This window comes from Mercenaria mercenaria, chromosome 16, assembly GCF_021730395.1.
Source record: "Mercenaria mercenaria strain notata chromosome 16, MADL_Memer_1, whole genome shotgun sequence".
In the NCBI taxonomy this organism is placed as follows: domain Eukaryota; kingdom Metazoa; phylum Mollusca; class Bivalvia; order Venerida; family Veneridae; genus Mercenaria; species Mercenaria mercenaria.
This window is the reverse complement of record NC_069376.1, coordinates 28,906,057-28,978,145: the sequence shown is the minus strand read 5'-3', so window position 1 is coordinate 28,978,145 and position 72,089 is coordinate 28,906,057. Positions and strand designations below refer to the sequence as shown.

Below are 72,089 nucleotides of genomic sequence, written 5' to 3'. Positions count from 1 at the left end.
TCAATACACTACAAGGATCTACAGCCGTCCGTTTTTTAACCTGAATCTTACTTTACGGCGATGTTAATTTGATAATGCAATATTAGCTGATTCAACTGATCTAGTTTTTTGATATTTGTGAGTTTTGTTGTTGTTTTTTTTCCGCCCAATGTTTTACATTTTGAGACTATTGATAAATTTGTCAATAACGAGACCTTATTTTGTTGTGCTATGAACTTATATTGTAATGATATTGTAAAATTGTTGTGTCTGTGGAGAATATCGAACCCGATAAATGACAACCAAAGAAACGGGAAAGAGAATGCTGAATTTCTCGTTCATATGTCGAAGTCAGATATACCTTAGCTCGGTTTCAATAACAAATTTGGTTTCTGTTTGTTTTGAGCACATTTTAAAGTAAAATTATAAAGGCTCTTTGTCGTTCTACTCTATTTATACATCAGATAACCAACCCAATATACGTTTGTATACAACCTGAATGAGTATTTCCTTGTTTGCCAGTCTAAGGGGACGATGTTTTAAATAACCTTTTTACCATTTTTATTCAGTGACGCATGGAATAATGGAATGCTTTTAGTTTTGATTGTATACCTGTAACCCATCATTTCGGTAACCAGAAACTGTATGATTAGTCCTTTGTAACGTTCTTGAGCAAAACTAATATAATAACTGTTATTTTAAGTAATTCGTTTTGAGCGTTCGTGGGCAAAACTGATACGATAATTGTTATTACGATTGATGGAAAATTGATATAATAATTGTTACTAATAATATGATTAATTCATTTGGAACGGTCTTGAGCAAAACTGTTATGGTAACTGTTTTTATGATTAATTCATTCGGAACGTTCTTGAGCAAAACAGAGACATTGATTGTTATTATGATTAATTCATTTGGAACGATCTTGAGCAAAACAGAGACATTGATTGTTATTATGATTAATTCATTTGGAACGATCTTGAGCAAAACAGAGACATTGATTGTTATTATGGTTAATTCATTTGGAACGTTCTTGAGCAATCCTAATATGGTGATTTTTATTGTAATTAATTCATTCTCGACATTCTTGAGAAGAAAAAAATAATAATGAAAATTATTATAATAATCATGAGTGGTCAGCTGTTGAGTTAAGCTCATGTACATTTTTGGATTAAAACTACTACTATTTTGAAATGTATTTGAAAGACGTTACGCTTAGTTTTGGTATGTGTCTTTTTTCTGCACTTCCGGTGATCTAGTACACGAGTGCTTAAAGTATAGCAAGTGTTTTAGTATGAGTGTGGGAGTTTTGGTAATATTTTAGTATGCAAGAGCTTTTTGCATTGTAAGTGTTTGCATTTAGTCTGCACGTACTTTGTGTTTACATTTTAATTTGTTGTTGTCACACTTTCGTCAACGTCAATTTAACAAAAGTTTTTCTTGCCCAAATGAGTCTCATAAGCTGCAGAGCAAAAATGCTTTTCAACCACATACACATAATAAAAAAAATTATGTAATTTCATAATTTGCCTTTAAAAGCAGTTCCCATAACGTTAACAAAATCATGTCATTTTTAAAACATAAACTTTCAGTGAAAATTTTGCATATTTAAGCTGGTTTCTCATTGGTTACTTAGTCGAATGTTTTTACATTCTACACAAGTCTTTACCATCATAAAAAAACCCAGAGAAGACTTCGTCACACTGGTTTTCAATTAAACAAAATTTCTAGAAATTTTGGTGAACGTTACACACGTATGCTGGTTTTAAGGTGTTGCATAATTCATTACCTCTCATGGATATAGTCGATCAATTCGAATAGGTTATTATTTCCATTAGGCTCTGTATGCTTCCAAATGATCTTTTTTTTTACAAATTGTATTTCATATTGTGAAATAACTTATCAGAACTAAGTTTCATTTTCGGATTTATGTTATATGTTTTTACCAGAATTTTATACGGCCATTTTCTTGATAAACATGTCCGAAGGCACTTTACATAGCGCAAAGGCTGCCGCTCAGAGCCCAGAATTCATCCTCTACTATCACAGATACTGGACGATCTGACCAGAGGGACAGAGTGAGACAAAGCCCCCAAAAAGACAGAGATAAATTCTTTTAGATACAGGCCTGTCTAGCTCTTTGCGAATAGACAGTCTGGTTCTTTAACGTGCCTGATGTAAAGCACTGATACACGCTAAGCTCTCTTTCCTGGGAAGAACCGATACTTGTCTCTTGATTTCTAAGTAACAAGGATATTTCCCATTGGTAAAGCTTTTGTAGGTTAAAATGTATACACATCAACACTGTCCGCATTAGCGATTGAGGTAAATGACAGAAATAAAAAAATCAAATTATCATTTCATGAAATTTGTTTTACAAATAACTTTACTGCCCTTGATATGAAAAAAAAAACTAATTAAAGATGTTCTGCTCTGTTTTCTTAGCTTGCTTTTAGGTTTTGCTAGGTTTAGCTTGTTTCAGCTTGCTTGTTTTTGTCGTGTTAAGCGACCTATGGAGTCTCCACTTTTTCTATTTTTAGCTCACCTGTCACATAGTGACAAGGTGAGCTTTTGTGATCACCCTTCGTCCGTCGTCCGTCGTCAGTCCGTGCGTCCGTGCGTCCGTCCGTCCGTCCGTCCGTGCGTCAACAATTTCGTGTCTGCACGATAGTGGTTTCATTTATGATTTTATTTTAACCAAACTTGCACACAACTTGTATCACCATAAGATCTCGGTTCCTTTCTTGAACTGGCCAGATCCCATTATGGGTTCCAGAGTTATGGCCCCTGAAAGGGCCAAAATTAGTTATTTTGACCTTGTCTGCACAATAGCAGCTTCATTTATGATTTGAATTTAATCAAACTTGCACAAAACTTGTGTCACCATAAGATCTTGGTTCCTTTCTTGAACAAGCCAGATCCCATTATGGGTTCCAGAGTTATGGCCCCTGAAAGGGCCAAAATTAGCTATTTTGACCTTGTCTGCACAATAGCAGCTTCATTTATGATTTGATTTTAACCAAATTTGCACATAACTTGTGTCACTATAAGATCTTGGTTCCTTTTTTGAACTGGCCAGATTCCTTTATGGGTTCCAGAGTGATGGCCCCTGAAATGGCCAGAATTAGCTATTTTGACCTTGTCTGCACAATAGCAGCTTCATTTATGATTTGAATTTAATCAAACTTGCACAAAACTTGTGTCACCATAAGATCTCGGTTCCTTTCTTGAACCGGCCAGATCCCTTAATGGGTTCCAGAGTTATGGCCCCTGAAAGGGCCAAAATTAGCTATTTTGACCTTGTCTGCGCAATAGCAGCTTCATTTATGATTTGATTTTAACCAAACTTGCACACAACTTGTATTACCACAAGATCTTGGTTCCTTTCTTGAACTGGCCAGATTCCATCATGGGTTCCAGAGTTATGGCCCCTTAAAGGTCCAAAATTGGGTATTTTGGCTTTTGCAGCCATATAGATACTTCATTTATGGTTTTATTTGATACAAACTTCCAAAATATCTTCAACAACAATAAATCTTGGATTCCATGACATTGTCAAAACAGATCCGATCGTAGGTTCCAGAGTTACTTTATATCTGATTACCTCCCCTGATTGTAATCAAAATGGATTTATATCAGTAAGTACTTATAGGACTTATTTGAAATTTCATTATTGTCATTAGTTGGACCGAGCCAATCAGGGTAGATAACTATGGACTGATTTTATGTCAAATTACCTCCCTTTATTTCAAATTAAAATGGGTATATCTCTGTAACTAATGAAGATACTGATCTGAAATTTCATTTATGTCAACAGAATTATTTGGCAGATCCTTCTTTTGTTCACTTACAATAATTTTTTTTTTTTTAATTATTTCCCTTTTACGTTACTATAAATAGCTTATTTTTAGTAACTTTTTATTATTGGCCGTAGGGAAAAACCGAGACCATTTTTCTGTGGTACAACATGGATAGTACCTCCAATTTTTAGGTGCATTTTGACATATCTGTACCTTGTAAGAATTTTTTTTTCTTTTTGGTTAAATTTCTTCCCTTTGTTGTTCCTGTCCTTTGGACTTAGATATTTCTTCTGAGGACCTTCTTGTCCTCAAGTGCAATGATAACAGGTGAGCGATATAGGGCCATCATGGCCCTCTTGTTTAGGTGTTCTATCTAGTCTGCATTGTCATCAATCAATCCCAGCACGTCAACAACTGGTTCAAACAAAAATTCTCTTTTAACAGCTGCCCAGGGCGTCCGCTAAATGTTTAAATGGAGCATTTCTTTATCATGGTTGCGATTAAAACGACAAGAAAGGTGTTTGACATGCTTTTATGCAATTAATCTAGGTGATTTTCTATGAAACTAATGAAACATTTAAGGCATAATAAAAGATTATAAAGTTTTGTATGAAAAAAATATTAACAGCTAAACCAGCTTACAAAATAACTATTGGTTAAGTCTCATTTTGATTACACATGCTAATATTTTGGTTTGCAGAATTGACCCAGCTTTTGGCAAAGGGACTGCAAATTACTAAAAATAAACTGAGTTTTTTAACTGACTGGACCAACATATGTCCCGTAATAGCCATGACCGTGTTAAATATAATTATGTTGAAAAAGATGTTCACCAAAACCAATTGCGTTCTAGATCAAAGTAAAACTGCCTCTGATTACATGGGTGAACATCTCGTCTATGCTAATTCTGGGCACAATCTTTCTCTAAATAACTTACAGTTTGAACTATTTGTAACGCTATTTTTTCCTTTATTTCAAAATATCAGGCAGTTTGCACAGTGTCTTGCAGTAATTTCAATTAAATTCTTTCTTGTGTCTTTTATCGTTATCTCTGTGAAATTATGTGATAAAGTTTTAACTCTGTGATATCAAATAATGTGATAAATTTAATTCGTATATCATCATCGATAGTAAATAAACATGCTTTTCCGTGCAGTACTATCAATTGAAAATAAACATATTTCTCCATGTTATGATAGCAGTAGTCGTCCCTTGTTGTGCTATCGGCAGCAAATAATCATGTTTCCCTATGTTGTGCTGTCAGCAGCAAATAATCATGTTTCCCCATGTTTTGCTGTCAGCAGCAAATAATCATATTTCCCCATGTTGTGCTATCAATAACAAATAAACATACTTCCCCATGCTGTGCTATCAGCAGCAAATGCAAATAATCATGTTTCCCCATGCTGTGCAATCAAAAGCAAATAACCATGTTTCCCCATGCTGTGCTATCAGCAGTAAATTATCATGTTTCCCCATGTTGTGCTATCAATAACAAATAAACATACTTCCCCATGCTGTGCTATCAGCAGCAAATGCAAATAATCACGTTTCCCCATGCTGTGCAATCAAAAGCAAATAACCATGTTTCCCCATGCTGTGCTATCAGCAGTAAATTATCATGTTTCCCCATGCTGTGCAATCAAAAGCAAATAACCATGTTTCCCCATGCTGAGCTATCAGCTGTAAATAATCATGTTTCCCCATGTTTTGCTGCACTGTCAATAGCAAGTACTAATGTTTCCCCATGCTGCACTATCAATAGCAAGTACTAATGTTTCCCCATGTTGCACTGTCAATAGCAAGTACTAATATTTCCCCATGCTGCACTATGAATAGCAAGTACTAATATTTCCCGTTGCTGCACTATCAATAACAAGTACTAATGTTTCACTTTGCTGCACTATCAATAGCAAGTACTAATGTTTCCCCTTCCTGCACTATCAATAGCAAGTACTAATATTTCCCCATGCTGCACTATCAATAGCAAGTACTAATGTTTCCCTTTGCTGTACTATCAATAGCAAGTACTAATGCTTCCCCATGCCGTGCAATCAATAGCAAATAATCTTGCTTCTCCGAAGTGTGCTGCCAATAGATAATAATGATGCTTCTTCATGGTGTGCTATAGATAGCAAGGACCACAATTAAAATATGGGATATGTTTTCCCTTTTAATGCTATCCTTGGTATTGATATAATAACATGGTCTGCAACACATTTGTTTGTATTTAGTATCTTTATGCATTATGAATGTTTTAGCTATGTTAAAATATGTACATCTTTTTATATTATGGAATAAATCTTTCTATATAGCTACATGTTACAGTAATTTTGACAGCCAAAGTGCTATAAATGGCTCTATAGAAACATGTTCTCCTTTGAATAACATGAGGTAAATACTAGTGATGTTCCGATTGTCGCCGATGTTCGATTAATCATCGCCAAAGTTTCAAAGTCGGCGACATCGATTCTGACCAAAAAGAATCGATTCTAGTCGCTGATTTTGTTAAAAAATTAAAATCCCGCTTTCAGGACTTTTTCAGATACTTCTCGCTTTTTAGCTTAAATAGTTTTGCTCTTTTATAATCTTTGGGTTTGTATTTCAAAATATTTACTCTTTAAAATGGAGAACGCTGTCAGGCAAGCTGTCATGATGATCGTAACAATTTTTGTTGCCCTGGCAGTAAAAAATCAGACGCATTGAAATATTTTGGGTTCTGCATGAAGCCTGAATGCCGAGTGTTGGCTCCTTTTAAGGAAAACCTTGATACTACTAGAGCTGTTTGCAAAATATGCTTAATAGCGTACATTAACGAAGGTACCCCACCCACTTTTTTCTAATTGGAAATAATTTTCAGATTTTATTTGACAAGCTTTTATTATTCCTTCAATACAGAATAATGGATTTACTTAAAAAAAGATGATAAACTAATTCCAAACCTGCCAGCAATGTCCCCAGCATATATTCCATGTCAGCTTTGGCAGTGCATCTAGCATGACTTGAATCCCAGGCCTTGAGTCATAGAGAAAAGATGAATTCTAGTTACTTTTGCATTCGGTCCAATAGTTCCTCCCAGACCGCAGTTTGGACTTATTTGTTCGAACCTTTGAACAGCCGGTTAAGCTATCGGTTGGTTAACTTTTAAGGCTATATGTCGATATTTTAGAAGCATTTGAAAAACAAACCTTTGAGTTAAGGACTGCCTTTATAGTGAAATAAAAAAAATCCCATCAGCCATAATTGCCCAAAAGTTGCTAAAGGCTGTACAGTACAGCAGCTCTGTCATAGAATTCTTCATAAAAAAGTAATAAAAGTAGTCATACAATAATCTAGAAGTCTTGAGAAAGGTTTGCTGTTACTACCATAATGCCACATTACAAAAGTCTGTATTGATATTTCGGTTCCGATTCTTTCGATTAATCGAATCGGAGAGAGATCAGAATCGGACCGATTAATCGATTCTGCTTCAGCTGTCCGATTCTCATCACTAGTAAATACAGCTAAAACTCGATATCTAGAACTGGCTTATCTCAAAATTCTCGCTATCTCGAAGACATTTTAAAGTCCCGCGCACAGTCAAATGAGCCATGCCATGAGAAAACCAACAAAATGGGTTTGCGACCAGCATGGATCCAGACCAGCCTGCGCATCCGCGCAGTCTGGTCAGGATCCATGCTGTTCACTTTCAAAGCCTATTGCAATTAGAGAAACTGTTAGCGAACAGCATGGATCCTGACCAGACTGCGCGGATGCGCAGGCTGGTCTGGATCCATGCTGGTCGCAAACCCACTATGTTGGTTTTCTCATGGTGCGGCTCAAATTTCGATTATCTCAAAGTAAAACGCTCGATCCCTCAGAGTTCGAGATACCGGGATTCACTTGTACTTTGATGTCCTCTGCTATTATGAGATGGTAGCACGAACAGTGCATAATGACTCTGTGTACACTGTACTAAAGAAAAACGAAAGAAACGAACAAATTGTACTTAATAATGTATGTAATGGCCGAGTACGACATACGTTTTGCCTGCTTGATTGTCATGGAAACTATTTGAGAACATCTTAAGACATAGTCCAGCCGGATCGTTTGTACAGCTTATCTGACAATCTAAAGGACGGCTGTATACATACGTCCTTGTTACGGAGATAGATACCCGTACCATACCGGAGTGGATAGATCATTGTACGGGACTACACTGTGCCCTAAGTATTGCGTTTGAATAATTCTATAAGCCATCAAAATATTCGTTTTAATATAAAACTATATTTATCGCTTTTTAGCTCACCAGAGCCAAAGGCTCAGGGTGAGCTATTAGGATGGGTCACCGTCCGTCGTCCGTCCGTAAACTTTTTACTTTAAATGACATCTCCTCATAAACCGCTAGGCCAATTTCATCCAAACTTCACAGGAATGTTCCTTGGGTGAAGCTCTACAAAAGTTTTTCAAAGAATTGAATTCCATGCAGAACTCTGGTTGCCATGGCAACCGAAAGGAAAAACTTTAAAAATCTTCTTCTCAAAAACCAGAAGCCCTAGAGCTTAGATATTTGGTTTGAAGCATTGCCTAGTGGACCTCTACTAAGTTTGTTCAAATCATGACCCCGGGGTTAAAATTGATCCCGCCCCAGGGGTCACTTGATTTTACATAGGAAAATCTTAAAAAATCTTCTTCTCAAAAACCAGAAGCTCTAGAGCTTAGATATTTGACATGTAGCATTGCCTAATGAACCTCTACTAAAGTTGTTCAAATCGTGACCCCGGGGTCAAAATTGACCCCGCCCCAGGTGTCACTTGATTTTACATAGGAAAATCTTCAAAATTTTTCTAAAAATAAACTAGAAGGCCTAGAGCTTAGATATTTGACATGTAGCATTGTCTAGTGGACCTCTACAAAATTTGTTCAAATCATAACCCTCGGGGTCAAAATTGACCCCGCCCCAGGGGTCACTTGATTTTACATAGGAAAATCTTCAAAAAAATTCTAAAAATAAACCAGAAGGCCTAGATCTTAGATATTTGACATGTAGCATTGCCTATTAGACTTGTACAAAATTTATTCAAATCATGACCCTCGAGATCAAAATTGACCCCGCCCCATGGGGTTTCTTGATTGTACATAGAAAAACCTTCAAAATTTTCTAAAAATAAACCAGAAGGCCTAGAGCTTAGATATTTGACATGTAGCATTGCCTAGTGGACCTCTACAAAATTTACTCAAATCATGACCCCTGGGGTCAAAATTGATCCCGCCCCAGGGTTCACTTGATTTTACATAGGAAAATCTTCAAATTTTTTCTAAAAATAAACCAGAAGGCCCAGAGCTTAGATATTTCACATTTAGAATTGCCTAGTGGACCTCTACAAAATTTGTTCAAATCATAAACCTCGGGGTCAAAATTGACCCCGCCCCAGGGGTCACTTGATTTTACATAGGAAAATCCTCAAAAATTTTCTAAAAAAAAACCAGAAGGCCTAGATCTTAGATATCTTTTGACATGTGGCATTTCCTAGTGGACTTCTACAAAATTTATTCAAATCATGACCCCCAGGGTCAAATTGACCCCGCCCCATGGGGTTACTTGATTGTACATAGAAAAATCTTCAAAATTTTCTTTAAAAAATACAACAGAAGACTTAGAGCTTAGATATTTGACATGAAGCATTGCCTAGGGGACCTCTACAAAAGTTGTTCAAATCTTGACCCCCTAGGGTCAAATTGACCCAGCCCCAGGGGTTACTTTATTGTACATAGGGAAATGTTCATAAATTTGCTAAAAATAAACCAGAAGGCCTAGATCTTAGATATTTGATATGTAACATTGCCTAATAGACTGCTACAAACTATATTCTAATCATGTCCCTCAGGGTAAAATTGGCCCCGCCCCAGGGGTTACTTGATTGTACATAGGAAAATCTTCCAAAAAATTTCTAAAAATCATCAGTTTGACATTTGAAACATGTAGCTCATATTACTCTGGTGAGCGATCCAATGTCATCATGACCCTCTTGTTGATATTTTCTGACCTATTGTTTCATTCTTAGGTATTCAAGTGTTAGTCTGTAATTTTTCTCATTGAAACATTGGTTATCAAAGCGAAGAGAAGGTACGGAATGTGACAAAAAAAGAAATGAAGAAAAAATAATGAAAAGACACTCATATTTCTCTTTTTTCATAATTTGTAAATTGGAAATTCGAAAATAAAACCTGTGTGTAGTTATATCGTCATTACGTTACAAATTGACTGTGAAATTTGGAAGTAAAAACAGATTTTGATATTTGCTAGCTAAAACATGTTATTAAATTGATGGCATATTATGTCTAATGCATTGTATGTGTCGTTTTCGTTGAACACAATCCTGTTCTTACGTTGTGAAATATATTTTCCGCTGTGTTTTCAAAACTTTGGGATAAACTGCAAATTCTTTACTTAATAAAATTCGTAAACAAAGTCTGCCTTAATAATAGGTCAAAGGATTTTATGCACTGCGCACATTTGTTTGTTGGTGTGTAAGCTTATCAACAGTCGTCACAGCCATAGAGCCATGCATCGCAAAGCAGGTCCATAACGCAAAGAGAAGCTGTAACTGAATAATATTGCAGACGGGTTGCTTCAAAATAATATTTTAGACGGGTTGCTCAAAATAATATTGTAGACGGGTTGCTTCAAAATAATATTGTAGACGGGTTGTTTCAAAATAATACTGTAGACAGGTTGTTTCAAAATAATATTGTAGACGGGTTGCTTCAAAATGATATTGTAGACGATTTGCTACAAAAATCCAACAACAAGTACATTTTAAATATATGAAAAATACAAAAAGGATGGGATTGTAAGGGGTAGATAAAAGGAAGGGTTGTTCCCTACATTCGATGTTCCTTGAAGTGTATCAGATAATCAGATGGTGATTGTGATTAAAATATATGAGCCGTGCCATGAGAAAACCAACATAGTGGGTTTGCGACCAGCATGGATCCAGACCAGCCTGCGCATCCGCGCAGTCTAGTCAGGATACATACTGTTCGCTAACAGTTTCTCTAATTCCAATAGGCGTTGAAAGCGAACAGCATGGATCCTGACCAGACTGCGCGGATGCGCAGGCTGGTCTGGATCCATGCTGGTCGCAAACCCACTATGTTGATTTTCTCGGCACGGCTCATATGTAGTTTAAGAATAATCCATGTTGCCATACATAAGATAGGCTATATTTTATCTTACATTTAGATGTCACGCCTAACAAGGATGTGTCTGGCAATACATTAAATTGTAAAGGTAAAGATATTAAGATTTTCATAATCCTGCTTTTAAGTGTGATGATTAATAAGATCTCTGGAAAATTGCAGTCAATGTGATAAAGCTATTCGGCACTTAAGTTGTTCGTGTTGATGCATGTAGAAGTAAGTTTCTCATTCATCAAACTGTTGTTTGGGAGGAAATGATTTGGCCAAATGTAGACATTTGATTGTTAGAGACATTATTTATTTGAGGTGGAAAGAGGGAGGTGTAGTCGCGTACTGAATCAATTGAGAAGTAACCGCTGCTTACTTGAGATAGAGGAAATGGTAATTGCGTATTGAATCATTTTAGAAATAATCCTCTTTGCTTTGAGTGGAGAAGAAAAGTAATTGCGTACTGAAGCAATTTAGAAATAATTCTGCTTTCTTGGAGTGAAAAAGAACAGAACTTGCGTACTGAATCAGCTAAAAAGTGTTGTTTGCTCTAGGCGGAGGGAAGAGGTGATAGCGTACTGAATCAATTAAGAAGAAATGCTGCTAACTTGCTTGATTTTTTACGCCAAAAAAGTTTGGTTTACGTATATTCTTTCAAATCTACTTTTTTCCCTGTCATGTAGTAATGGGAGAAAAATCGTGTACTAACAAGGCAACTCCTGTTCTGTTTATACATTTTTTTTTTTTTTTTTTTTTTTTTTTTTGAAATGCTGTATTTGGGTCGCTGTTTATTCTCTTTCAAGTCGGACGTAAGGAAAAAGTTCTTCGATAACCATGAATGTATTGAATCTCGTGACACTGTAACTAATGCGATTGTATTCTTTTAGAAATCATCGATTTTAGGGAGTATCAATCGGTATGTTTTATTAATATCTCAAATAATTCACATGAATCTTGGAAGTAGGTTCGTACTCAAAACAACACAGATGTAAAATTATTATTCTTGAACTGTGTTTCTGCTTACCGAATCTTTAAGTGATTTGCAAAATAAAACGTTATTGGCATTTGTTTGTAATGACGAGGAATAAAAATTGTCGTATAAAAACCTTGAATACATGCTTTTAGTAGTGTTATTGATTAGTGTGCCCGGGTGATGGATATTTAAAACGCGTCTGACGTTTTCTGGTAATTAAAAATTGTACCGGAAATCGTAAAGTCATCACCATTGAAAACAATACATATTAGTCCCCCGGCAACTTGGTGAAACCATTCACCCACTAGGGATTTTTGTTCATTATTATATTTCGAAAAGTATTTGTCTAAAGTATATTTTGCAGGATGTTTGCCAATTTTAAAATTGAGATTGAAGTCGTGACAGCGATGACTTTGCGTTACCTTATAATTTCCCTAAGAGTCAAGCTTATCTCAAGCTCTTGATTTAATATGTGTTATTAGACTTCATACTCTAGAAGTAATAGCAAAATATGATGATAAATAATATTTATATGCTTTATTTATCCATTCAAAGAACATATGTACAGTTCTTTACAACTGTAATGGTACAGTATCATAATTGCAATGTCCGTTACATACGTTACGATAAATATAAATATTTTACTCTGATGTCCATAGATATTATGTGAATTATAGATAAACTGTATTTCATTTAATAATTAGTAAATTGCCTGTTACAATAAGGAATGTGTAAAAATAAAATGTAACTTACGTTACTTAATACTATGCCATTACAATCTGTAAAATGTCCCCTTTACAGTCATCGTAAAATCAGACCGATATTTAAAGACCTAAAAAGTAGCGTTCCTTACGTGAAGAACAAATGTATGAAGTTCAACATAAATAATAATTTTCTTTTACGGATATAACATACATGTTACATATGTTACCAAAACAGATAGCTAAGGAATATCAGAAAGCCTGACAGAAATGAAAAAAAGTTATATAGTAACATAAGCAATAATAGCTCTACATTGACATGATTAAACACTGTTGTACATGTATATAATACACATTTAATTTGGAATCATACCATACATTAAAATATCAATATATGCACAAATGCGTAATTTAAGTTAGAATGAAGAAGAATAAGAGGACGTTTCTTCATTACTATATTTAATTTATGGGTGGGTGCTAGGGTATTTATATATATATATACAGTCAAACCCGGCTGCAGAACCTCCCTTGGGGACTGAAAATTGCCGATATTTGTGAAAACATAAAATTTTCTCAAGACAGGTGACGTGTGACCATAGTAAGCAGGTTATATTTTCTGGAGGCTGTCTACAGTACGGGTCTGACTGCATAAGGGAGTTCATCGGTTCTAAGACAAAGGTGAATGTACCAAGTAATATAACAAAACCAAAACAAAATTATGTGGGATAAGGCCGTGACTTTATTGTAAATTTTCAAATGAAAATTATGGCATATTGTAAATATATAGCATGGTATATATGAAAATGATGAGAAAATATGAAAGACAAAGCTCCAGCTAAAATGCCTGGAAGCAACATAGCAGCGCGAAAGTGCAGAAAACTATGAAAATAAGCGCAGAACATACCAGACCTAATAGGAAATTGTAGGTTCTAGTACTTCACACTAATGAGAAAGGAGGCAAAGATGCTCTCAGAGGTCTCTATGACATGAGATGATATATCAACAAAAATATTCTTCCTAGATTAAGTAAATGCGAAATGAAACATAACACCAAGATCAAAATAAAATCTGATGTAAGTCAAGAAAGTCTTCAGCAAACAAACGCACAAAAATATTAAAATATTGAAAAAATTGTTTCAATGTAATATATGAACAAACGGACCGGTGCGAGGGAATGGTTATAGCAAACTATGCTACAATAATAATATAATCCATCCAAGCGATTGACTGAACTAACCAGCAGACTGGGAACGTAAGAAAACAGTGGGGATTTACATGTCTGTTTCAACATAACCCATGTGTTAGAGGTTTGTAGCAAAGTGATCCACAAATTATAAAAATATGTACGGACCTACACGTACATATAACAAATGCAACTTTCGACTGATCACTAATAATCGTATGGCCGATACGTTGAACAACCCTGTTTATATAAGACACAGTCAATCCATGGACCAGGTGAATGGCCGACCACATAGTACAAGGCCCCCTCTAACGGTTAAAGAGCGCCCGCCCAATAACACCAATAATAAGAGATGACCAACCGAGCACGAGGTTGCAGATACGAGAAGGTCAACCTAGACAAGTGAGCTTTTATTTTGATACTGCCGTAGTATACAAGAATAAAATATATTGTGGATCACTAAATATTGCTCACAACACGGACAAAAATTAAAATGAAATTAGAATTGACTTGAGCCAAACATTTTAATAAAGAAGACTTTCTTTACTGTACCCCGTATAAAGATTACAATTTGTAAGCGCCATTTAAGTCACGACAATAAAATGATTCTAAATTGATGAAATCAGATCAATGCAAATAATGTATGTTTACTAATAAAATCAAGTTTATATACGCATACACGCCTTATTTCTTTCCTTTACTATATAACTAATACCAAACAAACAACTTAAACTGGTTTCAAAGATGGTGGTTAACTACTGTTCATATAACAATCAATATCCCAATAACGCAATGCATCAACAGAACGCCTTCGAAATATATATAGACAGAATTTATATCATAATTCTTTCCAAATATGCATGTACTTAAGCAATCAATATGCCGAAAGAAACATAAAATATACCGGACTATTTATGAACATATGCAGTAAGACAGAGTACAGAATGGACAATTCATATGTAATATGACAAATACTTGTCATGTTATCTTAATCTTTACGCATTATTATTATTATAATTATTATTTTTTGTTTTAATTTCATCTAAAAACTACCCAGAAAGACAGGTTAATCGTATGCTGCGAGCCGGCTGCCCCAACCCTAACTCTTTTCTATTTTTTATAATATTTTTATATAAGAGGGGGGAGGTAGGGAGAATCCGAGGCTCTGACCAGCGAAAAGGCTCTCTCCACCCCCTGCTTTCCGAGTATTTACTATCATCAATGTTTCTAGTAGATAAAATAAATGTGCCAAACAGAACAAAAACAACACGAAAAAACTGGGTAATGTTCATGAGCTGTCATCGAATTATAAATCGATGTACAAAACGATGTCCTACAAAAATATTTCAGTTATGTTTGTTTTTGTTAATTTTACCGAATAAATGACATTAAGACCATCTCCTCATATTTCTGCAAATACAATGCCAGAATTTGGCGAACCTGCATGCTATCGCTTTGTGTAGTAAACCCGCACTGATTCATGATATCTTCGTGCTTAAATTCAAACCAAATTTAACAAAAAACAACAAACAGAGTACCAAAAAGAAAAAGATAGTAACATTCGGAATGTTTATAAATGAATACATGCAGTTAGAAATCAAGCCCGTTTCATTCAACCGTATTGTTCCATGATGATTAAATGTACCAACAGAAGCATACTAGCAAAATTGAGTTTATACACACACACTGTAAAGAGTTTGTTCTCCAATAGACCATAGATTACAGAAGCGACGTGACATGTTTGGTGCAGCAGTACATTTTGTGGCAGGGTTCAGCAGTATGATTCACCATTGTGACCCTGAAACAGATTAAACTTGACGGCAGAAATATGTTAAAAAACAACAAAGTTACTGTAATGGGAAGGGTGGGAGGGAATTTTTGTAAACGATCTGTCCTCTACGGATTTCGATAAAGAATGTACTTGTCACTGCACTAAATTTGCCCATGAAAATACCGTGGGATTAAAACTTGTCAGACTAGTATTTGAACTGATACGACTATAAATACAAATACAGGTGCGGAGTAGCAGTGAGGCGTTATGTTAGACAAGACGATACCCGCCAAAATTAAAACAATTTATTTCACAAGAGAACATAAATTTACTTAATTTATGGGTGGGTGCTAGGGTATTTATATATATATACAGTCAAACCCGGCTGCAGAACGTCCCTTGGGGACTGAAAATTGCCGATATTTGTGAAAACATATATTTTCTCAAGACAGGTGACGTGTGACCATAGTAAGCAGGTTATATTTTTTGGAGGCTGTCTACAGTACGGGTCTGACTGCATAAGGGAGTTCATCGGTTCTAAGACAAAGGTGAATGTACCAAGTCATATAGCAAAACCAAAACAAAATTATGTGGGATAAGGCCGTGACTTTATTGTAAATTTTCAAATGAAAATTATGGCATATTGTAAATATATAGCATGGTATATATGAAAATGATGAGAAAATATGAAAGACAAAGCTCCAGCTAAAATGCCTGGAAGCAACATAGCAGCGCGAAAGTGCAGAAAACTATGAAAATAAGCGCAGAACATACCAGACCTAATAGGAAATTGTAGGTTCTAGTGCTTCACACTAATGAGAAAGGAGGCAAAGATGCTCTCACCGATCTCTATGATAACTATAGATTTCAACGAATGTAATGCATTTTAGATTTTAGTACTAATAAGATTAACAATATGCCATACCGAAATGCACATTACGTGTATTGAGGGCCACTCAACATTTTATGAAAATAAAATTCGCCAAAACGAGGTATGCAGTGAATACACGTTTACTCAATAGGTACAGCAGGTCATTGACAAACAGTTAAAGTCTAGAGCTAGAAATTCCCTTTTGCTATGTACCTTAATTTTTAAGATGTATCAAAATCTATGAAACTCGCTGCATATTTTACATACTGTATATCTTTAAATGTTACAATGTCATTCAGGTACATGTACATATTATCCAATAGTTAGATTACTATAAGTCAGGGTCATCATGAAATCTTTTGCTGTCGTTTCAGTCAAAATGACAATTTATTTCACAAGAGAACATAAATTTACTTAATGCACAGTCTTTTTTAGAAAAAAAAAGACAAAAAATACTTTTTAGACTAAATCATTTAAAAAATATTCTATGATTAAGTTTTTCAGTCTCCACGAGATTTGACTAGTCTGTATGATAACTTAAAGTTTTATTCTAGGGTCCCGTGTGGATTGACAAATTTGTACCAGTTTTATTCAGAGTTCAAGTTTGTATACAATAATCCGTATTTCTACCTTTGGGATCAATATCTTCGCACAAAAAGTGACTCGTCTAATTCAGATTCCAGACAAATGACGGTATTTCATGCAGAGATGATATAACACTCATAACATACGTCTTATTTCGACACTCCTGAGAATAAAAATGAGAATTTATGTCTGGAATAAACAATTTAGAATACAAATTCATAATACACTGTGTACCTTTTGCTTATTTACTGTGATAGGACGTTTGTCTAAGAGGACCCGCAACATATTTAAATTTTTGCTGTAAATAGAAATCAAGCGAAACACACATTTTATTGTTTAAGTGGAATTCCTATCAGCTGACTTAAAAGACAGAAAGTAATTTCGCAGTTTCAAAAAATAATTTCTCAATTTTACCATAAAAAAACTGTCTAAAATAATCTCAAGAAAAACTAAACATGAGAGAAACAATGCACTTGCCTCGAACAAATCTTTCTTCTTGTGCACTTTATATGTCATGTCATTTTATTACAACCAGAAGGTGGAGTCTTGCGTTTATGTTACTACAAACAAGAAATGTCTTTAATAAAGACAAACGGCATAGAGGTAATAATGTTTTACGCAATTAAACAAAATGTACAAACAGGAAAGATTTGGATATGCGTCTATGAACACATGTTTCATTTACAAATATTTCAACTAAGCAGCAGTTTAAATGATCAATAGGTATGCTTTAAGGTCAAAATGATTTGACGTCATGTGCTGATTCTGAAAAAAAATCGTGATGGGTCAGAATCCCCCATAAGTAACCCACTAGCACAATATCTCGACTCGCATACAATTAGTTGGACTAGAATTAAAATAAAACCATAGAAGCTTTTGAATCACTAGTGACCCCAACTACTGTAAAATCATTTAATCTCGTGGGCATTAAATTTCGTGGTTTTAGTCAAAACGGCAGTTTCGTGGGGATATGAATTCGTGAATTTCAACTTTTGAACATAAAATGAATTGAAATTCTACTTGTTCGTTGGGACTAAATTTCGTGGATTGACTCAACCACGAAATCCACGAAAATTACTCCCCCACGAATATTAATGATTTCACAGTATACTAATTACTCGATTAAGTTGTCAGTTGTAATAAAACTTAAAGCAAAAAATCAAGTTGAATATTTGCAGCTTGGGAGAACTGCGATAACTGTTGAAAGCTTTTTTTATTTGGGTAAAGTAATATGTAAATCTCTCATATTTTATGAAATAGTGTTTTTTTAGTTTAATTTGCACATTGTTGTTGTTTGCATTGTCATTATTTTCATGAAATTTAAGATTTTTCAGCTTACCTAATTGTGGTACACAACGGGGGATGAAGTATACTTTCGATTTCTCTTGTGATAATAAATTACTAAAGACTTTAAAATCAAATAAATCATTTTAGTTTGTAGGTAACAAAACTATTAAATATCCTCTATCTAATATGTTCCTTCTGATATTCAATGGCTTTTAAGAGTTTATCTTTTCCCGTGTCCCGTTTACTATAGAATATAGGTCAAAAGTCCATGTTATACAGCTAACGCCGATAAAAGCTCTTATCATAACTGTGTGGCGATATTTTTTTTAAAGAATATTACTTCAGACTGTAGCATATATCAATTTACATATCGGCTTCCCTTGATTCCCCATCTTCCAAATGTCTTTCATAAGTAAATTTGAATGTTCCTTCATCGGACAAAATGCAGAACGCATGTTTGAAAATATCTACAGACATGGGAATAAAACTCGGAAGTTTTCCAGGCTGATAAACAAACGCATTCCTTAAAACAGGTTTATAAAAGGCAATATGTTCAGCTCTTCCTCTTTCTGACTATCAGTGGCTGTATGTTAATAGGTAAACTTCATTTTCGTAAAATAACTTTTTTTTACATAATATTATTTAAAATATGCTTTCTCTCGGATATATACTTTTACAAATAAAGTACTTTTCGCCTTATATTGTTCGAAGCTGTGAAATTATTTATCATGAAATAGCAATACAGAAGCCCTATAAAGATTAAATCTTAATAGACCGTTATTGCGACGGTGGTCTACCTCTTCAGCAAAAGTGTCTACGCAGTGGGCAGCAACACAGTATTGTGCATAATTACACAAGCTTACGGATGTAGAAAATGGCAACGATCTCTAAATTCCAATTAAGTTTCGTACGTTTTAGTCCAGCCAGGACCTTTTATACAGCTTATCTGACAATCTGATGGACAGCTGTATACATACGTCCTTGTAACGGAGGTGGATACTCGTACCATACCGGAGTGGATAGATCATGGTACGGGACTACATTATCCCCTTCATTAAGTATTGCGTTTGAATATTTTTATCAGCCATCAAAATATTCGTTTACGATACAATATATATCGCTTTTTTTATATTTTTAGACTCATTGTTTCATTCATAGGTATTCAAGTGTGATATTGGTCCTTTTTTTTCTCTCAATAAAACAAAGGTTATCAAAGCGGAGAGAAAATAAGTGACAAAAAAAATTAAGAAAAATAAAATGAATAAAAAAGTTTAAACCATCGTGGATTTGGGCTCCAGAATGCTAATCTCAAATGGTAACTGCTATAACAATGACGAAACTCATACTTCTCACTTTTTGTGATTTGTAAAATAAAACATATGTATTGTAGCTGATTTGTGACATTTCGTTATTTCCGTCTGCCACAGCGACACAACGACAGACGTTGTAATGGTGCCCCGCTGAACGTCGCCCCGCCAAACGTTGCTCCGCCGAACGTCACCCCGCCGAACGTCGTTTTGGGGCCCCGACAAACGTTTGCCCAACCGAACGTCGCCCCGACAAACGTTACCCCGTCAAACGTCCTTATGGCACCCCGACAAACGTCGTCCAACCAAACATCGCTCCGCAGAATGTCGTCGCGCCGAATATCTTAGTGAAAGATAGTCATTGGAAATCTTTAAATTAACGGCATATTTTGCTCAATGCTTGGTACATGAGCCGCGCCATGAGAAAACAAACATAGTGCGTTTGCGATAAGCATGGATTCAGACCAGCCTGCGCATCCGAGCAGTCTGGTCAGGATCCATGCTCTTCGCTAACAGTTTCTCAAATTGCAATAGGCTTTGAAAGCGAACAGCATGGAAATTGACGAGACTGCGCGGATGCGCAGGCTGGTCTGGATCCATTCTGGTCGCAGACGCACTATGTTGGTAGGAAGATAGAATAACTGCTCTATGCCCTTCACCGCGAAATGCTGTGATAAATAGAGAATATTTGTTTGTTTTTATGTAAGATGTAATTTTATTTCATCGAGTGAGCCGTTCGAAAAAAGTTCTCTTACAACTGACGAAGCCACTGGCGAGAACTATTTTCGAAGCTCTTGAGATGAAATAAAGTTCATCTTACACAAAACAACAAGCAAATGGTTTTTCTATTAATATACTTTTTCCGCGACAAAAAAGACAAAAATACTGACACTTTTCATTTTGTCCGATTTAATGTTCCCGCTGGTAGCCTCAAAAGCACAAGTTATCAAATACTATTGCACAAAGAACAAAGTGTGCCAAAAAATATATCCACAACATATATTTGTCAGGAATATTTTCTACCATGCATCAGGATTAAATCGCCTTTATGTTTAATATATGACAGTAAATTAGAGCTGTAAAATTTAAACCATCGCAGCGCAGCAATATCCATATGTCCATTGTTTCACTCATCGGTCTTTGCCAACAATAGTCCCGTGGGCTTCGGCAGACGTTAATACATAAAAACGTGTTATATCCCTATCTTTAAGAAAATAATAAAAATCATATTTAAATATTCTCTAAATGTTTAAATCTCAAGCTTTTCAGACTAAATCATTTAAGAAAACTTAATCTAGGAGTGAGGTTTTCAGTCTGTTTGTGATCTGACTAGTCTGTATAAGACAACTATACGATTTATTCTAGGTTCCCGTGTAGATTGGCAATTTCGTTTTTCTAAATTTTGGGAAAATGTCCTTGCATATAAGTAATTCGTCTGAATTAACTTCCAGACAAATAAGCAGACCGTATTTCATATTCTGTAAATACAAAGCAATACAAAATTAACGAATTAATACCCATCACAGACGTCTTATTTTGATACTCCTGGGAAACTTTAGAAATTATGTCTGGAATAAACAATTCAAACAACAAAGTAATCTTGACATTTTGTGACTACATTGTGCTTCTTTTGTTTATTCACTGTGATAGGACGTTTGTCTTATTGAACTCCTTTGGGAGGACCCGCAGCATATATAGATTGTCCCGATATACAACCCTGGAATTTGTAGTTTCCACCTGGTCCAGAAAAAGGGAGGTATTCGATGAGGGTTAACAGTGTCTACGCTGTACTTGTAAAAGAACATGAAACAAAGTCGATGGCTGTTTATTAGACTTGCCCTTTGAAATTAGTACGGAATAACTCTTACTATGATATCAAACGAAAAACATATTTATTGCTTACGTCATATTTCTGTCAGCTGACCTGAAAGACAGAAAGTAATTTCGCAATTTAAAAAATAATTTTCAATTTTATCGTCAAAGAATGTCCAAAATAATCTGACGAAAAGCTAATCATGTCATTGAGAGAAGCAATACACCTGCTTCAAACAAATCTACCTTTTTGTCGGTTTTGTATGCCATGTCTACTTTTTTTATAACCAGACGGTCGAGTTCCTGCGTTTATTTTTTGACAAATAAAGCAAGTAACAAGTGTATAATCATTACTGTGTTTTGATATATCTTTTCAAAAGAATATCACTTCTACAGCATATATCGATGTACATAACTGTGTCCCTCGATTATCCAGCTTCCAAAGGTCTTTCATAAGTAAACTACAATTTTCCTACATCGGACAAAATGCAGAACGGGTGATTGAAGGTGTATTGTCTACAGACATTGGAATAAAACTCGGAACTTCCAGATAATAGAACGCATTCACCAATTTGACTAAAGTAATTGATCTTCCAAACGAAGATCTGAGGATGACCCATTCACATTTATCTTTCTGTATATCTGGATTTCCGATATTGCTATTTTTATTTTCGCAAATCTATTTTTATTTGAACCAATCAGACGACTCGTTTCAACAAGCACGTGGCTGAACCATCAAAATAGCGTCGAATGTCAAAGGGTGAGAAAAATATGCAGTCAGTACGGGGCACGAATCTGGCACCCCTCGCTTACAGGGCGAGTGCTCCACCGACTAAGCTAACCGGCAGCCTGACACCTAACGTGACCAAGTCCGTACCGTGAAATATGATTCCTCTCAAAACACGAGGGCGCAGTCATTATGCGGTCGTCATAAGAATTGTAAACATGAAAAACCCAGGCTAAATATAGATTTTTTAAACTTCTTCTTTCACTTTCAAAATGATGAAAGCAAGGCTCTGATTTGCTAGCGGAAGGGTAGTCAGAACGAGGCTATCAATAGCACGACTTCAGATCCAAAGCGTAGCGTTAATTTCATCAAACTTTATTTGTTGTCTGTTTCTTTTGTTGCTGGATAATTGCAGATGTACTTTAGTTAAATTGACGCATTCCCTAAACAGGTTCCTAAAATGCAATATGTTCAGTCATACCTCTTTTTGACTGCCAGTTCATGTATGTTAATAGATAAACTTCATTTTCGTAAAAAAGGGAAATACAAACTTCAGATTTTTTATATCTGAAATGTGGTTTCTTTCAGATATATACTTTTGCAAATATAGCATTTTTCGCATTGTATAGTTCGAGGCTGTGAAATTGTTACTTGCTATTGGTTGAATTTTTAATGTTTTTTATCCTGTAAGGGATGTGTTACAAAAAGCGTGAGACGCATAGGTAAAACGATGATTATTAGGAATAACTTGATAAAGGAATAAAGTAATCTCATGAATCGGTTATTCTAACGGGTGTTTCTCATTACAGAGCTGTTGCAGCCGCTCTGCGCATGCCTGGAATGATTATCAATAGGAGCGCACGGCAAAATTACGCAATTTTTTGCATGTCCGCACGCATTTAGTGTATAATATATGCGTAATATACTGACTAAAGGTTAGAGTTAGTATCACCATGGTTACGAAATATATACATCAAATTTAGTTAATCCGGTATCTACCGGAGTCTGTAATATATCACGGGCGCACCAGCTCTGTTTTTAGTCACAGCCTATTCTAACAGATATCTATCCGCCACTCAGATTCTTAATTTGTGCGAGTTGCAACCAAAGCATACGGAATTGATTTGATTTTAACCCTACTAATGCTGGACACGATTTCTTCTGCCTATGCGACCAGTGCAGATACAGATCAGCCTGCACATCCGTACAGTCTGATCAGGGTCTGCACTGTTCGCCATTCAGTCGGTATCTTTTTTAGTAAGCACCCCTTTTAACAGTTAATGGTACCGTCCGTATTGAAAGGTGGACAAGTTCATTATAGAAATTATAGAAATTTAGCAGGTTTAGGGTTAAATCCAGCTGAATAGAGAAGCATGCAAATAACTTCATATCGCAGTTGATAATCGCAAAGCCTTAATTAAACTTTGAAATGATAAATAATGTTAGAATGCAAACAACTAATAATCGTTTCAAGTTTGAGTTTGAAGCATAAAACATAAAAGCCTGGCCTGCTAGCGTATTTAAAAATAAAACTAAAAAAATGTTTCATATAAAAATATCAATTTAAAAATATTTCAAAAATTTGAAATTTTACCATGGGCAAAATAATTTGGCTGAAAAAAGTCTAATGCATTTCTTTTTTCTCAAATTAAACGGGCTAAAAGAAAATAATCTCCGTTAGTGGAATTTACGGCATTTTATAGATTTCTTTACATTAGAATGTCGCATTTTATCTAGTGTGTATAATGAAGGCTATACTTTAATATGATATAAAAAATTTCAGTAGACAATAATGCTGTAAACATTCTTCGATGCATCCATTTATAGAGGCCCTATAAAGATCGAATCTTAATGCGACGGTGTCTGCTCATGGCGGTCTTCTTCATCAGCAAAAGTGTCCACTCAGCATACACGATAGTAATGCGCATAATTCCATAAACTGTGAGCTTTAAAGGTCTTGAATTCTTTCGAAAGATGGCCATTTCATGCAATACGTTTCCGAAATTCAAGGCATATATTTCAGTAAATTGATAATCGCCTTGTACAATAATATAGTTACATGTTTTATACGCTATTTAATTTCATGTGGAACAATACTCTATTCAGATGATGATTTTTAAAATTTCAAATATCCATCAAAATGTTAAAGACATCTGTCCATCATGCTCCAGTAACTCTGTTATGCCACTAAAAATCATTGAACATCACCTATATGTACTGCACAATTAGAAACATGTTTTAAAATACCCTGTCTGATCATGCCTCCTAACCCATTTCATGACGGTCAGGTGAGAACAGCATATACGACGTGCAATTTCAAGACATGAAAGTTCGGCGTCAACCATGTCAATGGCCTGATGGCGTTGATCGTGCCTTAAAAGTGGCATTCTTAACAAGGATATTCTGGATTTTTTAACGTATTTCTTTTAGTCTGTCGACTAACTTTCAAGTGCGATGAATGATTTGCGATAGAATTTTCGTACATGTCGACATTGCTGGAAAAAGTCATTTTGCACGTGCAGCCCGTGCCTCAAATGGAGTTAGTCGAATTTGACAAATCTTTACACCAGTGACGTCTCAGTTGCGTCAAAAATGTAGTCGTGTTATGCTTTTAACACAGTCCAGTGCGATTTTTAAAATATAACGGCCATTAGGGTGGTAACTTTTCAGTGACGCTGAGTATACAAATGACCCAGGTAAGACATTCTACTTCATAAGAAAACCACAAAAAAATATATTAGAAACGTCTACGCTGACTATTTTTTCATGTTTCTTTACATCACAAAGTGCAACAGCAGCAGCAGCAGCAGCAATACCAACAACAACTGTAACATTTATTTGTCAGTAACACAATGTTACACTATGACCGAATTAAGTTAAATTTTATTGATAGCACAATTAGCATTGTTGTTTTCAGCGGGTACGGGAGACAGTTATTTTTTCATCAGCAAAACAATGTATACAAATAAATGGATAAATAAATCACATACATATAGAACATTACCTTAAAAATTGCAGATGTACAGTAAAGTAAAAGTAAAACTAATTTTGTTTGATGGAACAGGTTTTGCTATCATATAAAGAATAAAGAAATATACGTGTAATATTTATTTTGTCATAATTTGGTAAACGATGCCACTTTGTTATAATTTGTTATCTGAAAGAAAACTATGGAAGGCAGTTGATCCATGCTGATCAAATCTCAGTTGACAATTTTCATAGTGAATAATAAATTTTCGAGTAAATATTCTTATTTTTGTTATATATTAGCACTAAAACGAGTACCAGAATTCAGTTATCATCAGATTTGAAACTGATTTTTTTTCTCACAAATACGACAACATTTTGAAAGTAATGCCATGGAAGTATTCTTTCTACCCGTCGTGATCTTTGTTTTATCTTCTTTCTTTTGCGCAGCACAAAAACTGTTTTGCTCTGATTGTAAATTTCATTTCATATACCTCTTGCAGTCGTGGATCACACGTTACGTTATAACCTTGTGGAAATTCCAAGGTAAAGCGCTGTAGTATCGCTGCAATATAAAGCATGTTTCGGGTCCTCCCAAGCAGCTCTCCAGGACAACTCCGCCGGCCATACCCAAATGTCAAAACACTGCAATACATTTAACAGAAATCAGTTGTAGTCAGCAAATCTTAAGTTTACCATCCGATATAGCATCATTTTAAGTCATGCATCTTTTTATTTGCTGTAGTGGCTTTGGACGATGTGTCATACAACTTGCAATTTTTAACATGAATTGTATAGAGGTGAGTATTCAATGACGAGGACATTTTTTCGATCAACCTTTTATATCAAATCTTAAGAGGATTTCGAGAGACAATCAAAGTCTATTTGTACTGAATAGTGCTCAAACATACCAAATAATTAACCTCGGGCAAAATATATTTATCCAGGATTTCTGTCTTGTTATTTTGGCCCCTTGTATACGTACTAAAACACGAAACAAAACTAAATATAAAACAAACAAAAAAAAAACAAACAAACGAAAAAGGACCCCCATCATCCACCAACACCACCCATTCCCCCTTCCCCTCCCCCCCCGGCCTCTTTCCCCCCCCCCCCCCCCCATAAAAAAAGCATACAAACAAAATAACCAATAGTATTAAATCAGTTATCTGAACAGAAGAATAATAAACATTCCTAATATCAGCTCCCTACTTCATGTTTAAAAAATCCAGAAGACTCATTTCCAAACTAAGATTTGAACATGCTACCTATGTGTTACTGCAGCTAAGCATTTACACCTCGATCGTTATAATTATCATTGCAATTAATATGACCTTTTTCGGAGAATGTGATCGCCTGGCAGAAGTCTTCCACTTTCATCAAGAAACCTTTTAGGTCGAAAGTTCCAGGGATCTCCCCAGACAGTCGGATCATGGTGTACATACCAAACATTAGCTATAATCTGCAAAAAAAATGGAAAAGCATTTTACATTTTAAATCAGGTAAATCCTTAAAAACTTATGGTTATTGTAAACTTAGACGATATGATATATTAATTATGACTATAAAATAAAATGTAACGAACGAAGATTACCCTCACCGCACCTCCCCTCACCCCGCTTTACGTTAAAATATATACAGAATGAAAGTATTGTTAGATGTAAAACTTTGTTTAATGAACTTAAATTTGCATTTGTAGTTTAAGAAACGTCCATACTGTTGTATTTGCAGAAATGTCATAATTCCTTAATTTCACGTGCTCTCGACAGAGATGGGGTAACAGCAATGGTACAGCATTCAAATAACGTTCCATTTCAATTTCAAAGGCCTGTAGAAATGGACAGTTCTCTAAGTCAGATAGAGCCGGAAGTCGGTCCCGTCCAATATGAACATCGAGTTCCTTCTGGATTCTTGTCTGAACATCCGGATGATTTAATAGAACCAGCAAAGAATCTGTTAGCATTGACCGTATTGTAAGGATTCCTGAATTTTAATGATAACTGGTATTATATTATTTAGTACATATTAAGCGCTGTTGAGAATAGTTATAGGTTATTAACAATTCTTGATTAAATTCCGGTAATTATAGAAATGACAAAGTATAAAATTGTTTATTTTATTCTAGCATAAAACTGTTTTCTTAATTGTCACATTTCGGGAGTGTTTTAACAGGAGAGTAAACGTGTCTTAACGATAGTGTCTCGCGCTCACGTGTTGTAAAACTTGAATACTAAGTTTTTAAGACAGAAAATTTTGCCCCTAGAGTTATTATAATATAAAAAAAGAATGTAAAATATAACAGTTATCAATATACCAAGGATTTTAACCCTAAGTCTACATTTTTGAACATTTTTCAAACTTGTCCATGTAAGTTTTCAAAAATGCTTAAGACAAGTTGCCTTGTATGTTTTTACAATGTGGACTTAATCAGCATTTCTCTGCTGTTACGATAAAAGCCTTGCTTAATATCTAATTGTACATATTTATCAATAGATACAAAAATGTGTGATAAACCAGCAGCAGACCAAAAAGCAGGACAAGAACTAACAAATTCTTTAGATCCAAGACGAACAATGATAACAGAGGCACTGGTGTCTTTCATTGATGGGGATCTTATTCTACTCTCGGTGTTTGAAAGTCAGTACTGACAAGGCAAATAGGAAATACCAGCCAGGTGCTCCTCGAAAATATCTCACACCAAAGCTCAACCAAAAGAAATGCACAGATGTTCAAGGTCAGATCAAAAGTCAACTTCAATTTGCTAAGTGTGTGTGTGTTTAATGGCACTTAAAATTTGTAATGTTAGCCCGCTCTAGGCTTAAAGGCAGACATGCTGCGGAAAAGATCGCTTCAACTAGGAGGAGAGTATCGCCTGCTTTGGAATCTGATTACTGTAAGATTTCAAATATTGTTATTGATAATGCAGCCATCATGATCAAAGCTTTCAACTTTTCTATGCCAGCTAGGTTTCGAAGAGACATATCAACCTGACGAGAGAAAAAAAGGCAGTCAATTCATTCTGTGATGAAACAGAGACTTTTGAAACTGACTTTGAAACTTTTAATCAATTGCCCAAATATTGTAGCTGTTTTGCGCATTTATTACAGCTTATTGTTAAAGATGGTCTGGGTGAATGTGGAAATCATTTCAAAGGATTCTAGTTCTGTCAGTTTTGTTAGAAAATCTGCACTTCATCGGAAATTCTTCAAGAAGAGAACCGTTTACAAGCATCTAATGCTACAAGATGGAAATCGCAGCTTTACATACCTAACATACTTACCTCCAACAACTACTTCCGACAGCTGGGCAACAATTTTGTCGTCAGTAAAGGAAATTGTTTGACCAGACATGCTTTCCTGTCTCCTTTTTTCAAGATAGCACTGTATCAGTCCTCTTGTTTTACCCGGTTGAAAACTGCTCTGCAATAAATACATGATTCTGTTGAATGTTCAAGTAAAATGTTTCAAGAAAACTGTCAACAAATTGCATCATAAAGGTGACGATCTTGCAATTCAAAATTACAAGTACTTGACCTGCTTAGATTCGAATATGTTTACATAAGACTTCGTTTTGTTGTTTTTTTGGTTTTTTTTTTGTGACAGGTCAACAGCATATTTATGAAAAAGCATTACATATCTTAATAGCGAATAAGATATGGAACAAAAAATGGCAAAGATGTTCCCGTTTGTGAAGAAAGCACCAAATTTTGTATGAATTTACTTTAAGTGATCCCAAATCCTACAAGGGGAGGAGGCAAGCTCTATCTGCCCTGGAACCTCCTTTTATTCCAATTCAAAAAGGGAGGTAAAAATGTCTTGAAAAAAAAGGTTTTATTTTAGATTGAAATATATCTAGTATATAGTAATGATTCATATTGTCTAAACATGGATAACATATTACATCATTATTCAAAATGTATACGTTAGATTATTGCAAAGTATTGCGATAGATATGTTAGTTTTAGCAAAGAGCTATAAAAATAGCTTATACTTCTTTGGTTTTAGTAGGTATCATTGTGTATCTTATTTCAAATTCGTAACCAATTGTATGACGTTGCTAATCTGTGCCACATGGGTCTAATGACCTTCTGGATTTAATTAATAAACATTGAAACTTTGAAACTTTATTACTAACATAGGCCAACAACCATATGGTATCAACAAATATACAGTTTACCCCAAAATACTCCTATTTCTCAAGATACCTACTAAAAAGTGACGTAATTAGATATTTACTGTATGAGCGTGAAAAGAGGTTTCTGATGAAGAATGCATGAAAGTTTGTATCTAACTAATATAAAGTACTCTGGATCAGGAAAGGACTACATATACGATTTGTTGGCTTGAAACAACCAAAAACAAAGAGGCCCCAAAGGGAAACTACGTTTTATTTATTTCAATCAAATATATCTACAACTATTTCTAAAATGTTAATTCATGACCTTGATCAAATATAACCCTTGACACAAAATTTATTCATTTACATTTTATAGACATTCAAAATACATAGATAAGAAAAAATGATATGAGGTCCAAAAAGGGGAAATTGTTAAAATATCTCAGTCAAAGGGCAAATTTATTTATTTTAATCGTTAAAATATCATATTATTGAACTTAAATAAATAACCTGAATTGGTGTATATCATGTATAAGATATCAAAAGGTAAAAGCTATTCACATTTTAAGGTACATGACTTACTTTAATGTACCTATATGTACATGAATAGTCCGCTTCACAATTTTTGAATATTTAATTTTCAATCCTGTTCTGTACTAGTTTCATTCTTACATCCATTTAAAACAGTAACGCTGTATTTGGTTTAATTTGAAGTAAATATTAACTGTTATACATGTAATTATAAGGGCAATAGATTTATATTAAAAAGAGAAGCCACTGAACAGATCATGACCGATCAGAGAAATAACCGAAATATGAGCTACTAATTGGTAGGTACTTCACTAATGCATTTCCACTTTAAGATTATATCTGTCTGGAGTGGATATGCGTTGTACCATATAACGATCAGCTGTAAATCCATTATCTTGAAAACCAATAAGTAGAGATCAAACCTCAACGAATCCTCGTTCGGATACGGCTTCTGTCAATAGAATGTCGTCGCACATACTAAGGCCGAAGAATTGCCGATGCACCAATCAATACATTAGCGTCAAAACGACACATTGTCATCAGTACGCAATAATTTCGCTAATTATTGAAAATATGCATTCATTAAAGCTCTTAAAGATATATTTACATTATTATATTTACATATTAAAGTCTGTTGAGATCAAGTAATCTGTAATTATATGTTATTAGATTTGTATCGAGAAATATGCATGAGTTCTGCAGCGGAAATATTGCTCGACTTTTAGAGCGCAATGTTATTCCGCGAAAGAACGAGTGCATATTTCTTGATGCAAATCTAAAAATCTTTTTATTACATACGTATCTACACCTAAAATTATTATAAAAATGATTAAGCCTGGGTGAAATTGAAAATATCTTCGTTAGGCGTAAAAAAAATTGTTCGTTTCCGGTATCCCGACCTACCCTAAATTTTTGGCCCGACCCTAAATGTTTTTATGGCCTTGGAGAATAATTTTTTCAACTTTTTAACAAAAAGTTGTAAAACTGCACTTTTTTATGCTTTAAACATGGTCAGTGATGTTAGAAATCAACTTACTGATGCTCTAAAGGCATAACCCCCTTATTTGTATTCATTTTTTGACACAAAAATAATTTTCCGAAAAGTCTCCCTTAATAAAAAAAAATCCAAAAAAAAAAATTTCCGACCTACCTACCCTAATTTTTTTGAGCATGTTACCCGGCGGAAACAAAGATTTTTTTTAGGCCTTGTAGAACTTTTAAACGCGACGACATGCATGAAACTGACGTCGCAAATTATGTCACACACCCGATATGGGAAAATATTGACGTTTCAGGTTCCAGTGAAACTTAACGGAGTTCTTAAATAATTAAGAAATAATAATGTTTATTTCTTTCTTCATAATGACGCTAAAGCCTTTTCTAAGTCAGAAATAAGAGATGCATGTACTGTATTTTTTTTTCAGAAAGTTCTATTAAAGAGAATTTTATGCTAGAGATACATGTTAGTAGCTCTAATTATTTTAAAAGGTACTAACGACTGATGCCAGTCTAAGTAGAGGGTGACAAACGACACAGTTTCCCTTTTGTCTTCCTACAAACGGTGGGTCAGGAACTTGCAGGAAAAAAATTCTGCTTGACGTTGAATTTTAAATCGGACGGAATATTTCGAGAAAGCAAAGTGTACTAGGCTGGTGAACATGCTTACTTTTCCACCTTAAATCTTAAAAGAATAAGCCTTTTCCATTTTACCGATACATATATAGTAGAGTTCCATACTTGTATATACATATGCTTTTATCAGTGCCCCATCCATGTACTGGTATAGATTTAAAGACATATAACAAATATATTACATATACATGTATACATGTTTTGCATCACTTTTGTATAGATAGTTATTTTTTAACCCTTATCGTGCTGGACACGATTGGTTCTGTCTTTGCGGTCAGTGTCGCCATTCAGTCAGTACCTTTTTGGTAAGCACCCCTTTTAATAGTAAATGATACTGTCCAAATTGAAAGATGAAATTATAGAAATTTAGCAGGATAAGGGTTAAAGTTAATCATATTTCATCATAAAGCACCCACTTCCAGTAAACAGGTATCGCAACTGAAGAATGAAAACTACGACTTATTTGTATCAAAATAAATCATAAAAAAATCCGTACCATTAAAAAACACTATAACTCACTGATAACCTTGCAATGGTGTATCAGACAAACAATAATTGGAAATGGAGAGAAGTAACATATTTATGGTTTTATACCCGTAGAAAGTTTGTTTGAATGTAGGGATAATACACGTTTTTTGTGTATTAACGTCTGCAGAAGCCCGCGGGATTGTTTGTGACCGAGACCGAAGGTCGAGGTCACAAACATATCCCAAGGGCTTCTGCAGACGTTAATACACAAAACAAACGATCACAATTCAAGAATAATAACTTTACATTCGAGTTACATTGAGTACGGACACGCAGTTGGAGTACGGATGAGTACGAACGTAATGTCAAGTTTCCAAGCTGTTTATATAAATTCTTCGAGAAATTAGATAAAAACATACCGACTGATACTTACCAAAATCATAAATATGATACCTAAAAACAAAGAATCGCACAGGTAAACACGCGACTTTTTAACATTCACGGTTGTCTACAAAATCTGAATTGACGCAGAGTTCTAAAAGGGGAGTAAACAAGGGAAGAAACACGAACAATGTTGGGGGCAGCGCATTTGGCGTTAGTTACTGATACATTAAAACATTCTATGGTTTAGATGGCATCTTTAATGCTTCAAGAAGAGGTTTTTATGAATGAAACAAGACGCAGATACCAGATGTCAATCTGCGCAGAATTACATATACGTCCCTGGGAAAGCATTTCAAAAATAAAAATCGGGTATTAACAGCACGTGAATTGCCTTGTTTGCACACGATTTTTCTCTCGTTAATACATGGGCGGATCCAGTGAAAAAAGTAGTTTTTATGCAAGAATGTTCTTAAAAATGTTATTTATATATGAAGACAACACATGTGATAATCTTTTATCACATAGATTGATAATATGGTTTTGTAAATACCGCGTACAAATTGAAGGGGACGTACTTCTAATTGTACAAAAGTTTGATGAAAACATGTTTATGCAGAAGGAGTTAGATAAAATAGACTTAAAGATACTTTGAAAAAAAACAACAACAAAAAACATTTAATGATACTAGGGCTTGTGGAATATATCCCGTATAATATTATATGCTAACAAAAGTTTTGTAATCATAAAGATATAAATCGACTGTCATAAAATACTTGCTCTTGAAAAGGGTCAAACATTGTTGTGTTAATATTCAGAAAGATATGTTAATATGTCATCACTGATGTGTAACATTAAATTATTGTAAAGCAACCTATTGTACACCTTCAAATTTACGAACGAATGGGAATGAATTATTTAATAAATTCTATCTTTATTCAATTCATAAACAGCCATTTATACGATAATCTCCAACTACTGTCGCTATACACTTAATATGTGCAACATCCTCTATTTCACCGATAGCTAAGTAAGATTTATTATATATAATTTACCGCCGGTTTCCTTTTCTTTTCATGTAAAGAGATGCTTAACCATTAATGGACTGCAAAAAGGAAATCGCATGGGTTAATATACCCGTACAATGAGGAAAATATTATTTAAAATAGCATGGATAATAGATTCTTTTCTACGTATTAAGTGTTAAGTGCGTGCGTACATGGCTTTATAAACTGTTGCTTATGTAAGTATATTTTGCAGTATCAACTACTAACTTTTTCATATACCTGGTCGAAACTATTGAACAATTGTTAATAATTTCTATCGCATTGTAACTTTGCTGTATTTACCGCTAAATGAACTGTAAATGGGGGGGTGGGGGGGGCGGGGCGGGGGGCTGGGGCCGAGCGGTTGATGCCCTCGACTTCATATCACCTGCCCGTCATCGATGTGAGTTCATCTTCACTTATGTGTAGAATTCTTCATTTTCTCTGGATAGGTACCCGCACATGCCTCAAACAATATTTGGAAGAGCACCACGGCTCTTCCTCCTCGATCGTAAATAGCTTCCAATTGATGTTTTTTTTTCGACCGACTCGTCACACATGTGCACTATCTTTACCTGATTGTGATAAATGCAATAACACTAACAAAATATATTTATCAAAAAGTTTGTCTGATAATATGTGACTTAGGTTTTGAATTTGTTCTTTTTGTTATATTTGATCAAAAATAAAGTGTATATGCCCGTGTGCTCAATTTATGTTCACGCTTAGCTACTGATCTATATACCTGCTTATTGTTAAATAAACTTATTTTAAAGACTTGAAAATTATTTAAAATAGAAGATTCAAATAAATAAATTGTCTTAAATTACCACAACAGCATTCAAATAAGGGCCGTGAATCGCCCTGTACTTTGGTTTTGAGTGTTATTATACTTTCTGGTCCTTTCGAAATCATAGAGTACATTCAGCTTTTCTATAACAGAATTCCGCTTAAGCCAGTGCTAGAAGGCGTGAGGGTGTTGCACAGATCAAGTCATAACCTCTCTTTAACAGACCCAACCAAACCGAGTCTGCTGTAATGTAGCTTGGCTGCGTTCTATACTTCCATTTCTAATACGCTTGTCTCTGTTAAAACACTCTTACGCTAGAATGACGTCGCGTTAACGTGCAGTGACGTCGGTGTTTTTGTTGCGACCAAGAAAGAGCGCTACTATATTTTATCTACTGTTTTAGATTAAGGGAATATTAGAATAGAAATAATTTATAGCAAAAGAGTGTTTTAACACTATTTATACACTCGGGTGGTAATACGTCGTACAAATAATTTCACTCGGGCTGCGCCCTCGTGAAATTATTACGCCCGACCACCGACCACCGACCACCGACCACCGACGTATAACCGTCCATCGTGCATAAATACTGATAAAAAACTCTTTTGCTATAAATTATTTCTTAAATGATTATTTCACTGATTTTATTATTATTCAAAATAATGAATTTTAGGGCGATGCCACCTCTCCAAGAAGTTAGTTTTACATTACTCGCCATAATCTACCACTGGGGTAGTATGATATAGATTTTGTATATTTATAATGATAATTATCATTGCGTCCATACCATGATAGGGGCCTCTGTTGCCGATTGATTAATGTCGCTGACTTCAAATCACTTGCCCCTCGCCGATGTCGGTTCGCGCCTCACTTGGAGCATTGAATTATTCATGTGAGGAAGCCATCCAGCTTGCTAACGGAAGGTCTGTGGTTCTACCCAGTTGCCCGCTCGTTATTAAATAATTCACCATCAAAGCTGAAAAGTGGCCATGTGACCTATAATTGTGTCGGTGCGACGTTAAACCCAACAAAAACAAACCATACCATGATAAAATATAAAGAGGTCCATTCTAGATACATTTTGCAGTTCTAATTTGGTTTGAACTTACCTTAATATCTTCAAAATATTCGACTAATTTTCCAAAAGCTTTCCTGGCTCGCCGATATTGTTGGCCATATTTTCCGGGAAGAAATCGAAGGACCGGAAGTGCCACCATTACCACATTGACGTTAGCGTTCAGGAAAAAGTCTGCCCCTTCTGCGTGCTCCCAGAACATATCTAGATCCGAGTCTTGCAACGGTTCTCCTCGCAACTGCGAAAGCAAAATTAATTGTCACATATCAATTCTGGACCATATTTGTACCATGACTGTGATGCCATTAATATCAATTTCCTTTTAAATATTTTAAGACGGATGGGCACTTGGGGTCTTCCTCCACCATCAAAGCTGGAAAGTCGCAGTATGACATATAACTGTGTCAGTTCAACGTTAGAGCCGACAAAAATATTTTGAGTGATAAGGCAATATGCAGCAAAGTTATTGGATTAGTTCTAGTAACTTAAGCATTTCTTGTTTTAATAACAAACTTGCTTTTATCCATAAATATCTCCAACTGCACTCAAAATGCAATATACTTACCAATATCGAAACCGTATTTGAAAGTGTGTGTTTGATATCCTCTTGAATATCGAAAACTTTGCCATCTTTGCGTGCCATTTCCGTGACAAAACTCTCAATTTCTGTCATGAATTGTTCCTCAAACTCTCGTACTCCAGTTCCATATGCATGGAGAGATTGAACAAATTGTTTTCTCGCATTTCGGTGAAAAATAGCTGAGCCGTATGGGGTTGAACCAACAGTTTGACTAGAAACCAAAAAATGTTCTCCGTAAAATGCTTCTGGTCTGTCATTAAACTGTTGTTTATACTTGTCATCAGAAAATGCTTCTTTTATCAACTGTTGGCTATTCAGAACAACCACATTTTCCCAAAGCATTTTCACAAGAAATATCTCTCCAAACTTTTCCGCATAATTCAAGAACTTCGAATGCATGTTTTCATGTCCGAATTCTAGAACACATCCGATAAGTGGTAATCCTGTAGGTCCATCAATAGTCGTTGCATTTTGTCTACATTTTGCAAAAAACAAGTAAACAGCGAAAATACCAAGTAAAACACAAAATATTTCCACTAACATTATTACATATTCCACTCACATAAGACGCGTGGCTAAATATTATCTTAAATAAACGGTAACGTGATATTTACGAAAAAGCTATTATAATCATACGGCTTGGTCTACTTTACACGCATCATCGCTGGGTTTGTTCATGTATTCATAATAACGCGTAAGCTACATTTAACAAGATTTAGATTGGGGTAAGTATTTGTTGGTAAATTAGGGAATGCATTAACAGTTTCAATCGTGTGTGATACATATGTTTTTTGTTTCTGTCAACATTTTTTTCTACATTTTCGCGTAAATTTAGGAAAGATTCATATAACATACATTCCATTTTGCAAAATAATAAACTGGAGCAGAAAGAAAGCAAATATCTAATAAAATTTTCAAAATCCGCGAAAATGTGATTAAAGTAACAAACCCGCAGTGGTACGTGGAGATTTTTTGTTTGTTTTTGTTTTGAAATATGTTGGTCATGTTAAAATGAACTTATATAATAACACAGGACATTGTTACTGACTACCGTACAGGGATTATATATCTATCCAAATATGTTATATCTTTATAGTCAGACAGATATGGGAAAGTCGGAGAGAGTGATCAGTATGGGATATGCTGAGAAGTTTGTGGACATGTTTCCGGTGAAAGTGAAACCTTACCTGAAAATCATGAGACTGCACGATCCAACATGTAAGTACAGTTACTTGCATATTAAACAGATTAGTTAAACTGATATGTCCTGTATTGTCTTAAAAATTACCAAAATGTAAGCAAAGGTTTAGATCAGGCTATTATTCTGATTACCATTCGTTCGTTAAGATACTTGAATCTTTAACCGTTCAATCAATGCGCTACTGAACTCAGTGCTTCCAGTAGATCAACGTCTACCCTTTTTATTCCGTTTTGTTTTTATTCTGTTTATCATCTGACTTTCCATGATCCTTCGTTCAGATACTTGGATTTTTAACCGTTTTTGAAATCCATGCGCTACTGAAATTAGTGCTTCTAGTAGATCAACGCCTACCCTTGTTTCTGTTTATCATTGGCTCGTTCAGATAGTGGATCTTAAACAGCTCGTGGTTCAATTCATACGCTACTGAATTCTTCTTGATTTGGGTAAATTAGGCAATGGACCACGCGATGATTACTGATATCGTTTTTTTTTAAATAATAGTACGGATGTCAATAAAAGTGACATAAACAAGTGAGGACAGCATGAACGAGTTACATGTGTCTTTAATACATTGAGTTAAAGCAATATCTCGAAGATATAATACTTGTTTGCCTATGCAAGCAGGCTTCTTGTCAAGTCTTTTTCATATAAAACCTAAATAGTTAATGACTCCACAACAGATGAATAGGTTTCTTTATTATTATTTTATTTTACCCGGAGCATAGGACCATAGGTAGGAATATTCAGGTACACATTAATCATCATTTGTCTTAATTTACTAAACAGACGGAAAACAGAATCGCTTTTCTAAGAAGCATTGTGAATTTTAAAATGCACAATACAAAATACAAGATATATTTTCCTGATACATTGCGGGAGCTTGTTTGAAACGAAATATGCTTGCATTTCCGACTAGATATATATGAATGAGTTTAGGAGAAATCAATCGATCAAAACTCAAGACACATTATCAATCAATCAAAAGCCAGACAACTGGTTTTTACATTTGATGCATGTCTTCTAAACATGGTAACAGTTTACACAAGTCTTTTTTCTCATTCCTGGTGATATAATGAAACCTGTCAACATGTTTAAACTAAGATGTCAGAATTTAGGGTTCACGAATTATGAGATATTTGCTGTTGTAAATCAATGGTGTATTGCTTGACTAGTTGAGGTAGATTGATTAAGTTAATTGCTGTTTTTTGACTGATACGGTCGGCAGGTAAAATTATTCGCAGGGATGAAAGTTGTGTGCAATTATCGTTAATGTTAACTACGTTCCAGAAGACTGAATCGCAAATTAAATTTGTTTTTGTTTTTTTTCTTAAAGGTCATTTATCGACATTTTATACATTTATTTTCCATTAGGTAGACTGTGACAATAACTGACAGAAGATAATAATACACTTGTTTAGTGTATGTCTGTCTGTGCTTATGTATATATGTATGTCTGCCTGTCTGTATGTATGTCTGTAGAGCTAACTAGAATGATAGATGAATCAAACTGAGAACTAATCTCGGGTCGCCATACTGAGATGCCATATCAGTTGCTATCTGGCGCAGGAGTCTGAGATCGATTTACCAGCCGCCTTGTCATCAGCAGACATATTTGTTGTTTCAGTCCAAATCAGTTAATGCATTCAAATGCATTATCAGATTGAAATACAAGGTGTGTAACACTAGCTCATTTGCCTCACAATATCAATTCTATTTCGGGACACTTCAATCCAGAATTGTTACCTACTTTTCAACAATTATATATTAAAGGCCAAAGGACAAGGTCAGGTGAACAAAAGGGGAACCATTGCCTTCTGTTTGGAGTATGTTTAAGAGTATTTAAATGTTGCCTTTTACTTTTATGTTAGTTTATCTAGGAGTAATGTCCCTACTGTATGGAGTCTCATATTTTAGTTTTCTTCCAGTGGAAGTCTACCCAAATGACGAAATTAGTAGCAAGTGGTTTTATATTTTTCGCAGTAAATGTGATGGTGTTTTGGCCTACTGCATGGAGCATAGAATTGTCAAGAACTACCAGACATTGGCCAGATGGATACCTTCTATTGGTTTTCGTTATGGAGTCGTTTATTCTGCATGGTGCAGGTCTTATTTTGAATGACATGTTTGACAGGTCGATAGACGTCAAGGTGCGAATGAAATGTAATTGTTTTGTGTAGTATTTTCTGCGATTTTTTGAAACATAAAACAATAAACATAAAACAATACCATTGGTAGTACAAATGTATATCATTCTATAATCAAACATCTAAAATGTTAGTTTTAGGAACATCGTAAATTCTCTGAATATCTGATTTAGTTTTGAATTTATCACTATAGTGAATTCCAGCTATACTGTACACCAAAATGTTACAAAATTTCCATTTTGACGTTTGTTAAATCTTAGTTGCATGAAGTCACACTCCTTTGTAAAACATGTAAATTTAGGAACAAAAAAAAATATTTCAAAATTATTATTGGGCCAGAATGTAACAAGATATAAATTGTAAATTTAGGAACAAAAATGTTTCAAAAGATCCTACTACCATTGAAATGAAATGATCTGAATTTGAATCTTGCATATTGATTTTGTTAGTCAAACACAGTCAAGATAAAGAAATGCTCATTCTACATAAATCAATCACTTCGTTATACACCAAACTGAAATTTTTCACTGAAAAAAAAGACACTTTTACACTTTTTCGCTTTTGCAGTTGCCATGATCTTTTACATAAAATGATTCTTTGAATTTTCTATTACAGGTCTACTTTTCTCAGTTCATAAAATTCGATAATTTTATTCTAAACGGATATCTTTTCTATGTTTATTCTATCGCCAGGTCAAAAGAACTCAAAGTCGTCCTTTGGTAACTGGAGAGTTAACATACAAACAGGCAGCATGCTTACTTGTCTTCAGTTTGTCTGTTGGCATAGCACTACTTTTGCAGTTTAAGAGACAATGGTAAAACATCATATGTATAAATAAAACATATATAGTACTTAAATGATAGTTTTCAAGTAGGTTTCTTTCTGTTTGAAGTTAAATTTATGTTTGTACCTTTTCTAAAATGTAAAAATATTTTGCAATCCTTTTGTGCTGTTTTGCCTGCTTTATAGTCACTTTCAAATGGTAATACTTGGTACCAAAATCTAAAGACCAAACTGTTAGAAAACACAAAATTTTGTCATAAAACACTAAACACGTGGTTTGTCATCAATAACTTCAGATTAAAAGTTTCTGGCCACACGTAATGTATAAGAACGTTTCAGCATGTAAGAGCAGAAATGTAGATGTAATTGATGTTAACTTCTATTTGTCGTTTCATAGACAGCAAATGATCCAAACGTTGTGTGCTACACGCCTATTTTTTCACAAACGTGCTTTGATATACGTAAACAAGCTATAAGGCCAATTTCAGTGCTTCCATCGTTGCATATCAGTTCATCGGCGGAAATGCATTTTAAATGGAAACTCTAAAACACTATTTGATCAAATATCTGTTTTAGTTTATACACTAACAACACAAAATCTAAAACAATTTTTCATTTCAAGCCCTGGATAGTAGAAGAAACTTTATTTTGAATTATTGACTTGTTTGATATTGTGGCGAAATGATTATTTTTTAAGGGGATATTCATGTATGAAAATAAGAAACTTAAAATTATTTTTTTTTTCAAAAGTATATGCTATAAAAAGTCTCATACTGTTTTACTTTTGTTACCAAACGTATTATGAAAGTTTAATATGGATCCTATGACAAAGAGGGTAAAATTTTGGTTTTGCTGAAAACAACAATAAAAAAGACTTCACGCGTTTGATGAATTCTCTACTGAGTACAAATTCTTTTTCTGTTTTAGTCTATGGTTGCTAGTTGCTTGTTCGATTTGTTCGTCAGTATATCCGATCTCAAAGAAATTCATTTACTTTCCAGAAATTGTTTTAGGTAAGTACATGCGTTTTCTGTTCGTTGTATTTTTACAGAAATTTATTTATGTAGCTGTACATTCGCCCGTCCGTACACACGTTGTCCCTCCGTCCGAAATCCTTGTCCGGTAACTTCTACAGTTTTCAAGGAATCTAGTACAAACAGCAGAAATGTAGGCCTATTCGCGGTTTAGGAAAATAACTCGAACTTGAAAAATTACAACATACTGTATACTGATAACATTGCCGTCGTAGCAGCCATTGTAGCAGAAGACTCAAGATATACAATTTCCGAAATAGCTCATCAGTGGGCATTTCATCGGGAAGTGCTTGTGAAATTCTGACGACGGCGCAGGTGTGTGCAAGGTGGATACCCCATCTTTTGACCAATTAACAAAATGCCCAAAGGGTGCAATGTTGCTACAAACTTCTAAAATCTATAAAAATGCAGATGAAAGGAGGCTTAACGAATTTTTCACAGGGGATGAGACATGACTATATCATTTATGTATTACTTGAAAATTTAATAGGGACAAGGTTTTAAAATAAGTTTGAAAACATTACAAACTGGATTACGGGGCATCTGCCTTATTCATGACAACGCATCTACACACAAGAGCATTATTATACAGCAGTATCGACAGGACCAGCAGGCCAAGCAATTGTTGCACCCTCCGTATTCGCCCGACCAAATTCCCTGTGATTTTTCCGGCCGCAGACTGATATTGTATTCACCTTTACTTCCGGTAAATATCTGGGATGAAGATCATTTAACAGCTGATTAAAACTGTACATTTTGATTGGTGAATGAAGAATTCCACAGGGTTTCGAATGGAATAGACACTTTTTTCTTAAGTGATGTACAGGTGCTCTGAGCTGTATTGTTAGACAGTATAATCCGTTGCAAGACTCTTGTGGAAATAGCTTAACTTCTCTCCGTTAACGATTTATAGTCAACTCGTCCCCAAGTCAACTCGCCCATTTTGGTATCCCTTGTGGTGGCTGGCTGCAATTCCAGAAGCGCCCGGAAAGAAAATTGCGTTTCTGTAAAGAGTGAATATTTTCAGGACTGGTGTAGGCAATATGCTTAAAAACAGGTTTTTCTCTATTTCATATGGACAGTCTAAATATTCTCTGGGTTGCACTCCTGAAATACATGTATACAGACTGATAAATGTACAGAATTTGCTACTACAAATTTTCAGTCCCTTCCTTTGTTGTGGACAAGCATATTTTGTTACAAATATATACAAATGTAAATATGAACAACCTCCTGCCTATTGTAACACAACCCGTTATCATCATAGGTGTTAGCTGTAGTTTTTCTGTGTTAATTGGCTGGATTGCTTCGATAGGAGAGCTGGATTGGCGTGCTTCACCTCTGTATATATCAGGTGTACTGTACTGGACGGTGTCATATACAATCTATAATTGCCAGGTTAGTATAAAAAAGATACACCGCCCTAGATTGTAATGCATATCACATACTTAGAAAGATGTATTGGGTGATCATTCCACCAACGTGAATATAAAGAGAACGCATCTGGTAGTCAAACAAACAAATATCTTGTCCGTCAAATCGGGACTTGAACGAATTAAAAGGTCCGCTTCATGCTAAAAATGTGGTATGATCAACCTTCACTAGAATGTTGTGATCTGAGACTGATTTAATTAAGAAATAATAAGTTCCCAAAATGGGTTTATCGTAGAATAACCCGTGTTTTGAGTTCTTATGCGTAAGAATATATCACGAAGGCCGTAGGCCTGGGTAATATATTGTTTCGCAAAAGAACGAAAAACTCGGGTTATTCTACGATAAATCTCACTTGGGAACTTGTTATTTCGATTCTAACACGACATTCTAGTATCAGCAGTGTTAGAAAAAATGGTAACTACTTTTTAGACCGTGCTACCCACCTGGATTGGATGACGTCATTGCACGCGAGTGGTTTATTGCAGAATAACCCGAGATAGATTTTGCTCTACATGTATGTAGGTTATTCGCTGGTCGTGTTAGAATCATAGACAATCCGAATCAAATAACTTGGCAAAGAATATAAATTTACTGTATGTGTTAAAGTGCGACCAACGTCAGATAATAGTCTAGTAATATCCATTTAAAAATACCATTAGTTTTTCTCGGATTTTTAAATATTCATACGATGTTAACTTCTGTTAGTGTGTATTATTTTAAGGATATGTACAATATTGTTTATACATTCAAACATGCTTCTTTCATGTATATTGTGTAGTACTAGTTAAAATATTTTCAAGCATGAAATTTAGTCTAACTATATCTTTAAAATAAAACAAAAACCCTTCCATATCATTCATGACAAGTAATTTCTTTCGCCACATCTTTACAATTCCTTTATGAATTAAAACGAAAGTATATTCATCAAGTAGAATTTCCTGTCTGATTGTGTGATTTTTGCTCAGAGAGAATACTTAAACCGCAACTCATTTACATTTTCTAACCCGATACTGTGAATGATAATCACCCATATATTGTGTAAATGGTTTACAATAAAAACGTAATGGCAAATTATGTTTATTAACTAAATTTCCTATATTTGGCGGCCAGATTGTAAGCCATCTTGTATTTCTAAGGACTCCCACACGTTTTCGTCAAATGAAGTTCCATTTCATATGCTACAATATATAATAAACATATTGATATGGAAAAGTCACTGTTTACTGACATACTGATGAGTTGGGTACCGAAAACTTCTGTTTATTTGCTATATATCTAAGTTATGGTCTAGCACTTAGGTGTCGAAAACACTTGAATAGTCGTTATTCCAATTTTATTTTCCCTATTATATTCTTGATTTGGCTTTTGTTGTTTCCCATACTTCCAGGATAAACGTACAGATATTAAAATCGGGGTGAAATCTGCGACTTTGAAGTTTGGAAACCAAACAGGAACCTGGTTGTGGGGTTTTAGTTGTATGTTCCTTACAACTCTTGCAATCTCTGGATACATGTGTCAGCAAACGTGGCCGTATTACTTATTTCTTCTAATATCTGGTGCAGTTATAGCACATAAGGTAAATTAAATTTTAGTCTCTTTGATAGCGTAATGGTAGAGCGTCCGTTGGAGTGCAGGGGGTCGTGTGTTCGATCCCGACCTGAAATGAATTAGAATGAACTTTGAAGACACTAAATTATTTCATATAACATAGGAGAAGTGATGGCGTTTTTCAGGTTATCTTTTTTGAACTTCGGTTTTAACATTTTATTTGTTTATCTGTTTTTAGGCATTCAGTATTTATTACAAAATATACAATGGAATAATTTTGCATCGTTGCTTTTCAGTTTTTGTATCTGAATAAATAAATTCGCTTTGATTCATAGTCATGAATATTCAGTCAGTGAATTTCAAATGACTAAATCTAATACAAACTTGAGTAGCCGTCCACACCATTTATCTTTAGAAGTTTTTGTAGGTATGAAATCTATCGCTGGTAGATTCTGTTTATCTGAAACAATTTTGTCAAAAACAGAAAAAGTACAATTTGATACGACATTGTTCAAGATATCTTGTAAATCTAAAGATGCTACTACATGTAAAAAAGCTTTATAATGATGTAAATTATATATCTTATGCCGCAGTTCAAGGAAAATCCGTAATACAGCAGCTTATAGACTACTTGAAAATATCATCTTCGACGAACAATGTAAATTCAGAAATAAATGCATTAAATCCATAAAAATACAACAAATAACTAAAACCTATTTCATAATACATCGGGTTAGAAAATGCAATTATGTCATCCTACTTTAAAAATTCAAATTAAGTCTATACCATAGTAGTCATAAAATGCAATTATATGTTTATTTTCTGGCATTTATGTACGGTATAAGATTTAGGGCTCGCATGCACGACACAATTAAGAAATAATAAAGCAGAATCATGTTTAATCAAATCGAAAAAGTAGATTTGCGGAATAATTTCATGAGGGTGTAGCCCGATTGAATTATACACGCGGCGTATAACCGATTCGTATTGCTGATATATGTTAATACATGTTAATACATGATTCTGTTAAACAAGTAGATGAAACTGGGAAGCACTATTAGTAGGTCAACGCGACGTCAATGCTTAACTATGTTTTAACAGTGTCAGCATACGGGAAGTAACAATGGCGCCAAAATATAGTATAGCCAGGGAGCCAAAAGTGCGAAAAGTGCCTAGAAACAGGATTTACCTGTCCGGTCATGCTATAGTCAGTTTCTATACATATTATGAAAGTGCAAAGTGACGTCAACGCGTAACAATGTTTTAACAGTGTTAAAATACGGAAAGTAACACGTCCCGAGGACATCTACAGACGTTTTATAAGTTAGTTTTCGCGCCGAAAACCTGTACTCTGTGTGTGTTTGAATTGAGTGTAACAGTATTCCGTTATATCATTTCGATTCTGAGACACCTTTTATATGAAATAGTAGATCAAATACTGTAGCTCTCTTTCTCGACGCCTTTATGGCGCTAAATAATACATCGACGTGACGTAAGATTTCTGTGTTTAAACGAAAATGTGCATGGATTTTTCATTTAGAATACATGTTGAGGAAATTATGCGTTAAGTAATGATACCCTTTATTCAATTTGCAGGACATTTCACTTTTCTAGTTTTATATATTCAACAGCAACCGTTCCTATTAGAAAGTTTTATTCTAACATAAAGCTGCTGTTCTTGTCACCTTGACTTTGCTTACAGTGAGATTCTCGCGCTCAAACAGTTTTTTGTTTGTGCGTTCCGTGGAAAAGCGTAAACGTATTACGGCCGTAAATAAGATATTTGAAAGGAAATGACGTCAACGTGATAAAACAATGTAGACACTTCCACGCATTTCATGGAAAATTAATTACGTTGATGGGCAATATATTTTAATAGTTTTTACGCGTTTTATGCTAGAATAGCGTTATATCATGTTAATTTCGTGATAAACCACTACCGGGCTCGGGCATCAAACAATCCCTCGGGATTCTGCCGATGTTGCTGCGTTATCCCTACATTTAAACCCTTAAACAAAGTTGCAGGGTAGTTAGATATGAATAGACTGTATGTTTGGCATGTTTAGTAATAAGAATTTTTTTAACCGTTTAGATATCAGAAACGCTGCAGTAAAAATATGTAGATCTAAGGTCACAGTAAAATAATGTACATGTATTTATCCATAAGTACTCAACAGTCATTATAATTTGAATTCATTTAACCGACACATATATTGTAACACAAACGTATTTATTTTCTACTTTCAGTTATCATCGGTTGATCTCGACGACCCTGCATCTTGTTATGAACATTACTCATTTTCTGTTGTCGGATTAACAGTCTTATGGGGGATAATGGCGGGAAATCTAATCAAGTAGCTGTGAATCTTTTTTCATTGGCGACAAGAAGGTCCAAGTAAGGAAATGTATTTGGATTTTATGTGCTGACAGAGCGTAGTGAGACAATCCATTACACTAGCTGCATTTAACAGTATAAAATGTTGGACGCGGTGTAAAGATATTGCTGGCTTGCACCTCTTTATATAGCCAGTGTAAATTACATTACGTTACAACGTTCGACCCTAATGGGTCACCATAATAGAAGACTAGCGTGTTTCGTTACCTCTCATGATAAGACTCTATCAGTTTAGTGCTTATTTTATTACACATTTCATTACATCTCATGACTAGATGTTACTAACGCATCTTACACAACATTCTACTGAAACTGTATAACGTTTTAAGTGTCAGTTGATGTGTAACTGGTGTACAAAGTATTTAGTTATTCATTAATTTGATTAGCAATAACATGATTTTTTGAGTCGGCTAAACGCTGTCAAGCGTTTGACGAGTCCTTGCTATCGCCCGATTTCTCGTTCTTAAATGGCCTCACAACACAGCGAAGTGATGTAGTTCCATCAGATTGTCTCTAATTTCAAAGAGTTCATTGATCGAATGAAGTTCATTTATGTCAATTCTATTTGCTATGACCAATATACGATGTAATCTGTCATATTTATGACTTGTAATTGTGCAATACTCGAGTAAAGCCACGTATTTTTGTTCCGCGGTAACTCATTAAGCATAAACACGCATAACAATTATGCGGGATTTGGTAATACATTTGCGCATATGATTATGGTGACGAATTTTATGCCCTTTTGTCACAAAATAGCAAATTATGATGTTCACAAATTCAAATAAAAACTGCATATTAACTTATTAGCCAAATTATCCATTTGCTACCCTGTCCGTTTCAAAAAATAATCTTTAAAATCATTGCGCAAATAACAAATTTATTGCGCTGTGCATTTTATGAATTGCGCAGGCTTACAAAGCTTGCGTAACATCCAGCGAAAGACAAAATATAGTTCCAGAACATACTGCTAGTATTTTATTGAGTGGGTATCTCTGAAAGCATTGGAATGTATCTTATCAAAGAGTTTACCACATCGATGAAATTAAATTATGACAGCTTCATTTTAAATGACCCGAATAAGATATGTGCAGTACGTTAATTCTTCCGCGAGACTTCGCGGATGAATCCTAACTACATTCTGGACACTTGTCGGCGAACACGCGTGACCTGTTTATAACAACGCTTCTACGACTTTGCGTGGGTTGAATTTTGCAGTCAGTAAACGGATAAATTATCGGAAGAAGAAGCTCTTACTGGTTTGTTTAGTTACTACTGATATTAAAAATGATTTTATTTCTTATTTTTCGAGAAATAAACAAATCGGCGAAACATTAAATTGTATTTTCTTGTAGTTTTTGAAATCGAAAGTAGATCGTCTATGTTTGGCTGCTTTGACGAAACGAAACAACTTTTTTATGAAAAGATTTAAATAAGAGGTCATTTAACCGTAAACGTCAATGTCAGATACTGCCAATTGCTGCTAAATGTCTTCGTATCATCACAATTTGTAAAATATATTGTTGAAACTGGAGAAAAGTGTAATCGTATCCGGATATAACAGTTTGGGTAAATATCGAGCTGTGTTATGAAATTTTAACATTCAAGTAACATACATGATAGATATTATTGTAGCAGAAATGATTCTAGAATTTATTTTTATTACACCTACATATAATCTATATCAGACTCATATTCAAGTCCTGAGACATGATCTGAAAGTAAAAAGAGGAAGTGACAGTCATACTTTGGATATTGTAATACTAGAAAGAATCTAGGTAATATTTAGAAATTGAAACAGAAGATTTTCAGTTAAAATCGCACCAAAGGCTGTATCAAGGGTCTACATATTCAAAAATTTCTTGTGGTAATACCCCAAACCCTACTTGCAGGAGGGGGTATCCTCCCACACCCTTCCCCCATATTGCCACTTTGCAGTTTGATACATTTGCCCTTTTACCACCTGCCGCAATGCCCATTTCAAAATCTGACTGCAATTTAAAGCGGAAAGAAACACCCCTCCCCACACCCACCCTGCTACCGACCACGTAAAAATGGCTCAAACATTTTTCTGTCCAGTCTGGGCCTGTCTGTCTACATGAATCAAAATGGATAATTGAAGGTGGATGGACTTCGGGATAACAGACATGATTTTTAAGGGGTTAACAAGTCTGAAATAGAATAAATGATAGTGTTAACTAAAAAAGAACTGCATTTATTAATATCGGTTACACTATATATTGACTCTCAGCAACATTTACATACATGTATCTCTAAACGCAAAAGTAAGTATACTTTAAATTGACATCACTTATAATATGATTGAACAATACCTAACATATGACAAGGCTATCGCCAGGCCCATTATAATATCTGTAAAATATCAGTTCTTTCGTACATCCGTTACAAATTGTATCCGCGCTGTAAAATTTTAATATTATAAATTGTCATATTCAAATTTTATCATGTGCGAATATATACCAGCCGATAATGCTCTTTTGGCAATGCCGGTGGCAAATGTTTACTGGAAAAATATATAAAGTCATGGGCAGTATCTTAGTGTCAGCTGTCAAATTGTAGTTTGTACTTTCAACATTTTTATTTCTGCGAACCACTCTTCAATTTTAGAGAAATATATTGGGTTTATAAATACTTGTATAATGTCAGTCAAAGTTTTACTAGGCATCGACCGAATGTTCATTTCATTTATTGTAACAAAATCTCTCTTTAGTTGGGGAAAAAACTAAAAACAAACTGAAACTGGTAGACTATACTGTCAGTACATCAATCATTAGCCGACTCAGGCCCTTCAGGCCTTTGATTTTCGTTGTCTTGACAATTGTGACACGTGGCAATGGAATCACGTGAACTGCAAATACAACAGATCGAATTTCGTTATACATTCAGTAATTTGATTAGCAATAACATGATTTGTCTTTCGTTGTCTTGAAAATTGTGACACGTGGCAATGGAATCGTGTAAACTGCTATAAGACAACAGGTCGAATTTCGTTTGGTCCATAATTTTACTATAATGCACATGAAGTTGCTAGCGCCGCCAATGGCAGAAATACTGAAAAAATCTTCTGGCGTCACATTATTTACACAGAGTTTTCATTCTAACATTACACTGAACCTTTGCAAATTACTTAATTACAAGGTTATCAAATAAATATTAAAGTCTAGCTGGTAAACATATAACCGAACAGACTGTTAGACTTCTAATATTATAAGATAAGCGAAGACCGCATTCTAGCACCGTAAGCTCTTCGTGGGTCAGATGCAATTCTTTGCAAAAACTAACTGAAAATCCCTATGGTAAAACGTACATTTAACATAACTAAGCTATTGTATGCTCAGGACTGGTTTAAGAGCTTACAGTGTCTTTCATTCTGACAAGAACGTCACCTGCTATTTTTCCAAAATTGAACAATGCATAAATCCAGAAATAGAAGGACAACTGAAAGCCAGTACTATGAAATTGTCTCTGTTTTAAGCAACAAGTGGTTGTAGTTATAATCTTAGCCACAAATAAAAAAAACTAGATATTTTAGAATAGAATTAGAGACATTTAAATGGCTCATAAAAGGCGAATAAATGTTATAATTTAGTTAAGTTTTTTCGACGCACCAACACAATACAGATAATATGGCGCCAAACAAGACTAAAAAATTTGGTTTAACATCTTCTTCTAAATACGTCGATATAAAAATACGAGTTATGGAATAAAAAACATATGCCTGCTTGAATCACAGAGATACAGCAAAATCAGAGGTTCATATCCTGTTAGCCACCTCTGACGAACATGCAGCAACAAAAATTAATTTAGAAACTAATTCAAACTGCCAGGGTCAGTATGTGTGGAGATGTTTAGTATGGTATCCTGATAATTATAATTATCCAGCTTGAACGACATATTGCTGCGGATAATGTCATAACAAAAGTGAAAATACCATCCCAAATATATCATTAACGTAGTAGAAAGACACTGTCCATATTGTAAATGCTTTGTAAAGTTAAAACTTGGAACCTGAAAACCCCGCTTGTAGAACCATCGGCTTTCCGAAAGCCAGCTAGATGGCTTCTTCTTATAAAAGGATTCAACACCCAAGCGAGGTTGGTTTCAAATCCACTGCGGTGAGGGCATGTGATTTGAAGTCAGCGACCATAATTACTTGGCCACGGAGACCCTATATTGCCTAGCAATACAAAGCATCCATTTTCCAAAAATATACATACATGTAATGTAACACATGTATTTCAAAAAGTATTTTACCTAAAGTCATGGAACTTAGCAGGATTGCTGTTCATCATGTGAAGGTATTTGTCGGAAGATTTGTTTGTGATTTCACTTAGCCAGACCAGAGAACTTTATGACCATTGACTTAGTTAAAAATATACACAAATGGATTAAATGTTTATGTCGCATATATCGCAAAAAATATTTGACATAGGGCCGTGAAACCGTATAAGAATATTATTCAGTATAAAAAGTTGTGCACCTTGCGTTCTGTTTGGAATTTTACTCTGCAGGACCAGTGTTATGGCCCCTGACTAGGCAAAATATGCGTTAATAGCCCCTACTTTTGTGTCGCATGTACCTTGAAAAGTAATGAAACTATTTAGGAGTATTGTTCAGGAGCTGGTAACTCTAAACTTATGATATTACCAAATGTACGAGGTTATTTACGATATTGTTAAGGTAATAGTAATGTAACGCTTTTTGATAACTAGAAACAGACCTCATCAGCCTTCGTATGTAGACCTGGCTTACGATACCGTAAAAAAAATGAATCTTTCACATTAGTCATTTTCCTGATTTTAAGGAAAAATTGTAATAACTTCTAATCATCTCCTTTACTTATGAGTTTAAGTTAACCTTATGCAAATTTACATTAAAATACTTTTAAGACTCTTGCAGCAAGGATTCGAATGGCGTCCGTCTGTAAGGGTAACTTGAAAAGTTTAAGACAATTCGTACTTTCTCTGTGTGCAAATTGGTAGGATTTCATTATACTAATTCGTTTGTTTGTTTTGAGTTTAACGCCGTTTTTCAACAGTATTTCAGTTATGTAACGGCGGGCAGTTAACCTATTCCGTACCAGTACAAACCTGTCCTCCGCAAGTAGCTGCCATCTTCCCCACATGAATCAGAGGGGGAGGACGAATTATTTCAGACACAATGTATTTTATTAAATCGTAACGGAGAACATACGTCCCGCCTCAGAATCGAAATCACGACCCCGCTATCCGTAGATCTGCGATCTCCCTATTGAGCTAAGCGGGCGGCATTAATTTAGTTAACCGCAGGTTTGAAAACAAAAACAATAACAACAAAACATTAAACTTTAATGCTTTTCAGAAGTTATGCGTTGAAAATTTAATTTTCTTACTTATTGTTTAGCTTACTTATGCCACATGAATATATAAATTTATGAAGTTTCATATATACTTTTTTAATCTGAGATAATTTTATATGATGTTTGAATATAAAATCTCCAAGAAACACAGTATGATACAAATACTGAAAAAAATATGCATAATACAGACCGTGAATACTGTGCATGATTTGTACAGTTCTCCAATAAACAAATTGACTCTTTGCAACAACTGACTCTTTGTTGACGAAAACAATGCAATTAACTCGAAGTAAATCATCGTAAAATATGCATATTTCGTGTGTATCTTTATCTCTCTGGTCTTTTTATTATGAAGACCATCTTTCAAGTGTGTTTTTGGTACTATAACGTAACACATTATTATTCTTATTATTCTAAAATTCTTCTTCTTATTATTATTATTATCATGATCATGATGATTATGATAATGATTATTATTATTATTATTATTATAATTATTATTATTATTATTATTATTATTATCATTATTATAATTGGTATAATTATATCAGCGATAACTTTGATTGAACTTTATTTTGACGTCTATATCTTGAGAAATTTCATATTTTGATTTGGGTATGATGTACATAGATTGTTACAGGAATTTAGACAGGTAGCACAGTTATCGTAACATGACTAAATTGTCACAATTGAGAACGAACTCTATCTGCTAATTGTAAATAAGGAGTGTGTGGCCCGTGCAATGCGTGAATAACGAGCGACGAGGTATTTACGCTTTGTACGGGCTCAGATTAGTTAGCGATGTATGCCACAGGGTCGAATACAGTACACAAGTATATCATACAGAAGGGCCGTTGGAGGTTGCGGTATGCAGGAATAAAACAGGTTTGAATTTTATCGTTTGCAGCAATCAGTTTCAGGAAAAACATAATTGTGATAAGCATGCTAAATCTTTATCAGTTGTAATTACTATTGTTCAATAGTTGGTTGTGCAAATCTTTACCATTATAATTGGGTCAATTCGTGTGTGCCGTTTCACCGCTGACAACCGGCTAGGCATTCGTAAAAGTAATTTCATTTGGCTTCCTGACACTGCCCTGGTCAATGGATATACGCCGGTCTTGCGAGGTAGGCTAAGCGGCATATTATATATTTTCGCGATATATATTCGGATAAACATTTGGAATTTTGAGAGAAACATACCGCTAGAAAAAAAAATATTTGAGGTCACAATAGAAAATCATAACAAATTTTATAATTTAGAAGTTTGTTGATTTATACTTGCACACGTAGCCGGCGTATGCCAGGTGGTACGTTTATTTTTAAACCGGCAAGAATTATTTTCTAGCCGCTCAGGTGACCGGCGTATCCCGGATATTAAACCAATTGTTCCGCCCGCTTAGCTCAACAGCGAGAAGTCAGATCTGCGGATCGCGTGGTCGTAAGTTCGATTCTCGGGCAATGCGTATGTTCTCCGTGACGATTTGATAACAGAAATTTTGTCTGAAATCATTCGTCCTCCACCTCTGATCGTGTTTGAAAGTCAGCAGTTACTTGCGGTGTACAGGTTTGTACTGGTACGGAATCCAGGAATACTGGTTAGGTTAACTGCCCGCCGTTACATAATTGAAATACTATTGAAAACGGCGTTAAACCCAAAACAAATAAACAAACAAACTTTATCTATGTAAATCAATACAAAAAGTAATTGAAACTGCAGCTTCAGTCACCAGCAAGTCCACAAAATTAGTTGAGGGAGTTCATCACAAGACTTTATCATAGACATATTAAAGACAAAGTAGTATGTGTGCGTTCGTTCTATCCCGATCGTGCTTCCGTATATGCCCAACTTGGTACATGTTATTTGTCGTTTTAACTTGAACATTTCAAATTTGTATGTGCCAGGACAAAATTTCGTCTTGAAAGAAACATTTTCTTTAAATTGAAACTAAGTCTTGTGAATCAAAATATTTAATCACATATTTCATGTTGTCCTATTAAGGGGCATGCCTTCAGATGTATTTGAAACCTACGCCAAAGCCTGAAAAAAGTCAGTTCGCAAATTTATATCAAAATATCTAAATTGACATTCTTTAAAATATGAGATAAATTGCAGCCAAAACTCTTCTGTTTTTCTTCTCTCGAAAAAAATAAACGGAACCTGACATGATTTATATAACAATGTGTGTTTAATTGTTTGTTTGTTTACTGGGTTTTAAGCCGTTTTTCAACAATATTTCAATTACAAAACTGTGATCAATTAACCTTACCAGTTTTGTAGAATCTACACCGGTACTGATTTTGTCGCCGCAAATAACTTATAATGGGGTCTCCATGGCCGAATTGTTATGATTGTTGACTTCGAATCACTTGTCCCTAACCTCTGTGAGTTTGAAACCTCACTTTTTCTTGTGAGGAAGCTATTGAACTTGCTTACGGAAGGTCAATTGTTCTACCAGGTGCCCGCCCTTAATAATTTCCGAAGGGGTACCTGGGGAATTCTTCTAGCAGGAAAAGTCGGAAAGTCGCCATATGACCTATAAATTTGTCGATGTGATGTTAAACCCAACAAAAAAGTAAAAACGTACCCACGTGACGGGAACGTGGAGGACACTGCCATGTGTCAAATCGTTAAAGAAAACATACAGCGCTCCTGAGGATCGAAGTCTTCGCGACCTCTTGGTGGCAAAGTATTTCTGAGCTAAGCAGTTAGGCTTACGTATAACAAAATGAACTAATGTGGCATGTTATCATTACATTTTCTTTACTTTTTTGTAGACTTATAACATGAAAATCATAAAAAGAATGTTTCAGCGTACTTATCAAGGTAGTTGCTGGGAAGAAACAATTTTCATTTTGTATACATGTATGGTGTGTACGTCGCTTGCAAAGCACGAGCGCAGGTTAGTACTCATATACAAACCTTTTAGTTAGGTTAGTATTTGGTTACCAACCCGCGCTCGTGCGCTTATCAGGTTGATACACTGAATTAAAATTAATGCCACTATATTACACGATAAAGGTGAAAACATTCATTTCATGTTAAAACATCAGTAATTCCGGGCTACTCCTGAACCTGTTAAGAGTAGCACTGGATTTTACATGATGTGTACGTTGTTCTAGAGTCTTAATGGTTCTTGGGGGAAAAATGCGTTGACGTGACACTGTGTGCAGGAAAAGGGTCGGAAAGTTAAGGTTCCTAGGTTCTAGTAGGTACTGGTTATCTACAAAAACAATGGAATGATGAATTTTATATAACATGACTAGGGATACAAAATTCTGTGACGCTTGATTTATAGTCATATTTGTTTAGAACATATCTGGCAGCAGCTCTTTTATTTTCACATGTTAGAATTTTTCCCCCGGGTGTCAAACAGTTGAGCAGTATTCCAGCTGGGGGGGCGAACATACTTTTTATATGCAGTTTCTTTAATTTTCATGTTTGTTTTTTTTTTTTTGTACATTTCTTTTTATGTATTTTAGGGTATTGTTTTGCCTTGTTTGATACATTTTGTAAGTGTGATTTCCAAATGAAGTCCTCATTAAATATTTAGCAGCTTTGTAGCTTTTAATTCATGGTTATACATATATGTAGCTGATAGGGAAAGTCAAATCAAAGGATAAGTTTGTGAACACTCTAGAGGCCACAGTTGTGACTCAATCTTCATGAAACTTGGTCAGAATATTTGTCTTCTAGGTCAAATTTGAAACTGGGTAATGTGGTTAAAAAACTACGTCAATAGACCAAATCAAAGGAAAGTCTGGTTAACTCTCTAGAGACCATAATTTAAGTTTGAAACTTATGAAAACTGGTCAGTATGTTTGTCTTGATGACCTCTAGGTCAAGATTTAATCTGGGTCATGTGGGATCAAAAACTAGGTCAAACGATCAAATCAAGGAAAAGCTTAATAACACTCTAGAGGCCACGTTTATGACCGTATCTTCATGAAATTTTCATGATCTCTAGGTCAAAGTCATAGGGGTTCAAAAACTATGCCACCTGTTAAATTAAAAGATAAATCTTGTGTATGCAATAGGGGCTGCATGAAGTGCATGAAACTTTGTCAGAATGCTTGTCTGCATGAAATCTCGGAAGAATTTTTATCTGGGTCAATTGGAGTAAAAACACTAGGTCACCAGGTAAAATCAAAGAATCAGCCTGTTTACATTTCAGGGGCCACATTTTTTATTCTATCTTTATAAAACTTGTTCAGAATGTTTTTAGTATAAAGCCTTGGACGATTTTGAATCTGGGTCACATGGGGCCAAAAACTAGGTCACTAGACCAAGTTAAAGGAAAACATTGTATACATTCTAGAGGCCACTTTTTTGCTCCTATCTTTCCGAAACTTTGTCAGAATATTTGTTTTTATAAAATTTTGCATAAGCATGAATCTGGGTCATGTGAGTTCAAAAATATGTCAAAAGGTCAAATCAAAGAAAATCTTGTTTACACTCAAGAGGCCACATTTTTGGTCCAATCTTAATGAAGATTGATCAGAATATTTGTCTCCATAAAATCACTAGGTCAAACATGTTTACGCTGTTATGGTGTGTTTCTAAGGTGAGAGACCTAGGGCCATCTTGGCCCTCTTGTTGTATTTTTTTTCTACGGAACACCTTATTTGTTTATGAGCAGTGTTGGTATCAGAGTTTATTTCACAAAAGAGGTTAGGGCTTCATCTAGGACAATACAATGATATTAATGTGCAACAATGTTTAAAACATACTGACGATGTTTGTGATGGATGAGGCGTAGAGGAGGGAGAGTCTACTAAACATTCAAAAGGAATTTGTCAAGGCAAGTTTATAAGGGTTGTTATAATATCAAAGGAATGAAACTGCTTTGTATACAGGGAAAACAAAATAAGGTCTCTTTAGGAAATTATGTATACGTAGATTTCAAAAACATCAGAAATGTGTAAAAAAAAAGAGGGTAAAACATGATATCTTCCGTATCGTAAATAGATAGAAAATTGAAGAATTGTTTTGCCACAATAAAAATATTTTAATCACACAATTTATTGTAAATGCAATGATTAAAGATAGGTATGCTGATAGCCATATCATACCTGAGATGCCGCTTTTATTTTTAATTTCGTCATAACAGAACAAGCTTTCGCAAGTATAGATCCACTCACAAAATAAATATAAAACTTGTTCTTTATATTTGTAAATGTCATACAGCCTCGGTAGCCTAGTGGTTGACGTCCGCTTCGAGTGCGGGAGGTCGTGGGTTCGATCCCCGGCCGCGTCATACCAATGACGTAAAAAATGGTACTAGTAGCTAGCTTCCTCGTTTGGCGCTCAGCATTAGGAGGATAGTGCTAGAACTGGTCATCCCGGTGTCAGTATAATGTGACTGGGTGGGGTATCATGCCACGTGTCTGCTGCGTTATATTTCAGTGAGGCAGCACTATAAAATTGGGCATTGTGCCCACTGCTACAAGTAGACACCGTCGTTTATATGACTGGAAAAGACGTTAAACCCGAACACACACACTTCCATTTTATCTTCTTCAAATAACTCTTGTATATGTTTTTCTCAGATTTGAAAGATTTTTAAGGGGCGCATTTCTTTGTCACTGAAGTTGCTGTTTTAAGTAATATACGGGAAACTATTACGCAACTAACTTGATAAAACATCGGTCAACTTGGTGATCAAGACTATAACATTTAGAGATGGTACCTGAAATTCAAACTGACATTTTACAGATTTTTTTCAGAGTGCAAAAACATGATAGCTAAGTGCACCATTTTACTAAATGTATTTATTAATAATTTGTTTCCCTCCTTTCCATGTAAAAAATAGAATCTGGAATACTTGATATTTAAAAAATGACACTCTCAAAATATGGACAATATGGACAACTCTTGTATTGACAGTTTTCAATGATTTTAGGATTTCCCCAATTATAGTCTATATCAAAAGTCTCTACAGCTAAATAAATTCATTAGTGTATAGTGTAACTTAAGCGTACTTTCAACACTTTGAAAGAGGCTATACTGAACTTCATTTTGTCTTTTAATAAAGTCAAAATCCAAGACTAGCCAAGAGTCTAAAAGTCATGAAAAAATCTGGGTGAAAGAGAATGACATGTTCTTTATTATAAGCTTACCAAAAACATACCAAACATTTACTTGAAAGAAGTTTAGGATTTTATAATGTAAACAAACCCCTACACCATTTTACCATCAATATTGTCCTCTCATGAATGCACTCAAGTCAGGAGATAATTGTTGATATAAATGTAAATGAGAGGCCCCAACAAAAATCTTCTTTTTTTTAAAGTTGTGTAAACAGTTTAAGTTGTAAATTAATGTTGATATCTGAAGTTACCCGCTTACTTTGTTAAAAACAATAAGTAAAACACCTTATAGTTTGTTTAAGGTAGTTGACCTGTAACGAAAATAAATCATTAAATAAAGTAATCTCCATATGCTTTTATAGCATTTATGTTGGTTTTCATAGAAAGCAATGATCGTGATAGTTCCATCTAGAGAATGTTGAATTGCTACAAAAACATTGCAGAGAGTCATTACCTATCAGCTACATTAAAATGTTGTAATTACAACCACTACTTTAAAATCTTGTAATTTCATTTGATGACAATGACTTTTTTATTTTACACTTATATATAATTTGCAGAAAAGTACTCTTAAACAGGAAGAGAAATGCTTCAAATGACTAAAGAATAGGAAACACTAAGTCTTTCAAAATGTTCATTGAAATGATGAATATACTCAGTCTAGCTATGTTGTTACACAAACGTGACACCAATTTAATCTTTTTAATGGAATTTATGCAATATTTTACTTTATTTTCATGCACTACTAAACTTTTTATCAGGGCCTCACTACAACTTATAACCGTCAGTGTAAGCCATGAGAAAAGTGTGCATGATGTATATTGAATACTAAGAGATTTAAACAAATATAGGTCATATTTTGTCTGCCTGATCAGTTGTTGATTTTTCTTTCACTTTTGACCAATGTTTTATGTTGGCTTTAGTTTATTAGTCATTTCAGAGTTGTTCCCCTTAGACTTTCTTGGGTAGATACCATCTCTATAACATTGGACTTGTTTGTAATTTCGAGGATGTCACCTAATTAGACCGGGTCATAAAAAATACTGAAGCATATAAGATGTCTTTGATGTGACTTACTGACTAAAGCCCTTCGGTCATCAATGCCATAATTAGTACGCACTCGGACTAATATATCACGTAGCGGAGCTGTTTCGTAAATGAAAAAAAAAACACATCATACGATATCTAATTTTTTTAACAAAATCTATAAGAATATCCTTTGGAACTTTGATGAACATTTCCTTTTAAAATGATGCTCATATTGAAATAAAAATCTAAATTCGTAGACTTCCCTTTCCGCATGCAGTTTTATTCATTTACATGCCCGAGTATTGATGTCACTTCACACTTGAAAGTTTGTTCGATGCGCAGTCCAATTAGTTTACCTGCCCACAGACTTATGTCCTTTTCTATTAGCAGGTTTGTTCATTTACATGCCCGAATATTAAAGCCCATTTCCACTGGCAAGTTTGTGCGATACACAGTAAAATTAATTTACATGCCCGAAGATCATACGTTCCCTGGCTACACAAGGACTTGCAGGAGTACATATCTCTTTCCGCTTGCAGACTTTCATGAATCATACCCCGATGACCGATATCCAATTCTGCTAGTAGGACGAGTCAAACCCGATGTCTGATGACCCTTTCCACTTGTAGGACTTGCCGATGCCTGATGTCCAACTTCGCTAGCAGGACTTGCATAAGTACACACCCGAAGTCTGATATTCCATTCCGCTAGCATGATTTGCAGGAGTACATATCCTATGCCTGATGTCCCATTTCGCTAGAATGACTTGCAGGAGTATATCCCGATGTCTGATGTTCTATTTCACCAGCAGGAGTTGCAGGAGTACATTCCCGATGTCTGGTGTCTCTTTCCACTTTCAGGTTTGTTTAATAAGCAAGCATGTCTCTTTCCGTTTGCAGCTTTGTTAGATACAAGATTTACATTCCCTTCCACAGCATTCTTATCCAGTTAAATGTATGTTAGTAAGTCGATGATCTTCTCTTAAGAAGTAACTAACCGTTCTCATAATTTCCGAACGGCGACTTAGCTACTTCATGTGTCCAGAAAATCTGGAGGAGGAGGTGCGGGTGGCCGATTCCGTCGTCTCGTACAGCGGATATCTGGTTGCATATCTAAAAACGGTGCAATTAATTTTGCTTGCTCGGGTGTTTGTTCCGGTTCAGGTAATTGTCCTCCCTTGTCTCTTATTTGAATGTAGTGAACCTTATTAGGATCTTCCGCTCCTATATCTGTAAATAAATAAATGAACCTATATCTGTAAATAAATAAATAAATAAATTACATATCTAGTGTACTTGCAGCTGTTCAGGCAGAGAGATTTGCGTCGAGAAAGAAAGTTGTATAAAAATAAAATATATTTGTTATAAGGTCTAGGATTGAGACGGATGCTAAAACCAGAATGGTAGAGACCTTTTGTTGTGAAGAAATTGGACATAGTCACATAATATTTTAATAGCTGCAGGAGGTTTCACTTCGAATTGATGAAATAAATTTATGGAAGTTAACAGATTGTGATATCTACGATTATTTTTTGATAACTGAAAACAATTAAACATCGTTGGTGTTTCAACAATTTAGACATTATTGAACGTAGACATGCATCGTAACAATTCATCCTACTAAGAACATTCGTTTCTTTTAACGTAATCAAAACCAAAAAAAATTTGACCGGCCTCAATGCTTTATCAAAATTCAGTACTTTATTATAAAGAGTAAAAAATTCTTTTTTGTTTCCGGTATCCTGACTTACCCTAAATTTTTGGTCCGACCCTAAATGTTTTTATGGCCTTGGAGAATATTTTTTTCAACTTATTTTGTTGAAATAACAATTTATAGCATCTGCTACCTCTTTATGAATTCCAAATGTTACAGAGGTATATTAATAAGAAAACGCAGTTGTAGTCACCTGCCTCTCTTTTTCAATTTCCACAGCCGTAGTATAATTAAATTTCCAAACGGTGTACGCTATATACTCATTGTTTTCATAACAGTGCTTCTAAGTTGAAGGTCAGTAATTCAAATCCTCTGTTTCATATAAAACAAAACGACAACTTCAGATCATTTGTACGTATCCTTATAGAACATCACTTTTTCCTACACCTATTTTTCATGAAAGTTATCATAAATTAACGAAAAAATTAAAAGAAAATATGGAGCTGAATAGTTCCTTGTGAAATGCCAGTCAGTTGTGGTCTGCTACCCTAAAAATGGCGCATATTTGCTCTTATTCGCACAATAAACACCTACTTTCGTTTTCGCCATGTTGGGTGTATAAACATGAAAACCGTCTCATTTCATGCAGAATGTATTCTAGCAGTAAAAAAGGTGTTATTAAAGCACTCGTTCTAAACGAATTTGCGCAAAAATATGGGAAAATTAGGATCTATATTTACTATGTACTTCTTTCTACAACACGGAAGCACATTTTCGACCGATTAAAGGGTCATCTAATAAATATTCATGATGTAGAACAGGTAGAGCTATACGCCATACAGTTCTTCCGGGTACAAAAGTCAGTGTGCCCAATCACGTGATCGCGCTACGTCATTTTGAGCTCGAAAGCGAAAGTAGAAAAGGTAAACAAAAAATATAAATCAGGGCGTAAGTGTTTTATTCAATATATTGTGTTAATATCATGCACATGATTCGAAACCTATTTGAAAGTGCTAACCCCGGTACTACGATTTCCCCACCAAAACCTTCTCGTTTTAACGCTATTCCTGTTCAACTGACTTGCAGTGAGAACACCTCAGAGCGCACAATGTCGAAAGTGGTTGAACAGGAATAGCGTTAAAACAAGAAGGTTTTGGTGGGGAAATCGTAGTACCGAGGGTAGCATTTTCAAATAGGTTTCGAATCATGTGCATGATATTAACACAATAAATTTAATAAAGCACTTACGCCCTGATTTATATTTTTGTTTACCTTTTTTACTTTCGCTTTCGAGCTCAAAATGACGTAGCGTGATCACGTGATTGGGCACACTGAAAATGTGAAAGCGAAAGTAACACATTCCATTACTTTCAAGTTTCTATTGTTTACAAATGTAAACCGATAACATGATATATACCCCGTATGATCAAATAGGTCGATTGTCAATAAAGTATTTTACCAAGTTTAAATATATCACTATAATACACGATGCACACTATTTGTATTAATGGTGTTTAAGCTAAAAAAAAAATAATTATCCAATTATAAAACTTACGTACCAACAAAAGCGTCTGTCCTCAAAAGTATCTGTGATATTGTCACACAAATCAGAAAAACTGCACATAATTTTTTTAATATCATTTTTTCCCCTAAACTAGCCGATAGAGTCTGTCAAGCCTACGGTTAAACCATTAAACTAAACTTTCGGTTAATCCCATTTACTTTTACTATTTATACCTTACTCATTACTATTTATACCTTACTCGATCATTACTATTTATATACAGTCTACTAGGTTACAACAGCTAAGCGTACTTTATTTTCCTTTGATGTAGTACATTATTTATCTATCATACTATAAGCATATAATTGTTTTAAAATTATACTAAAAATAGATAATTAAATATGGGGTATTTCGATTCGCCGTACTTTTTCCTTTATCTGTCCAATACCAAATAGTTGTTTATTCATAATTTGTGCCTCAGTTCTCTTTCAGCACCCTTAAATATGTATCATTGCGACCCCCATCTTATGCATGCATGCTTAATGCTGATCGTAGTTGTATACTTGTTATCTATGAATCTCAGTATAGTTGTGTTTTAAAAGTATTCAACCCACAAAGTGTTGTCAGTATAGCACTACAGTCTTGAACTTGTGTTCGTTTTTAGTCTTGTCCATTTTACATGGTACTGTGTTACAAGTTTATTTCAGCGTTAAAAATAGAACGATAAAATGTTACAGCGTCCATTATGACCTTACTTTATTTCAAATTTAATCTTTATTATTATGTGTGATTTGAACAACCATACAGTTAACATAGCATTCTGAAGAGGCTTGATTTACTAAACTTGTACCAGTAGGTAGACTTTTTTATGAAGAAATAAATAACAGAAATATAGTGAGTCGGAATACTCGGAAATGACTTGAAATATAGTTTAATTTGATAATGTTTACATGCTCTGTGAATCAAATACTTTATTGTCCAACCTTTTCAATACCCTAAACACATGCATGTGCTACAAGCCATATTGTTAGTAGAAATAAGGCGTAAAAAAAATGTTTGTTTCCGGTATCCCGACCTGCCCTAAATTTTTGGCCCGACCCTAAATGTTTTTATGGCCTTGAAGAATATTGTTTTTCAACTTTTTGACAAAAAGTTGCAAAACTGCACTTTTTATGCTTTAAACATGGTCAGTGATGTTAGAAATCAACTTACTGATGCTCTAAAGGTATAACCCCCCTATTTGTATTCATTTTTTGACACAAAAATAATTTCCGAAAAGTCTCCCTTAATAAAAAAAAAAATCAAAAATCAAAAAAAAATCCGACCTACCTACCCTATTTTTTTTTAGCATGTTACCGGAAACAACGAAAATGTTTTAGGCCTAAGAAGAAAATCAAGCCAAATAGAATGACAGTGATAGAGATAAAAGCAGAGGGCGAAAGGCCAGGTTGCGGTAAGACATGTACAATGATGTTACTCAATGTTTGGAAGGCAATATCCTTTCGGCTACCGTAACGTAGTAAAACGTAATTAGCTTCTGATAACCCTTTCACGTTTCCATAGAATCAACATACACGAAATTCAGTTTGAAAATATTTCTGAAATGTCTAGGTCTGCAGCTCTTAAATACGGAAAATATCTTACATCCGAGGCATATAATGACACTTTCAGACAACATGAAAAGGGACCTTTTGAACGATTTGACGAAGTTGTACCCTTGCTCCGATAGGACACCTGTGGGATTTGTCTTTTTCTGAGTTAAATAGTATTTCGAAGATGCAAAGCTGACATGCATTGTCGTGCCAAAGCCGTCCAGGTATTTTCAAATATTTAGTGACTCCCCATTTATAGCAAAAAATAAAATCAAAACAGAATTTAAAAAGATAAGTCCACGCGCATACATTTAGACGGGGTGACGCCTGTGCGTGACCCCTGACTATAGACCAATGCAATTGCGACTTTCGTTTTCAAGTTTAACCTATTTACTTTCATTTTCTTTACTTCCGGAAAAAGCTGAAGGTCGTCTGACTTCATTTTCTTCGTTGTCAAAAACATACGTATGCCTGGCGAGATTGCATTAAAATGTGCCGGTAGTCCTAGGGATATCATGTGGGAGACTATTCTATTCTAAAGGACTATACCGGGTCCCAGAGAAGGACGATTGTTTATAACACCCAATGGATGTACACTGTACTCAGAACAGTGGATGATAAAGACGGGATTTTCTAGTTAATCTTCAATGATTGATTATTTGATAAGGATCTTTATGACTGCCTGTGTAAGCCAGGGTTTTCCCATACCCGAGGGACAGCACGGAATGGAAAACCAAGCGCTAGCGAGGTTTTTATGCCCCCGGCATCTACTGATGCGGGAGGCATATAGTGATTGTCCTGTCCGTCCGTTCGTTCGTCCGTCCGTACGAGGTTAACCAAATGGGACCGTTTCGTCTAGCATCAATACCCCTTACTAGAATGACTTGATACTAATGCAGATGTAACCTGTGACCATTCCTCATATTCAGACGTCACCTGACCTCAGTTTGACCTTGACCTTGACCTCATTTTGGACTTAGGTTGCTTTATATGGGCCATTTCTTGGTTAACCAAATGGGACCGTATCATTTAGCATCAATAGCCCTTACTAGAATGACTTGATACTAATGCAGATGTAACCTGTGACCATTCCTCATCTTCAGACATCACCTGACCTCAGTTTGACCTTGACCTTGACCTCATTTTGGACTTAGGTTGCTTTATATGGGCCATCTCTTGGTTAACCAAATGGGACCGTTTCGTCTAGCATCAATACCCCTTACTAGAATGACTTGATACTAATGCAGATGTAACCTGTGACCATTCCTCATCTTCAGACATCATCTGACCTCAGTTTGACCTTGAATTTGACCTCGTTTTGGACTTAGATTACTTTGTATCGACAAGGATGCCACCGGGGGCATCAAGCGTTTATTGAACGCAGCTTCTTGTTTATCCATGCTGTCACGAATGTTGGGAAAACACTTGCCTTACACGAGAAAATTAAAATATACTATCATGATACGACCGGGATTAGAGTACGGTTCACCTATATGGTCACCTCATCTAATAAAAAGATATAAGTCATCTAGAGTCAGCTCAACGTCGGTGGCTTAGACTTGCTAACGACACGATTACTTTACCTGGCTTAAACTTATAAATAAGTTGACTCACAAGATTTATAAAACAGACACTGCAGTAGTGATATATTCTTTACGCTAAGCCAGAATTAGAGGGCATGAAAGAAACATACAAGAACTGATGTAAGGAAATATCTTTTTGCTAATTGTGTTGTAGACCCATTGAATAAATTACCTTGAAACATGGTCTCAGCGCCGTCCTTGAGCAGTTTTAAGAAGAAATTGAGATCCACACCTGATGGCGAAGTGGATAATCCGGAAAAGTAAAGTAAAAGTACTCAGGAAGTGAATATCTTTTCTCTAGGTGATCTCCTACCCGTATAACCTTGTCTTAATTTCCCCGCGTGGTTGGCGAGAAAGTCAAATCTATGTGCTGGAGATCTAAATTGTGCCATTTAAGAATGTGTAGCATTTCTGTGAAGTTAGATGCGCTGTCCGTATTTGAATTGCTTGTATGCCTATCTGGTCTATTTGGGTTTGGGTGTATGGAGACAGACCTCGGAGCTATATTCAAGCTGGGGTCTGACTATACCGGTAAGCCGTGGAACTAGGGGCGTTTAAGCCACCTATATTTTCCTGCGAAGGAAGCCTTTGAAGGAAGTCAGTGATGTTTGAAGTCAACTTACTGATGCTCTAAAGGCATAACCCCCTTATTTGTATTCATTTATTGACACATAAATAATTTCCGAAAAGTCTCGCTTAATGAGAAAAAAAACGACCGACCTACCCTAATTTTTTTTAGCATATTACCGGAAACAAAGAATTTTTAGGCCTAATGGCGGAAAAAAAAGAATCCTCCATTTTTGCCAGTTAAAGTGGCATTTTCATGTTTTATGAAAGCCAGTTCCTGTTTTTATTTCATTGTGTACCTGGTAGCATTTTCAACGAGATATTTTGCATTTTAAAGATATGTAAACAAACGTAACTACGCGAGTTCATGACCATATTAAGGAAGGTATTCCGTATAGTGTCGACCTGTCAGACAAAAAATACCTCTTAAAAGATACATAACCCCTACCTTTCTTGGTGTTATTTGGTGGTTTATAGGTCATTTAAGAACATAAGGCTAGTAACCCTTTTTAAAAATGGGCCTGGCTATGTGTAACAGCACTCAGAAGATTGCTAATTTTATATAGAACATGTAGCAAATTTATTTACTACTGCATACCCTTCAAAGATGTGTAATAACCGTAATTCAAAGTCGTAAAATGAGTGAATTTATATGATAGCATAATTTGATTTTTTATTTTAATTGCAAAAGCTTATCAACAGCATATTGTTCTAACCCTAGACTTAATTTCAAAATTGTACGTTCAGTAATTTCTTAATAACTCACAAAAGAGCTGATTAATGGTCGTTTAGCTGTTTCGTACTGTACACTAAAAGAAAACTGGTCAATTTAACATAACCGCTAAATTAGTCACGGCCATGGCTAGAAATAACATCATCTTCCGTCAATGTCATTTTTGATTTTTAGCTCACCTGTCACGTAGTGACAAGATCGCCCTTCGTCCGTCGTCCGTCGTCTGTCGTCCGTTCACAATTTCTTGTGAACATGATAGAGACCACAGTTTGCAATCAATTTTAATCAAACTTGCACACAATTTGTATTGGCATAATATCTCGGTTCTTTTCGTAAACTGGCCAGATCCCATTTTGGGTTCCAGAGTAATGGCCCCTTAAAAGGCCAAAATTTGCTATTTTTGGCTTGTGAACAAGATAGAGACCACATTTTGCAATCAACTTTAATCATATTTGCACACAAGTTGTATTGGCATAATATCTCGGTTCCTTTCGAAAACTGGTCAGATCCCATCATGGGTTCCAGAGTTATGGCCCCTTAAAGGGCCAAAATTTGCTATTTTTGGCTTGTGAACACGATAGAGATCACATTTTGCAATCAACTTTAATCCGACTTGCACACAACTTGTATTGGTACAATATCTCGGTTCCTTTCGAAAACTGGCCAGATCCCGTCATGGGTTTCAGAGTTATGGCCCCTTAAAGGGCCAAATTTTGCTATTTTTGGCTTGTGAACACGATAGAGACCACATTTTGCAATCAACTTTAATCCAACTTGCACACAATTGTATTGGCATAATGTCTTCAAGTTGGTTCCTTTCGAAAACACCATGGGTTGCAGAGTTATGGCCGCTTAAAGGGCCAACATTTGCTATTTTTCTAGCTTGTGAACACGATAGAGACAACATTTTGCAATCAACTTTAATCATACTTGTACACAACTTGTATTGGCATAATATCTCGGTTCCTTTCGAAAACTGGCCAGATCCCATCATGGGTTCCAGAGTTATGGGCCCTTAAAGGGCCAAAATTTCCTATTGTGGCTTTTGCAGCCATATAGAGACTTCATTTATGGTTTGATTTGATACAACCTTGCAAAATATCTTCAACAACAATAAATCTTGGATTCCATGATGAATCTATCAGATCCAATCATATGTTCCGGAGTTACGACCCTTGATTGACCCCTAAAAGAGCCAAAATTTGTAAATTTTTACTTTGTGAACATGATAGAAGTGACATTTAAGATTTGATTTTAACCACACTTACACACAACTTAAGTCACAATAAGATCTCGGTTCCTTTCGAAACCGGGCTAGATTCCATCATGTGTTCTAGATTTACTGCCCCTGAAAGGGGCACAATTTTCATTTTTTTTCCTTTCAGCCATATAGAGGTTTCATTTATGCTTTGATTTAATACAAACTTGCACATAATGATTATCTTGATGATCTCTAGGCCTGGATCGAAACTGGGTCATGTCGGGTCAAAAACTAGGTCATCAGGTCAAATCGAAGGAAAAGCTTGTTAACAACCTAGAGGCCACATTTATGACCCTATCTTCATGAATCTTAGTCAGAATGTTTATCTTGATGATTTCTAGGCCAAACTGAAACTGGGTCATAAGGGGCCAGAAACTAGGTCATCAGGTCAAATCAAAGGGAAAGCTTGTTAACACTCTTCAGGTCACATTTATGACCCTATCTTCATAAAACTTGGTCAGAATGTTTATCTTATGATTCTTAGGCCAAGTTTGAAACTGGGTCGTATGGAGTCAAAATCTAGGTCACCCAGTCAAATCAAAGGAAAAGCTTGTTAACACTCTTGTCCATTTGATGTGCATGAAACTTGGTCAGACTGTTTGTCTGCATGAAATAACTTACGAATTTTTATCCGGGTCATGTGGGGTCAAAAACTAGGTCACCAGGTCAAATCAAAGAATTAGCTTGTTTACACTCTAGGGGGCACATTTTTTATTCAATTTTCATAAATTTTCGTCAGAGTGTTTGTTATCATGAAGTCTTGGATGATTTCAAATGTGGGTCACGTGGGTTCAAAAACTAGGTCAAATCATAGGAAAAGCTTTATACACTATAGAGTTCACTTTTTTGCTCCAATCTTCCCGAAACTTTGTCAGAATGTTTGCTTTCATGAAATTTTGGACAAGTTCGAATCTGGGTCATATGGGATTAAGAAATAGGTCACTAGGTCAAATCAAAGAAAATGTTTGTATACACTTAAGAGGCCACGTTTTTTGGTCTAATCCAAATGAAAATTGGTCAGAATATTTGTCTCCATGAAATCACTAGGTAAAACATGTTTACACTGTTATGCACTCACTCTCAACTTATTTGGGAAACACTGATTAGTATTACACTATTGCCGATTACGCGTACTTGAACTCTATTTTGTTTCTGACTCTCGAGCAAGTACAAAGCCTTTAATCAGAAAGGGATTAGTGGCTCTATAGAATCCTAAAAATTAAAAACTACACCATAAAAAGTAGTCGAATTGTAATATTCGATACTGTCGCCGTTTCCGTTTCTTATTTTTCGTGACATTAATTACAGCAATGAAATATACATAATATTAAACGGTAAGTATTATAACTTGAACAAACAACACTCGATCCAATATATATCTCTTGTAAGAAAAAAAAATGGTTTGATATTCCTGTCGCCAAGATTATAGAAATAAATGTAATCATCGAGACCGTACTCTTTGACACATGATTTTATCTATGTGTTGACTAGCTTCTCTAAAAATATGGATATAGAATCGTAAAAAGATATTGTATTTGCCAATTATATTGACTGAAACGCCAGATTTGTTTCTAATTTTAAGAAACAAAATGATTTGATGAACAGGTACAAAGAAGAATAATTTTTCTGTAATATTCGATACCAGGAGTGTATTGTTTCTAACACGAGATTAATATCTCCAGAAAGCTTTTGACACGGTGGACCATATAATTCTTTGTGACAAATTAAAAGAAATGGGTGTGGAGTCAGTTGAGTGGTTTCATTCTTATTTGTCCGGTCGTAAACAAACAGTCAATGTGAATAATTCTATGTCAGATTTTATGAATATTTCATGCGGTGTTCCACAAGGAAGCATATTGGGTCCTTTACTTTTTCTATGCTATGTCAATGATATGAGTATTAGTGTTATTAATAAGTGCAAATTAGTTTTATATGCAGATGATAGTGCTATCCTATTTTCTCATAAAGATCCAGAGGTAATTGAAAATGTTCTAGGAAGAGAGCTTGAAAACTGTAGTAAATGGTTAGTTGACAACAAATTATCTCTGCATCTTGGCAAAACTGTTTGGTTCTAAAAGAAAACTAGCAAAGGTTGACAAATTCAATGTATTTTGTAATGGTCATACCATAGAATCACAAAAATCTGTTAAATATCTTGGAAGTGTATTAGACAATGATCTTTCCGCTACATCTACAATTAACAACATTGTTAAAAAAGTAAATTCTAAACTGAAATTTTTGTATAGGCAAAGAAACTGTTTAAACATGAATATGAGAAAAAAATTATGTAATTCTTTAATACAATGTCACTTTGACTATGCCTCTTCATCTTGGTATAGTGGTATTTCAAAACAGTTGAAAAATAGATTACAAGTGACTCAAAACAAAGTTATCAGGTTTATCTGTGGTTATGATTATAAGAGGTCTTTGAAAGTGTCAGATTTTTGTAATATTGGATCGCTTAATATTGAAAACAGAGTCAAACAACTAAGGCTCAATCAGGTTCATAAAATTTTTAATAATAGTTGCTCAGCACTTCTCTCTTGTCTCTAAGAAACATTCTTATAATTGTAGACATAGTGTTAACAGCTTTCATGTACCTCAGGTTGACAGTTTTACATCGGCTACTTTTTATTTTCAAGCTATAAATGACTGGAATAACCTTCCAAATAACATAAAAATTTAAAAAAACAAGTATACTTTTAAAAAAGCAGTCAAAATGGAACTCATTGAATGTATGAAAAGTGATAAAAATCAGATTTTATCTTTTATTAGTTGCATGATATCATTTTATCATTATGTGTGCAATATTTCCTGATTTATTCTGTGATATGTATGTCATAATTGAATATAACTGTGATACTTGTAATAATCAGGGATTTCTTTGATAGACAAATACATGTAACTCTTGATTTAGATTTTCATTTATGCTAGTAAGAGTTGTCTTTCTTAGAACAATGTTGTATTTAAAACAGCCAATATTTTGATAATTTTTCACAAGGACCCCATTGGAAATAAGTAGAAATACTTTATGGGTTATCCTGTGATATATATGTCACAAAGTTTATTTTAATTATTATATAAAAGAGCTAGTCCATTTTTCTTTAATATCATTCTGAGATATAAGACATAGCTATTTCCGTGATATAATTGAATGTATGTTTTGTAATAATGTTGGTTTTTATAATGTGATATTTGTAATATTTGTATTCATGACATATATATTCACGAATAAATCTATCTACCTATCTAATATCATTTCAGCATTCCTCCGAATACAAAGTCTCCTTAGGAGTTTAGAAACGTACCTGTAATACAATATAGGCTTCAGGCCTAAAACTAACACTGATTTCGAATATATTCTGAAATATACGATACTGTAATATCCGACACTTATCTAATTAATTACCAGTTAAAACCTGTGAGTCACTTATTATTACGTCATTGGGGGTTTGATGCATTTTTTATAACACGCAAAGACTTTTCTGCAGCACTTGTGTGTAAACTTTTGACATTGTTAGCTTCAAAATTCTGAGAGGAGATTTTTGGCGAATACTGTTTTGCTTGCTCGTTAGTTCTGTGTCTTTACTTGATGTATTTTCATGATTTTCCCAGATGAACTAAAATGACTAACAAATAATTATGCATAATGAGTAAATGAATCAAACTGATGTATAATTATTAAAAAATAATGTAATATTCGCGATTTTTGGTATCGAATATTTCATGTTTTACTGTCACATCGTTCTGTTGAATTTGTGAACGTTTCATTGCGATATGTATTTTTGAAACTTTACACTACTAAGAACAAAAGCCTATGAATACAATTTCAGTTTCAATAGTTAATAGAATCAATAGTACGCTTTATTGTTTCTAAATTGATATAATTCTTGCGTGTATACATGTTACAAAAGCAAACAGTTGTGAATGAATGCTGACGTTTCCTTATATAGCAAATATGAGAAGACAGATCGTTTCTCTCTTTTATAGTTCTCAAAATTGCACATTTATAAAGGTTAGGCCTAATATCAAAAACGCTGGTCTCGAATATTACACTAAAATTTATCGGATATTACATGTCAGTAATTCAGTAATTTTGGTACAGTTTTTAGGGCAAAATGGTAAAGTCAAGGGCAGAAATTTGCCGTTATTACAGAAAAAAAATATCAAGGAAACAATCATGATTATCTTTAAGTATTTGTTAGGCAATTGTCTTTTCCGGAAATGATTCGTAATATTCGATACAAATGTTTTCTTTCAAGATTTTCTTCGTTTGTTCATTGTTTAGTAAATCTATTTGTTGCCATATTCAGTTTTGAGGTATTGCCAATTGCTGCATTAGTGTATTAGCCAAATAAACATTGGTTTTAGTATTGCCATAGTATCATTTAAAACCTGTAATATTCTCTACATTTTATTGTCAAAAA

At 34.8% G+C, this 72,089-nt stretch overlaps 2 protein-coding genes and 1 long non-coding RNA gene across 4 annotated transcripts; 1 reads left to right on the top strand and 2 right to left on the bottom strand.

The window, feature by feature from the left end:
- Positions 1-25,261: 25,261 nt before the first annotated feature.
- Positions 25,262-36,329, bottom strand: LOC128549563 (cytochrome P450 2D14-like). The gene is made up of 6 exons (XM_053526510.1): positions 35,738-36,329; positions 35,207-35,410; positions 28,414-28,552; positions 26,851-27,116; positions 26,468-26,595; positions 25,262-25,778 (listed from the first exon to the last, which is right to left on the bottom strand). The coding sequence occupies exons 1-6, from the start codon at positions 36,293-36,295 to the stop codon at positions 25,562-25,564; spliced, it is 1,512 nt and encodes a 503-aa protein (XP_053382485.1). The 5' UTR covers positions 36,296-36,329; the 3' UTR covers positions 25,262-25,561.
- Positions 33,324-47,724, top strand: LOC128549564 (4-hydroxybenzoate polyprenyltransferase, mitochondrial-like). 2 transcript variants are annotated; one of them, XM_053526511.1, is made up of 8 exons: positions 33,324-33,504; positions 36,849-36,970; positions 38,934-39,100; positions 39,790-39,911; positions 40,808-40,893; positions 42,182-42,312; positions 43,736-43,924; positions 46,144-47,724. In XM_053526511.1, the coding sequence occupies exons 2-8, from the start codon at positions 36,859-36,861 to the stop codon at positions 46,252-46,254; spliced, it is 918 nt and encodes a 305-aa protein (XP_053382486.1). In that variant the 5' UTR covers positions 33,324-33,504; positions 36,849-36,858; the 3' UTR covers positions 46,255-47,724. The 2 variants fall into 2 exon arrangements, with proteins under 2 accessions (XP_053382486.1, XP_053382487.1); XM_053526512.1 differs by lacking the exon at positions 33,324-33,504 and adding an exon at positions 36,535-36,709.
- Positions 47,725-58,080: 10,356 nt separating this feature from the next.
- LOC128549562 (uncharacterized) lies at positions 58,081-62,185 on the bottom strand. Its single transcript, XR_008367793.1, has 2 exons — positions 61,982-62,185; positions 58,081-59,998 (listed from the first exon to the last, which is right to left on the bottom strand). It is a non-coding gene; the product is annotated as an uncharacterized LOC128549562 (long non-coding RNA).
- Positions 62,186-72,089: the final 9,904 nt, after the last annotated feature.

Coding starts and splice junctions, on each gene's coding strand:
- LOC128549563 (XM_053526510.1), bottom strand. CDS start 36,295: ATGTTAGTGGAAATATTTTGTGTTTTACTTGGTATTTTCGCTGTTTAC. Junction 27,117..28,413: donor GTCGGAAGTAGTTGTTGGAG/GTAAGTATGTTA, acceptor ATTAAAATTCAG/GAATCCTTACAATACGGTCA. Junction 26,596..26,850: donor ACATTTCTGCAAATACAACA/GTATGGACGTTT, acceptor TTTTTTTTGCAG/ATTATAGCTAATGTTTGGTA.
- LOC128549564 (XM_053526511.1), top strand. CDS start 36,859: ATGGGAAAGTCGGAGAGAGTGATCAGTATGGGATATGCTGAGAAGTTT. Junction 36,971..38,933: donor GAGACTGCACGATCCAACAT/GTAAGTACAGTT, acceptor TATTTTTCGCAG/TAAATGTGATGGTGTTTTGG. Junction 42,313..43,735: donor ATACAATCTATAATTGCCAG/GTTAGTATAAAA, acceptor CCATACTTCCAG/GATAAACGTACAGATATTAA.